Raw genomic sequence first — 72,089 nt, forward strand, 5'->3', positions numbered from 1 at the left:
CATTCAATTTTCGGTAGTCAATGCATACCCGCCACCCGGTTACCGGTCGGGTGGCAATTTGTTCACCATTTTCGTCCTTGACTACTTCAATGCCGGCCTTCTTAGGCACAACTTGGGTGGGACTCACCCAAGCACTATCCGAAATCGGATAGATAATTCCCGCATCCAACCATTTAATTACCTCTTTTTTAACTACCTCCCGTAGGTTCGAATTCAATCGCCTTTGAGCTTCTCGTGTCGGCTTTGCATCTTCGGTGGTAATGATCTTATGCATGACAATGGATGGACTAATTCCTTTGAGATCGGCAATCGTCCATCCGATAGCTCCCTTGTTCTCTTTCAAAATTTCCAACAAAGCTTGCTCTTGTGCCAACTCCAAATTAGAGGCAATAATGACCGGTAAAGTGTCATTATCCCCTAAAAACGCATACTTCAAGTGGCTCGACAAGTCTTTAAGTTCCAACTTTGGCGGTTCCTCTAACGATGGTTTAGTACCCGAATCTATCTCTGCCGGTAAACCTTCAAATTGATGAGTCCATGGTGGTCTACCTTCTTTCAAAGCCATTGCATCTTGCTCTTCCTCTTCAACCCGGAGTGCATAAGCATGTACCTGTTCAGAGAAATCACACAGGCAAACATCCAAACCATCTTCCTCATACTCATGCGGGTTGCATCCGTCAACTATATCTGCCATGAAACACTCATCAATACCATTAGCATTAGAATTGTTAGTAAAAACATTCAAACGCATTTTTCGATTCCCAAAAGTCATGTTGACCGTACCAAATCTACAATCGATCACGGCATGTGCGGTGCTAAAAAATGGCCGACCCAAAATTACGTTTTGTTGTTGTTTTGGATCCGCGGACGAGTAGTCCAAGACTAGAAAGTCAACCGGGTAATAAAACTCATCAATTTTTACAATTACATTTTGAACCATACCCCGAGGTAGCTTATGAGATAAATCGGCCAAAACAACCTATTAGTGCACGGAATGTCTGTTGACTTCGTCTACATCAAGTCTTAGGTCAATATAGGTCAACATAGGGTCTAGAATGTCAAAATTAGGTTTTATGTTGTTAGGTTCGCTTTTATGTACATGTTTATAGTAGGTCCGCTCATAGGGTCTTGAATAGGTTCGCTTATAGTGTCAACAGGTAAGGTCCGCTTATGTGGCATTGTAGTAGGTCCGCTCATATGGAAGTCCATATGAGCGAACCACTCTCTCCTATAAATACCTGTTCACTTGAAAACATTGGAGCGGACCTAGACCATTGCTTGTGGAACGGAACTCTGTCAAATTGTAATCAGAAAGCAATAAAAGAGAAGAAATTAGGAAGGAATAGCTGTTGTAACTTCATTTACGTTGATTCCGCCTTCGTATGTGAAGATGAACTGTCTCGACTGACTTTTCAGGGTCGGAACACGGTCCAACAAGTGGTATCAGAGCTCAGGACGAGGAGTTCATACTACTATAGCTTGATTCTATCAAATTCTCTGATTTCTACTCTCTTTCTTTCATACTTTTTCGATTTGAAGTGGTTCCTACGGTTGAAATTGTCTGATTTTTGAGTATTACGTGCGAAACATACAATTAACAAACCCTAGAAAGTTTTAGGTTAAAACTCAGCTTAAAAATGGTTAAAATTGGGTAAATTGTGAGATTCGCTTTTACGGACTTCGAGAGATTCGCTCGAAAGACACAACAGGTTCGCTTGTAATAATCAATCTGGTCCGCTTTTTCAGACAACTTTGCTGTTAGGTTCGCTCGAACGGACGTATTCTGGTCCGCTCGAACATACTTTTCAGATCCGCTTATATTGACATTTGTGAGGTTCGCTCGAACGTACATACTCCGGTTCGCTCGAACGAACAAAGTAGGTCCGCTCGAACAAACCTTGTAGATTCGCTCATCCGAACATAATTCAGTTCGCTTATTTGAACAAGTGTAGGTTCGCTCGAACTGATACTTACCAGGTCCGCCTATTTGGACATAACCTGGTCCACTTATTTGTCACAATTGCTGATAGTTTTGATTTCGCTCGAGTATTCATTGTGATTGTTATTTTGAGTGATCTTGTTTGATTGTACAAAACTTGGCAAAAATGTTTGATGAACAAGAAAACAAAAATCTTGAAAATTTGAATAACTGGACTAAGGAAGCTTGGTATGAGATGAAATATGGTAAGGATGTTTATGTAAAAAGATACGAAAATTTCTTGTGTATGAAGAATGAATCGATGGAGATGTTGAAAGAAAGGTTTTATGAGTTAATCATCAAATTAGAAAAACATAAGGTTTGGCATTCAAATGATGAAAGAATTTTAAAATTTGTTGATGCTTTACCTTTGGAGTGGGATAAATTCGTGAATGGACTGAAACGGGATTCTAGTTTATCACGCTATGATTTAAGAAGTTTCATCAATACAATAACAAATCATAGGTTTCATGAAAATTCAAATAAAAGGAAACTATTGGATGAAATAAAAGAAGAATCAGGAAAGATAGATTTGAATGTAATCATTGAAATGAGAAAACGAATCGATGTGTGTCTTGCAGCAAAAAATAATATGAGATACGATATTAAGAGGGGTTGTTATATTGATGAAAGTTCGAATCCTCTTGATTTTGTTAAAATTTTTTGTGCAGGTACATACAAAATGGAAACAAAGAAAGAAGCTGAAGGTGAAAAGATGAAAGGAAAATGCTCGGAATGCGAAAAATCTGAAGAAGCTAGTGTGAAACTCTTGAAGGATGTGGAGAGTTTGACATTGGAAAACGATACTCTGAAGATCAAGAAGAAGGCTGATAATGAACGGATTTTGGAGTTATGCTTGAACTATGAAAAGCTAAAATCTGAGAATGGTAAACTGTTGAATGATTTAAATAGTTTGACATCAGAAAACAAAACTTTGAAAGAAAATGAAAAAGTTTTTGAAAACAAAAGAAAATCTTCAGAAGATGAAGATTTTTGGATAAAACTGGAAAACAAAAATCTAAAAGAGAATGAAACAAGATTTCAAGAACAGTTAAAAGTCTTGGAAAATGAAAAATCTGTTCTTGAAAATCTTAAAATTGAAAATGAAAAATCAATCAAGTCTCATCTTGAAAGAATATCTCAGCTTGAAAATGAAGCTGAGAATTCAAGAATCAAGATTAAGGAACTTGAAAAGAAGTTGAAAGGTTTTGTGACTTCATCAGACAGGTTGAATTTTCCTTGTCCAAAACCAATCAACTCTGTTCCAATAAGTGACAAGGTCACAAATTTTGACAAAGTCAAAATTGAAGATTGTGATGAAATATCTGATGATGAAATAGAAAAAGAAAAGAAAAGAAAAATATTTTTAGATTTACAAGAAAAATTTCAAAATACTGTTTTGCAATCTACTGAAATAGGGGAATGCTCAAAGCAAAAACCTGTTAAGAAGAATGCAGAACAGAAACAAAAAGATAAAAATTTGAAAAGTTCTAAAAAGGAAAATAAAAGTTCATCAGATAAGTCATCCAATCATTTTAAAAAAACACAAAAATTTAAAAATGAAAAATCACAAAATGTTGGTAATAAGTGGTGCAGGTTTGACCACAGTGCTTCAAAGTCAAATCCAGTTTTTCGAAGGAGTGATGATTACCACAAAGCCAGACAATGCTATGATCTGAGCGTTTGGGGTGAAGGTGGTACATGGTATGATAACAGGGTGTGTTACAACTGTGGTTATCAAGGACACATCGCTGTTAACTGCCAAAGATGAAATTATGAGACGAGAAGGTGCTTTAACTGTCAAATCAGAGGCCACATTGCTAGAGATTGCCCAAGGAGATCGATGGGAAGATCGAGGGTTGAATCTCAAATAACGGTGAAGAAACCAGTCAACGTCAAGCCCAAAGAACAGAAGGTTCAAGAACCTAAAGTTCAGGAAACAAAAGTAAAACTTTCTCAGGGGCAAAAAGACAGACTGCGAAAGAAGAGAAAGAAGGCCAGAGAGTATCTAGAAAGGATTTTGTCCTCTGATTCATCTGTTTGTAAGAATAAGAGTTCTGATGAATCGACTTCCTCGATTGCAAAGTCAAGCAAGACGGTTTCATCAGATACAAATTTGAGGACAAAAGAGAAAAAAGCGAAAAAGAAAAAGGTCGGCGATGAATCTGATGTGTCAAAGTCAGACAAGCCACCTGCAGGCAATGATTCTGGTTCGTCAAAACCAGAAGAGCCTTTTGTTGAGGTAAAAACCGTCAAACCCAAGGCTGGTCAGGCTTGGGTGAATCTTTTCAAATGAAAAACCTGACTTGCCGGAGTTCCCAGGTTGGTAAGCGTGGAACATGAATCGGCATCTTTCTTGAGAAATTCACAGGTGGATAACTGTGATATTTCAAATTACAGACGACTAATCAAGGACATTAAATTGTACTTGATTTTTCCGTCAAGTAATTAAAGGAAAACAATGTGATGAAAGAACCCCGAATTTGTGAAATGACACACAAAACTAATTTTCCGGAAAAACCATTTTGATTAAAACAAACTTAAGTGTTTTGAAATCTAAATGGGAAAATAGTTTGTTGTCAGGGGGAGTTCTGATTGTTTATGCCAAATGAATGGCGAATTGAAGTGATTCGATATCAGTTTGTCATTTTATTTGTACAGTTTTCAAATTTTCCTTAAAAATCAAAATTGAAACATATTTTGATTTTAGGTGGAGAAAAATATAAAAAATTTTTAGAAAATACCAAAAACATTGTAAAATTAAAAATGAGTTTTGGTGCAAATAGGGGAAATGATAGTACATCAGCTAGACTGGCATAGTACGCTAAAGATTTGTAATGTATAAATGCAATTAAGCAGTCTCGCTAAAGATGTGTCGATAGGTTTTCACAGAATTAGTAGATCAGTTTGGGATATAAACATAAATTTCACTTGCGTCTACGTGGGGAACACCTCCAGGATATATAGGTAACCCCTGAAATCCTGTTTGAAGGGTCCCGTATTCTGAGATACTAGGTCTTTATGCTCAGTGATATCTGGGGTATTATCACGGGACTTCTGCTGTATGGAAGTACTGACCTAGTCCCCGGATAATACTTTTTGCAAAAAGCTTTGAAATACAAGCTCGCCCTCAGCAATTTGATTAAACAATAAAATTGATAATCTTTGCTGTTGTAACAAAAGATCCTCTAAAGGGGACACACCGAAAAGTTGAAGCCGTCATCTCTCTGCGTATACGGAAGTATCGACCTGAGCTCTCACGGCCCTCGCACATAACCCCTTAACAGATATCAGCTATGGTATACTCACCTGTAAGACTGAATACTGGGGTCTGGATACGGGAGTATATACTGAGGTGGGACACATGTAGATGTTTAAGTTCTAAAACACTAAATCTGTATCCCGAACAGGTTGAACATTTTGTGAGAATTTAAGTGGATCAATATATCGACAATCAACGCGAACTGTTTAAAAGCTTAAAATGAAATAACAGCTTAACGGTGCTAGTGTCTAGTCGATAGCTGATATGATCCTCTTACACAAACTCACAAAAATATTATCTGTATATATTTGTTTACTGCATTTCATTTAATTAAAAAAAAAACAAAAATCCAAAAAGATTTTCGGAGTGTTTTAGCATAAATTTTTGAAAAGTCAAAAAGATTTTCGACAACTGATATTGAAGAGCGGATATTCAAAATTCGAGTGCTAAACATGATGAACAGGATTGGGAAATTTTGTTGAAAATTCTTTGAATGTCATATATAAATAGTTTGAAAGATTGTGAGGTTAGTTAATCAAGGTCATTCATTTGAACTTGATGTAACTAATATGATTGTTGAAAATGATGTCTACCAGTAAGTTTATTAAATTCAATTGTTATAAATTTGTGAAACTTATGTTGAGGTAGAGAATGTACAGGTTAAACAGGTTTGGACTTCATTATTCCCAACGGAGGCTAACTGTCAAAGTTTGAACCAGATATCTCAGATCCCAGCATACTGAGAGGGGGAGTCTGTGAAAGGGAGAGTCTGGATCAACAGCTAAAGGGAAGTCTGAAGTTAGAGCTAGGTGTTAATCCTGGAACCTGTGAAGAAAGATTGAATGATGTGAAGACAGAGAGTTGGATAAAAGACCAAGACCGAAGACTCAGGAGCTAAAGACTGCTGAAGACTACGTCAACATCCAAGGGGGAGTCTGTTAGTGCACGGAATGTCTGTTGACTTCGTCTACATCAAGTCTTAGGTCAATATAGGTCAACATAGGGTCTAGAATGTCAAAATTAGGTTTTATGTTGTTAGGTTCGCATTTATGTACATGTTTATAGTAGGTCCGCTCATAGGGTCTTGAATAGGTTCGCTTATAGTGTCAACAGGTAAGGTTCGCTTATGTGGCATTGTAGTAGGTCTGCTCATATGGAAGTCCATATGAGCGAACCACTCTCTCCTATAAATACCTGTTCACTTGAAAACGTTGGAGCGGACCTAGACCATTGCTTGTGGAACGGAACTCTGTCAAATTGTAATCAGAAAACAATAAAAGAGAAGAAATTAGGAAGGAATAGCTGTTGTAACTTCATTTACGTTGATTCCGCCTTCGTATGTGAAGATGAACTGTCTCGACTGACTTTTCAGGGTCGGAACACGGTCCAACACAACCGTTGTCTCCACCCTTGCTAACGGACCAAAGTCATATTGGTCATATAAGCCCCCCGGTAAAATGCTAACCCCGGCTCCAAGATCTAGCAACGCCTTAGCCATTTGAAAATTACCAACTTGTATGTTAATCAATGGCGTGCCCGGATCTTGGAGCTTAGGAGGAAGTCCCCATTTAAAACTGCACTTACTTGCCCGGTTAAATCAACCCGCTTAGGCACTTTCTTCTTGTTTTGCCTTTTTTGTGTACATAACTCTTTTAAAAATTTGGCATAGGCGGGTACTTGTTTTATTGCATCAAGAAGTGGGAGGTTAATTTTAACTTGTTTAAACATGTCCCACATTTCTTCTTTTTGGGGACCTCTCGATGCAATAAAGTTTTTCTTTCCCAGGTCAAGCAAAGCCGATGGAAAAGGGACTTGACTCGGTTCACCCTCAACTTTTTCACTCTTTTCATTTTCACCCAAACCCGGTTTGTTAACATTTAATTCTTTTGGATTAACCGGTGAAACTTCATCATCACTATCATTACCCGTGATGTCCTCAACTACCCCCTCAACCAATTCGGGTGACAAATTAGCTTTAAACTCTTTTCCACTTCTTAAAACACTAACATGATGAACATTAACATTACCTCGTGACGTACCATGCGAAGGATTTACCTTAGTGTCGCTAGGAAGTTGACCCTTGCTTTTCTTCAATTCAGCCACGTCGGTTGCTAATTGACCCATTTGGGTTGTTAGTGATTGGATGGTCTTGTCACGAACCTCATCCTTTTGCATTCAAACTTCATCGAGTTGGTTCCGTTTTTGCATCTCCGTTTGCATGCTTTTAAGCATCTCCATCATCTCGTTTCCACCCGAAGACCCCCCTTGTTCTTGACCCGTTCGATATTGCCTTTGGTATCCTTGGTTATTCCCCCTTGATATCCACTTTGGTTATTGTAAGGTTGGCGTGAACCAAAGTTACCTTGGCTACCTTGAAAGTTCAGGTTAGCTTGATTTGAAGGGTTCCCATACCGAAAATTTGGGTGGTTCCTCAACCCGGGGTGATAAGTATTAGAGTTCATGTTGTTGTAGTTTCTACCACCCCCTCCTTGACCTTGAACCGCATGGACTTCTTCATATTGCCCTTCCACCATCCCTTGGCAATTTTCAGCCGCATGACCTATTTCATTACACAAAGCACAAACATCATAAATTTGGTTAGTAGTTTGAACATTACCATCATCTATTGCGTGCACTTGAGGTCGGCCAATGGCCAGTCGTGCTCTCCTCGATGCTTGAGCTTTTCTCTTTGATTTAGTTGCCATGCTCTCCAAAAACTCTCAATCATCGTTCTCGTAGTTTGTACCAAAAGTCCCACCGGTGATGGACATTAAATCACGAGCATCTTCGGCACTCAACCCCTCGTGAAAGGCATTCATTAATTCCCACAATTCAATCCCATGGTGAGGGCAATTCTTTATCATCATATTGAAACGTTCAAATGCCTCATGGAACATTTCACCATGTTGTTGTTGGAAGCTTCTCAACCCCTTTCTTGCATCGTTGGTCTATTGGGCGGTGTAAAACTCATCCAAGAAAGTTTGTTGCATTTCCCCCATGTATATATGGATGCTGAAGGTAATGTGTAGAACCATTTTTTCGCCTTATCTTCCAAAGAAAATTGGAATAATACCAATTTAATATCGTCGGCTGAGAACCCTTGACTCCCGAGAGTGTTACAAATCGAGTCATAAGCCTCCAAATGAAAGTAAGGCTCCTCCGTTGCTAACCCCTTATATTTTGGCAAACTTTGCAAAGAGTTGGTCCTCACTTCAAATGTCCTTCCTTGATCATTGTGAGGAATGACTACCGGTGAAGGGTTATGAGTGATTACCGGCCTAAAATGCGCTTCGATGCCCCTCACATTTTCTCTAAGGTGCCTCCTTGGTACACCGAACCTACCTCTTGGAGGAACAGGACCCATTGGCCTTGGTACTTGCCCTTGTGGTGCAATTGGTTGTTGAAACTGTTGTTGTGGCATCGGTGGGCGTTGAGGTGGTCTTTGGAATTGTGGTTGCACATGTTGCGGCCGGACTTGTTGCAATGGTATAGGGCGTTGCATTTGTGGCCCTTGTGGTCTTGGCCGAATGTGTTGTGGTATGAGTTGTTGTTGTTGTGGCATTCCACCGACACTTGCCATCCCTTGAGATTGACTTTGCACATAACCGAATTCCCCTTGATCACCATAACCCCCGTAAGCATACCCATCTTCATCAAAACCCTCAAACTCCTTAAATCCTTCATCATACCCATCTCCTTGAATTCCCGACGATTGCCCAAATGGAAGAGTCGAGTATTGGAAACCCGACTGGTTTGACGGTCGAAACGGTGTAGCATGGACAATGGTCGAAATTGGTGCTATGGTATGGCTTGAATATGACGGACCTGCACCCGGGAAGAAATGGGATAATGGTGGTATAGTAGTGGAAGGATTAAAGGTAATGGTTGGTTCTTCTTGGGTAGTAATGGGTTGTGTGGTGGTAGTTGGTGTAGTGTCATGAGGTGGGGTAGGAATTGTAGTGGAATTTGGTATGGTTGTGTTTGGTGATGGTTGTGTGGAAGTAGGTATAAATGATGAGGTCGTTTGACCCGTTGTGGGTGGTACTCATGTTTCGTCCATGATATTTCTTGGTGTAATGGGTGAAGTGGGTGAACCGATGATTCTGTTTTCTCGTAATAAAACTCTGTTTTGCCTTAGCGTTCTTTCGATTTCCGGATCAAATGACAATGTTGATGCTTTGTGAGAGCCTCTAGTATGCATGCACCTGTAGAACCTGCACACTAAACACACCAGTGTAAACCCGAAAATAACAAAGCAAAACTAACAAACTGACACACGTTGCGCACTACTCCCCGGCAACGGCGCCAAAATTTGACGTGCTTGTCGTGGTACACACAAATTTAATCCTAATAACAACTATAGATAGTGGTAAAAGGGTATCGAACTCAGGGAGTATGTGGAAGTGTGTTGATTTTATAGCTTTGCGATTAATCTATAATTAACCTAATTTGCAGAAAATAAAGATCAATGATTTGGATTGTTGGTTTAGAAAACTAAATTAATAACTAATTGCAAATAAAAATTGGTTGTTTAACAGATTAGGAGAACAATGACCATCTTAGGATTCAGTTTCTTTTAACAATTGCGTGAAATTCCAACTAGAAAGAGTTACATAGACATAACTCGTGCATGAATAATCGAAGTGATAAAAGGGAACAAAGTACTCGGATTTATAAACACGAGGTTGTTTCCCGATGATCAATTAAATCAATAACCAACCCTAACCCTTCTCGTGATATCTCGATTGACAACGGCACCAAGAACGTACGATTGAGACTAGAAATTGCACTACCGATTAACAAGCTACAAACAATTATGCATACACCATGATATTCAGGCAACGCAAGTTATCATTCTAGAAATTCAGAAATAAACACACAAAAGTTCAAGAGAAACCTTCACCTAAGATGATCACCGAAAGTTTTAGCCGGACATTGCTTGGTGAATCATCATAACAATAAGTTCAATGTTCATACGAATCGAAATCACAAACCGAATGTTAGAAATTGTTCCAAGCCAAGCAAGAATCACCAAAATCGCCCCTAATGAGTTCTCTAACTGACCAATGATGAGAATATCCCAAAAGACCCCATAAAACCGACTTAATGATGGCAGTTACAAGTTTTCCGCAGCTTCCACCGTAACTTACGGTGCCACCGTAAGTTACGGTGGACATAATGTTGTTACGGTGAATATCTTCTGAGTTACGGTAGGAAAATGGCCAAAATCAGGTCCACCGTAAATTACGGTGGGACCGTAATTTACGGTGACAACCTGATTGTTTTGCCTTGTTTCAACTTTTGTTCCGCACACGACCCGTTCATCTTCAAACCTTCCAAAGCTGCATTTTTCTCCACTTTAAGCCGCCATACCGCACCTGAGACATGAGCAACAGTAGTTATCTAATTCAAGATAATTACTCGATTAAGTGAAGGATTAGTTCATCTTTTAACATGATTAAGGGTTGTCCAATGGACCACCCGTCAGTCACCCGAACGGCTGACACTTTGGGACCCTCACTTAATCAACTTTATTTTAAGTTTGAATATTGAACGACTTGCCATCCGATCGGAATACCATCCGAACGGATTACTCTTTGGATCATGAGATACTTGACTTTAACACTTAATCGATTTTCAACATGTACAATGCACTAGTAATGCCACCCGACCGGACTTCTGTCCGATCGAGTGACAACCTGCTACGAGCTTGTTCTCACTAAAGTGTCAACCCGTCGGATTGTCGACCGATCGGACAGCCGATCGACCGACCTGAAGGGTAGAGATACTTCAGTGTTTTAAAAATACTACAACAAAAACTTCAAAAGTCAAACCATCATACACAAACACATCCTTCTCATAGAAAGAAACAATCCACACGAATAGTCATCCGACCGGACTATCGTCCGACCGGATAACCATCCGAACGGATTATCATCCGCACGACTGGCCGTCCGATTGGATTATCATCCGACCGAACTGCCATTCGACCCATCAATACTTGCTTTCGTTTACGAGTCACTTATCGTTACGCTATCGTTCTAATTAGGCTAACCTTACTCTCAAGCGCTCCCTTCAATCCATCAACCGCTGTGAGTATACTCGATCCCTTTTTGCTTTATGCACCTTTGGGTGTTACATACGTTACTTATACAAAATCACAATCGAACACACTACGCAATACTTTAAACGCTAACTGTTACAGCATGTATTACGTGACTTAATGAATGCTTGTTTGTTATGTTTACACATGGAATGCTGTCTACCTGCCTTAACGACGATAGTACTGTAGTTTGGACTCAGCACCCGTTCACATGGGGGTTGTTAAGGACAATTATTTGCATGGATTACGGTGGTGATCATGTATTACGAACTGCCTTGGGCAGTCAACCCACAGTCATTGGTATCGATAGGTCCATGTCGATAATTAACATGCTTCGTTTTCCTCTATGTACGTGCTGGTTATGCGTAAACTATTTCGAACTCTATATACTAATATCAAACTTGTATGCTCACCTTTTCACTATGTGTATTGACTTTTATTTTAACGTATGTGACAGGTGTTTAGGATGCTTATCTGCTAGGAAAGAGAGGCTAGAATAAGTTTCTAGAGGCCAACAAATAGTTGTCTGTACTAATGAAATCAAGAGTCTCTAGAAGCAGATAAACAATTGGGCAATTTGTAGAATCTGAGTTATCGGAATAGAACTATTTGCCTAGATTTTGTCTGTAATAATTTTTTTTACCTTTTGAGACATGGTATGTGACATGTTACTTTAAATTGATTGGTAATGATAATTGTTATGGAAACTTCTGGACAATCTGTTTTGCTCAGTGCCATGCCCTGATGATTCCGCCATCGGTTGGGGTGTGACAGATTGGTATCAGAGCCATAACTATAGGGAATTAGGCAAGACTTGACCTAGTCCGGGCCGATGTCTTAGAGACCTAGTCTATATTTAGGACCCAACAGACCGACTCGTGCGTGTCCAGTAGGGACTATGTATGGGCTTACTGCTATTCTTCGCCATTCTCGCCTACGCTACACTATCACTGCACTCGAATTTTCAAATAAAGACAAGCGATTAAGTCGAGATTAGGTGTGAAAACCGCAAACTCTCGACTAAAATCTGCTTGATCAACCCGCATTTTTACTTATCAACGGGGAGAATTATGCCAAATCGGGAGTGAAATCCATATTTTGACGAATAATCCCCTCTATTCTATTAAAAATAGGAATGAAGTTGTTAAGGCAGGGGTGAAACCCTAACCTTGACAACTTGTTCCGACCTTTATTTGGTTTTTACAAAACTCTCACCAAAGTCTCGACGGACTCCAATGACCTAAAGTCACGATATGATCAACAGGATGCGTGCCAAATGCCCAAGAATCGAGGCAGGAGTACGATCCTGAAGGTCAAAATGTGTACAACAAGTCTTTGAGAATAGTCGAACCACTTTGGATAGTCAATGTCTAATAGTCGCAGACGATCTACTTCTCGATTTTTACGTGTTTTGATTCTGAGCCCGCAACTGCTGACTCTGATGATTCGTTGATTTTGCGTGTTTTATGTGTATTTACCTGCTTACGTGTTTAAAATTTTGGAAACTTATTCGATTTTTGCTCTCCCTACGATCGACACACACAAGCCGCATTGCTCAAAACATTAACAAATCGCTACTTACGGATAATCGCATGTTACGTAACTCGCATATAGTCTACTATACGCCATAATGATCGCGGTACGCAATCCCCCGCAACAAAATTCCACGAGCGTAGACTTTAAATGATAGGTTTATGTATTCTGACTACCTCTGTGATTATATGCATATGTGTTTATGTGCTTCTGTGCCCTACGTGCTTACGTGCTTATGTGCTTATGTGCTTGTGTGCTTATGTGAATTTGTGATTATGTGCTTGCGCAATTATGTGATACATAGTACACTATGTTCCTAAGCTTTAGTAAGTATTAGACGTGTGAGGTGAGATCCAATTATGATGTGTCTGAGACCTATGACGATGTCTGTTGCAGACAATGTCAACTGGACCGTCATCAGGATCCCGTCACCCACTTTCTCGCCAAGAAAAGAGAGACAGACGTCTTGCTGCTATCATCGCTAAACAAGTAGCAAAAGCTGTGAGTGACGTCTACGAGAACGTCAACAAATCATCTGAGGAGTCGAGAAGCAAAGCTCCTAAGGCTACCCCCAAAGCTGCCTTCAGTTTCAAGCAGTTCAAGGCTTGTGGGCCAAAGGAATTCATTGGCGAGGAAGGCCCTACAGCGTTGTTCCAATGGTTTGATTCCATTGAGGTCACTCTACGACAGAGCGGTTGCCCTGACGATCTCCGCACTCTAAATGCTACTGGCGTCTTCCAGTCCCGCGCACTAGATTGGTGGACGGCCGAGAGGAACAAACGAGGAAATGATGCAGCCTACGGTCTATCGTGGGACGAACTCAAGGAGGTCATGCTGGAGGAATTCTGTCCTCCTCATAAACGATAAAAGTTAGAAGATGAATTTTGGCACATAAAGCAGAAGGATGGCGAGAACGCTGCTCTAACTGCTCGATTTAAGCAGCTCAGCATCATCTGCCCTGATCAGGTGAAGACTTCTGACATAGCAATCAAGAAGTATATCCGAGCCCTGCCTGACTGTGTTGCAAATTTCGTGCAAGCGGCTAAGACTAAGACGATCGAAGAGACCTACTTACTGGCCACTGAAATCAAAGACAAGCGGGTCAAGGCTGGTGTCTGGGATAAAACTTCGAAGCACCGGCATCAAGCTACCACCGCCGCTCCAACTGCCGAAACCGTCGCCGCTCAACCGTCAAAGTCCTCACGCCAAAGAAAGAAGAACAACAATAGCAGCTCCAGCAACAAGAACTGTGCTGTCACTACCACTGCCGCTCATCTCCAGGCCGTACCGGCCCAGCAGCAGCACCATCACCGTCCAACACCAACTACCTATGCGCCACCGGCAAAACGTGCATACACAGGCCCCACCCGGTTTGCCCTACATGCTCTTATCACCATCCGGTGGGTCTTGCCTGTCGTTTTTGCACTCACTGCAACATGTACGGCCACTTTACTGCCAACTGTTGTACTGGTGCCCGCAACACCACAACTCCTGCCACTGCTCATCAAGCTCTGATCCCAGCCCGCAAGGTCATCAAGCGGCTCAGGCACCCGCGGTCAACGCCCTAGTTTGCTTCGCATGTGGTGATCCTAACCACTTTGCGAACATGTGCCCGAACAGGGTGGTGAAACAAGAGCCCCAGCATCAGCCGCATCAACAGCAACAACCTCCGCAGCAGCAGCAAGCCGCACACGCCAGAACTTTCAACATCAACGTGCGCCAAGCCCAGACTGACAACAACATGGTCAATGGTACGTTCCTTGTGAATGGTATTTATGCATCGTGTTTGTTTGATACTGGAGCTGATAATTGCTTTGTGTCGTTCGAATTTGAGAAGCTCCTTAGTCGTAAGCGCTCCTATCTCTCCTCGACAATCGATGTTGAAGTCGCTACCGGAAGAAATGTCGTCGTAAACTCTGTTCTTTGTGATTGTACTCTTGAGCTCAACAATCACATCTTCCCAATCGACCTTATCCCAATGCAACTCGGAAGTTTCGACGTCATAGTAGGCATGGACTTTCTTCGCGAAAACCATGCTGAAGTTGTATGCTTCGATAAGATGATTCGATTCCCGCTCGCAAATGGTGATTTATTATGTGTTTATGGCGAAACTGCTTCGAAAGGCCTCAAGCTCATGTCATGTGTCCAAGCTAGCAAGTATCTCCGCAAGGAATACAGAGCTTTCTTGGCTAACATTGTAGTAGCGGAGGAGGAAAAGAAAAGGGAGGTTGAATTAAAAGACATCCCTGTGGTCCGTGAATTTCCTCAAGTGTTCCCTGATGATCTTCCTGGTTTACCTCCAAGTCGTGATATCGACTTTCGTATTGACCTCATTCCTGGAGCCAACCCTGTTGCCAAAGCCCCTTACCGACTCGCACCGTCCGAAATGCGTGAACTCTCGAACCAACTCCAGGAATTACTTGAGAAAGGCTTTATTCGCCCGAGCACCTCTCCTTGGGGCGCGCCAGTCCTCTTCAGCAAAAAGAAGGATGGGTCGTTCAGGATGTGCATTGACTATCGGGAATTGAATAAGCTAACCATCAAGAACCGCTATCCCCTGTCACGCATTGATGATTTGTTTGATCAGCTACAAGGTGCTACGTGTTTCTCGAAGATCGATCTACGCTCAGGATATCACCAGCTACGCATTCAGGAGGAAGATATACCCAAAACCGCTTTTCGCACTCGCTATGGCCACTATGAGTTCATTGTTATGCCTTTTGGTTTAACCAACGCACCCGCGGTTTTCATGGATCTGATGAATCGCGTGTGTAAGCCATTTCTAGACCGTTTCGTCATCGTATTCATCGACGATGTCTTGATCTATTCCAAGTCGAAAGCCGAACACGCGCAACATCTATGTTTGGTTCTCGAGTTACTCCAGGGGAATCAACTCTACGCCAAGTTCTCCAAGTGCGAATTCTGGCTGGAGGAAGTTCAATTTCTGGGTCACATCTTAAATAGTCAAGGTATTCATGTCGATCCTACGAAGATTGAAGCAGTTAAGAGTTGGATTACACCTAAGAACCCATCCAAAGTCCGTTCTTTTCTCGGACTAGCGGGCTATTATCGACGATTTATCGAAGGATTCTCAAAGATCGCTGTGCCGTTTACCGCTCTCATGCATAAAGACAAGCCTTTTGTTTGGGGAACCGAACAAGAGTCTGCTTTCCAAACCCTCAAGCACATGCTCTGCAATGCTCATGTTCTCACATTTCCCGACGGAAATGATGATTTCATTGTCTATTGTGATGCTTCCAACTTTGGTCTTGGTTGTGTCCTCATGCAACGGGACAAGGTTATAGCTTACGCGTCTCGACAGCTCAAAATCCACGAGAAGAACTATACAACCCATGATCTCGAGCTAGGCGCAGTTGTTTTTGCGTTAAAGATTTGGCGACACTACCTATATGGTACCAAGTGTACGATCTTCACCGATGATCGGAGCCTACAACATATCTTTGATCAGAAAGAACTTAATATGCGTCAACGCCGATGGGTGGAACTTCTGAACGATTATAACTGTGAGACTCGTTATCACCCAGGAAAAGCAAATGTCATTGCCGACGCACTCAGCAGACGGAGTTATTTGCTCAGTATTTGCGATACCCAAGCCCAATACGATCTCGAAACCCTCATTCGCAAAGACCAGCATGGCTGTTTTAATGAGCGCACTCTGAAGAAGGAACGAATCTATCACGATGGAGCTCAGCTAGTGAATAAATCGAATGGGATATTCCGCTTCCTAGACTGAATTTGGATCCCTAAGCGGACCAATTTGCGATAGATTTTTATGGACGAAGCCCACAAATCCCGGTATTCTATTCATCCCGGTGCCGACAAAATGTACCAGGATCTTCGTTACAAGTACTGGTGGCCGGGTATGAAAAGGGATATTGATCTCTACGTTGGGAAGTGCCTGACTTGTGCTAGGGTCAAGGCTGAACATCAAAGGCCCTCTGGCTCACTCGAACAACCCCCAATCCCTATGTGGAAGTGGGAGAGTATAGCTATGGACTTTATAACAAAGCTTCCACACACGTCATCAGGTCACGATAGCATTTGGGTTGTTGTTGACCGTTTGACCAAATCAGCCCACTTTTTGCCAATACGAGAAGACTACAAGGTAGAACTATTAGCCCGAATCAACACTGACGAGATCATTTGTAATCATGGTACGCCTCGCGACCTCGTCTCTGACCATGATGCTCGGTTTACCTCGCGACTGTGGGAAACGTTTCAAGCTGCTCTTGGTACTACGCTTAATCTAAGTACCGCATTCCATCCTCAAACCAACGGCCAGACTGAGAGAACAATCCGTACTCTTGAAGACATGCTCCATTCGTGTGTTTATAGACTTCGGTGGTAATTGGGATAAATACCTGCCGTTAGTCGAATTCTCGTATAACAACAGTTATCATACCAGCATCCAAATGGCACCATTCGAGGCTTTATACGGAAGAAGACGTCGATCGCCTATTGTATGGCACGAGATAGGTCACTCGCAACTAACCGGTCCTGAGCTATTGCAAGAAACAACCGATAAAGTCCTCCAAATTCGAGACAACTTGTTGAAAGCTCGAAGTAGACAGAAAAGTTACGCCGATAGACGACGCAAGCCCCTTGAATTTGACGTTGGCGACTACGTACTCCTAAAGGTATCACCTTGGAAGGGTGTGGTCAGATTCGGCAAGAAAGGGAAACTAGCGCCTCGATATGTTGGACCTTTTAAGATTCTGGAAAGGATCGGAAAAGTCGCCTACAGACTCGAACTACCGGAGGAACTTAGTAATGTCCACCTGACTTTCCATGTGTCAAACCTCCGAAAATGCCTGGCTGAGCATGATTTAATTGTACCTCTCGATGACCTCCAAATAAACGAAACACTATACTTCGTGGAGAAGCCTGTCGAAATCATGGATCGCCAAACCAAGCAGCTCAGACGCTCACGCATTCCTATTGTAAAAGTCCAATGGGAAGGCAAACGAGGCGCAAAGTTCACTTGGGAACTCGAAAGCGACATGAAGGCGAAGTACCCGCAGCTGTTTACAGCTCCAACCTAATTTCGGGACGAAATTCCCTAAACAAGGGGAGGCTGTAACACCCCAGTGTTTCGGGAGTCAAAATCAAAGTCAAGATTTAAGTCAAAGGAAGAAAAGATTGCTAATTGCAAACTGTTTCTCCTTGCTCGATTCCTGTTTTGACTTCTTTGACTCATAGTTAGTCTATTTTGTGTTTTACGTTAGTTGTATTATGTGGAGTAATCAATTAAAGTCGCAGTAATCGATGTATATTTATCGCTACGAACCACTTTACGACTGTGAATAGTAGGAAGTAACAATGCGATAAAGTTAACTAAACGCTAAACGCACTAATCTAATCAACATCGCGCTCGCAACTCGAATTACGCATTTTGGTGACTATTATACGTGTGTATGTGTGCCTTATGTGTTACTTGTGCATGTTTATTTACGTTATGTGTGGTAATCAATCAAAACGCAATCGAACTCATCATAATCGAACTCAACGCAATCGCAAACCGAATACGAAATAAGGATGATTGTATGTTGATATAGTATGATAATTAGTGGAGAAGAGATAGTGCGAGATATGAGTGATTGGGATTAAAAGTAATTTGACAAGGAAACTCTATCGCATCGCAACGCTCGCAATCGCAATCGAAATATCAAAAATCGTCGCACCAAGCACTCGAACAAGATGCTAGCCGACCGGGTTGCCATCCGGTCGATGTGCCATCCGACCGAGATGTCATCCGGGTGAGATGTCATCCGATCGACCCACCCTTTCCACTTTTAGAATCCTATAAATACCCATGTCACTTTCATTCTTTCCACTTTTGGCAAGTGACGTCCGACCAGCTCGTGTTCTTCACATTTTCTTCGATTTCTCTCAAATCTGGTAAGATCTCGTCCTAAATCTTGTACTTCCTTAATCTACACGCACTCCTACACCTTTCTATCTTTTAAATCTTCACTTTTAACCATGAAATCACCAAGAGTCAAGGGTTCTAGGATGATGTCATCATGTGTTCTTGAAGAACCTCATGTTTTGGCTTCAATCCACCAAGAACGACTTGAATCTAACCGATTTCAACGAAAATAAACAAAGATCTTGCGTAGATATGAACATATTCACGGTGAAAAGGATTGAGAGAATGTTCTCTAACTTTCTTTCAACTCTTTTACACTCAATGCACTCGAAATCGATAGAATCGGATCTCGTTCTAACCTCTACTCGTTCTTAGTAGTGTGTTGGATCAAGATCTGGATTCTATCCCCGAGACCACCGATTTCGGGTTAATCAAGAACAATCGTCGCGAACCGGTTAACTGGTCGAACTTGGGTGATTCCTGTTCGGTCAGGTTACTAGAGTCGAGATGGGGTTCTGTTGGTTAACACGTTATCAAAAGCGCCTCGATAAAACTACAAACAATCAGAACGGCCAAGTGAAAGACGAACGTAACAACCAGCACGGAGTGCTATCCGACCGGACTACTGTCCGACCGGACAGTCATCCGTGCGACTGGTCACCCGAACGGCTGACACTTTGGGACCCTCACTTAATCAACTTTATTTTAAGTTTGAGTATTGAACAACTTGCCATCCCTTCGGAATACCATCCGATCGGATTACTCTTCGGATCATGAGATACTTGACTTTCACACTTAATCGATTTTCAACATGTTCAATGCACTAGTAATGCCACCCGACCGGACTTCTGTCCGATCGAGTGACAACCTGCTACGAGCTTGTTCTCACTGAAATGTCAACCCGTCGGATTGTCGACCGATCGGACAACCGATCGACCGACCTGAAGGGTAGAGATACTTTAGTGTTTTCAAAATACTACAACAAAAACTTCAAAAGTCAAACCATCATACATAAACACATCCTTCTCATAGGAAGAAACAATCCACTCGAATAGTCATCCGACCGGACTATCGTCCGACCGGATAACCATCTGAACGGATTATCGTCCGCACGACTGGCCATCCAATCGGATTATCATCCGACCAAACTGCCATTCGACCCATCAACACTTGCTTTCGTTTACGAGTCACTTATCGTTACGCTATCGTTCTAATCAGGCTAACCTTACTCTCAAGCGCTCCCTTCAATCCATCCACCGCTGTGAGTATACTCGATCCCTTTTTGCTTTATGCACCTTTGGGTGTTACATATGTTACTTATACAAATTCACAATCGAACACACTATGCAATACTTTAAACGCTAACCGTTACCGCATGTATTACATGACTTAATGAATGCTTGTTTGTTATGTTTACACATGGAATGCTGTCTACCTGCCTTAACGACGATAGTACTATAGTTTGGACTCAGCACCCGTTCACACGGGGGTTGTTAAGGACAATTATTTGCATGGATTACGGTGGTGATAATGTATTACGAACTACCTTGGGCAGTCAACCCGCAGTTATTGGTATCGATAGGTCCATGTCGATAATTAACATGCTTCGTTTTCCTCTGTGTACGTGCTGGTTATGCGTAAACTATTTCGAACTCTATATGCTAATATCAAACTTGTATGCTCACCTTTACACTATGTGTATTGACTTTTATTTTAACGTATGTGACAGGTGTTTAGGATGCTTATCTGCTAGGAAAGCGAGGCTAGAATAAGTTTCTAGAGGCCAACAAATAGTTGTCTGTACTAATGAAATCAAGAGTCTCTAGAAGCAGATAAACAATTGGGCAATTTGTAGAATCTGAGTTATCGGAACAGAACTATTTGCCTAGATTTTGTCTGTAATAATTTTTTTACCTTTTGAGACATGGTATGTGACATGTTACTTTAAATTGATTGGTAATGATAATTGTTATGGAAACTTCTGGACAATCTGTTTCGCTCAGTGCCATGCCCTGATGATTCCACCATCGTTTGGGGTGTGACAGATTGGTATCAGAGCCATAACTATAGGGAATTAGGCAAGACTCGACCTAGTCGGGGCCGATGTCTTAGAGACCTAGTCTATAGTTAGGACCCAACAGACCGACTCGTGCATGTCCAGTAGGGACTATGTATGGGCTTACTGCTATTCTTCGCCATTCTCGCCTACGCTACACTATCACTGCACTCGAATTTTCAAATAAAGACAAGCGATTAAGTCGATATTAGGTGTGAAAACCGCAAACTCTCGACTAAAATCTGCTTGATCAACCCGCATTTTTACTTATCAACGGGGAGAATTATGCCAAATCAGGAGTGAAATCCATATTTTGATGAATAATCTCCTCTATTCTATTAAAAATATGAATGAAGTTGTTAAGCCAGGGGTGAAACCCTAACCTTGACAACTTGTTCCGACCTTTATTTGGTTTTTACAAAACTCTCACCAAAGTCTCGACGGACTCCAATGACCTAAAGTCACGATATGATCAACAGGATGCGTGCCAAATGCCCAAGAATCGAGGCAGGAGCACGATCTTGAAGGTCAAAATGTGTACAACAAGTCTTTGAGAATAGTTGAACCACTTTGGATAGTCAATGTCTAATAGCCGCAGACGATCTACTTCTCGATTTTTTACGTGTTTTGATTCTGAGCCCGCAACTGCTGACTCTGATGATTCGTTGATTTTGCGTGTTTTATGTGTATTTACCTGCTTACGTGTTTAAAATTTGGAAACTTATTCGATTTTTGCTCTCCCTACGATCGACACACACAAGCCGCATTGCTCAAAACATTAACAAATCGCTACTTACGGATAATCGCATGTTACATAACTCGCATATACTCTACTATACGCCATAATGATCGCGGTACTCAATCCCCCGCAACAAAAGTCCACGAGCGTAGACTTTAAATGATAGGTTTCTGTATTCTGACTACCTCTGTGATTACATGCGTATGTGTTTATGTGCTTCTGTGCCCTACGTGCTTTCGTGCTTATGTGCTTACGTGCTTATTTGCTTGTGTGCTTATGTGAATTTGTGATTATGTGCTTACGCAATTTGTGATTATGAATGCTTGTTTGTTATGGTTACACATGGAATGCTGTCTACCTGCCTTAACGACGATAGTACTCTAGTTTGGACTCAACACCCATTCACACGGGGGTTGTTAAGGACAATTATTTGCATGGATTACGGTGGTGATCATGTATTACGAACTGCCTTGGGCAGTCAACCTACAGTCATTGGTATCGATAGTTCCATGTCGATAATTAACATGCTTCGTTTTCCTCTGTGTGCGTGATGGTTATGCGTAAACTATTTCGAACTCTATATGCTAATATCAAACTTGTATGCTCACCTTTACACTATGTGTATTGACTTTTATTTTAACGTATGTGACAGGTGTTTAGGATGCTTATCTGCTAGGAAAGCGAGGCTAGAATAAGTTTCTAGAGGCCAACAAATAGTTGTCTGTACTAATGAAATCAAGAGTCTCTAAAAGCAGATAAACAATTGGGCAATTTGTAGAATCTGAGTTGTCGGAATAGAACTATTTGCCTACATTTTGTCTGTAATAATTTGTTTACCTTTTGAGACATGGTATGGGACATGTTACTTTAAATTGATTGGTAATGATAATTGTTATGGAAACTTCTGGACAACCTGTTTCGCTCAGTGCCACGCCCTGATGATTCCGCCATCGGTTGGGGTGTGACAGTCTTGAATTGATTGGAAACCTAGTGTTCAATAATCAAAAGAAGGCTGTTTTTGTTGAGTTGTGTTTGCAGTGTTCTACTAGTTTCTGTGTTTGTCTGATCAAGTGGATTCCGTATTATTGATTAGATTATCAGTCTTGTCAAGATCCACAAGGAAACGGACCTATGGTATCATAGTAATACGCTCTTGATTGTTTGGTTCGAGCTTGAAATAATAACACAAGTATTTTTCTTGTTATTGCTTGTGCAAGTTTTTGAAAATTTTGTTGAAGAACACCAAGAACAGTGGTAATCTTTAAAAAAATTGGTGATTTGATCTTGTGTTTTCGAAATTAGTATGGTGTTTGCAAAATTTGTGGGAATTTAGCTTTAACTAAATCTTGCAGACTTTTGGAGATTAGGTTTCCATAAATTGTTCCAAGAATAATGGATATTGATTTATTATGAAATGGTTTTGATCTCCTTGTATTTTCAAGAATCATATATAGAAAACAAAATATATCGATATAAAAAGTTTAATGATTAGGTGTTTACGGTTTTAAAGATAAAGTGTCTTCATGAGATTCAAGGTACATGGGAATGCAAGGCATTCTCGAGGAAGTTCTATTTTCGAGAACAAGTAATCACGGTTGTTTACGAAAAATAGTGTTCTTGGAAAATAAGAGTTCACAGGTTTGAGGAGTTCACTAGTTTTGGTGTTCACTAGTTTTTGAGTTCACTAGATTTCGGAGTTCACTAGTTTGGAGATTGCTGGATTGGAGTTCGCCAGTTTTGGCATTTACTAGATTGTGGAATTTTTGGTTCTCGTTAACTAGTGTTCTCGACTTTAGGAGTTCTCGTGAATAAGGTGTTTTCGAAAAAAGAGGCATTTTTTGTTTACAATAACGAGACGTGTGTATACAAACATTTGGGTGACAGTGTTTTTCAAAAATTTTGTTTGGTTTAACGAACCGGGACCTTAATATAAAACTTTGAAAGGGCCGGTAGAAAAGTTGGGCTTGGATTTTGAGTCGGGTTTACCGAAATCCATTTGAAACTTTTTAGTTGCATGTCTAAAATGGATAATGAAAATGAGACTGCTAATAAACTACCAAAACTGATGAAAGTTTCACAATATGGTGAGCGGAAGGGAAAGTTTGAGTTATTTATTCAGCATCAAGATACTAGTATGTGGAGTTGTATCATGGATGGTTACATTACTCCTACACGTGAAGTTGATGGGAGAGTTCGAGTGAATGCTTACGTGGAGATGCAAGAATCTGACAAACGGATGTATTAGGCAGAGAATAAAGCTTTAGCAACAATTAACAAGTCCTTTCCACTTGAAATTAAACTCATTTTTATAGGTATGGGACTTCAAGAGAGTTGTGGGAAGCAATGGAAAACCGTTATCAGAGTTCTTCGAGACAGAGTTCAGGCAATCATGCTTCTATTGGGTCAAGTGAGCAAAAACTTATGTGTTGGTGCATGTTATATGACAACAGCTTTGGTTTGGTCTTTGGATATTTTAATCAAGACTTGGATAATATGAAGACTTCAAGAGATTCCAAGTTTATGATATAGTGAAGTGAATTCCGAGTTTATGAAGAATTGAAGCTCCGAATTTATGAATATATCAAGTCTGAGATTATAAACAACATGTGAATTCTGAGTTTGTCAAGTTAGTCTGAGTTTATATGTTTATTAGTTAATTCTGAATTTGTGTTTATTATGTAAGTGAGCCTAGCCCAGTCTGCATGGCTATGTTATATAAACAGTTCATGTATTAGGGTTTTAGGTTAGACACTAGAGAGCAGTTAGAGAGTTTGTGAGAGAAAACACAGAGTATTGGCTGTGACTTCTTGTGATCTTGAGTGATTGTAAAACTTGTGTTTGATAATTAAAGAAGATCAGTTTGAAGTATTCTGTGTGTTCTTCATCTTAACTTGTTTCTGTGTTCGTGTGATTAATTAAGGGGATTCCGAACCCTTGGTTAATTAGTCAATTTGGTATCGATCCACGTGTGATAGGGACCTACATTATGGATGAGTTTACTATTATGGACGATGAAAAAGTAGATGATGTGGTAGAAGACAAGAAGGAAACTATCACACCCCGACCCATGGTGGATTATTGGTCGGAGCGAGATGATTGTCCAAAGCTTATGGCAACTATTAAAAGTTTCATAATTGAACATGTTATAAATTTAAATTGTCACACATTACAAGTAGTTCAATTAATCCAACATTAATCAAAGGAATTAATGTTAGGCCCTAGAGTGTGAGACTGACGCATCAAATTAACACAACAGGCTATGGTTATGAACTAGGCCTTGCCGGGTTAGTTTATATTAGGTTTTGGACCTTTATAGGTCATTTGGGCCAAGATTTAGGCGATGTGGGCCAAGCAGGCCCAAGGGGAGCCCATGTAGGGAAGTGGGCTTGACTAGGTATATAAACAAGTTTTTAACTTGTTTTAGATTTTAGACCTCATAAGTTACAGTATAGAGAAATCGCAGGAGGCTCTAGGGTTTATATACCTGACTTGGAAATCAATACAAGTGTGCATTTAAACTCTTAGATCGTGTGTTTGTGTGTTCTTGAATCATCACTTTCATTTGATTCCGCTATTTGATTGTGATTAATTGATATCATATTGTTAAAGATCCGTCACGGACTTACAATTGGTACCAGAGCCATTGAACCTACTTCTAGGCTCTGTTTCGATATCAAGGATTCAAGAACTAGGTTGTTGAATTTCTTTTTCTTGATCTGATTTAAAAAAAACTTGGATTGTTTTTGAGTTTGTTAAAGGGTTTTCAAAGTTCAACGGATTCTTTTGAAAGTTACAAAATTGGTTTAGGTGACCTTGGAGATTAGAATTGTATTTTTAAATCTTGTCTTGCAGATTCTTTGGTCAAAATTGCTGGAAACTTGAAGAAAATTTTGAAAAACATCAAGAACATTCTTGGTGTTCTTCATGATTGGTTTTAAATCTACTATATGTTGCTGTTTGTTTGAAGCTCAATACTGTTTTTTTTTAAGGGATAAAAGTAAATCTCTACAAAATTTAAAAGATTTACTGATCTTTAAAAGTTTTTTCAAAAGGTAAAGCAAATCCTATTTTTAGCAAATCCGTGACCACGCTCCAGCGTGAGAATAAGTAACCGTGCCGGAGAACGAAGAGCTTATTCCGACGAGTAAATGAAGCGTGTGTATTCAATGAGATGGTGTGAAATCTAGGCTCGGAGCCTTAAATGTGATCCAAAGGAACGTTTGGAGTAAATGAAGCGTGTGTATTCAATGAGAGACAGTATTCAATGAGAGTGGGTATTAATGCATACCTCAAGCAATGTTGAACCTTCCTTATATAAGGAAGTCAACTTATTTCCTCGAAAAGCACCTCCAGCCCCATCTAACGGTTTTCTGGGACCTTTGGGAGACTCAGACACGTGTCTGATCCCAAACGGTCTGATGTTCCGGTCATTAATGAAGCCAGTTGCCCCACTGTACTATTTTCGGCGATAAGTTCTCATGGCCTTTCAGGAAATTAATGTTTATCAGAGAGACAAGATGTCTTCTTTCCCGCTCATTCTAATAGGTTATTTCCGGAAGAGACAAAACTCCTTTTATTGGGTATGTTCGGGAGCCCAGTAGAGAAAGGAGCCCTAGACGAGACCACAAAACATTAAGTGGGCCTCGTCGTGAAGTCATCTCTAGCCCTAGGTCACAGGACCCGGGACATGTGGGCTTGGGCTGAAGCACAATAGTTTCTCAACTGTAGAGGTGGGGCCCTTTGATGATGACGATTCCCGTCGTTCCCCAGTACCGATAAAGTTGCCTTGATCCGACGGTTGGGGTTTTCGATTGTGGCACACGTGCCCCAAATTAGAAATTGGTTTTTTAAAACCTTGATTAGACGGTTACCGCCTTGTTCAGAGAGTCTACTTAAAACCCTGAGTGACTTTCCCTTTCACCGTAATTGTCTCTCTTTCTTCCTTCATCATCTTCTCCGTTTACTCCCCTGGTATTCTAACGATGAGCAAGAAGGGTCAATCTCTAATCCGTTCCATTCTTACCAAGGAGGACCTTGAATCGTTCATTGCTACATACAAGATCCCTTGAGAGTTTTCTCCAAGTTTACCCGGTCCAGACGACCTGGCCGATTGTACGCCGGAGAGGATCGTTGTCTACACCCTATCTTTCTCTTTCTGTGGTGTTCGTTATCCTTTGTCACCGTTCAAGATGGCACTCTTGAAATATTAGAGTATCCATTTTTCACAACTGCACCCCTTGCTTTCATGAGGATCGTTCATTTTGAACTTTCTTGTGCTGCCTTTGCTAATGAGCCGTCTTTTTCTCTTTTCCATATGTTATACGGGCTTTAATCGGACAGAGATTGGTTCACCTTTGCGAAGAGAAAGGATAGTGTTTCTTTGCCTTGTTACTCCTTCATGCCGACGTCTACTTATCCGAAGGAGTGGAAAAATAGGTTCATCTTCGTTTCAGCCTCAATGATTCCTGAATCCTCTCCCTCGAGGGATCCAAAGGCAGTTATTGATGATAGTGTCCCTGTCTTTTCAGCGGCTGAAACTGTTTTGTGGAAGAAAATGTACGAACATTCCACTAGAGCCTTCAACTTCCCAGAGGGAATTCTGGCCATGGGGGGGGGGGTCTGAGCCCTCTGTATCCTATTCGTCCTAAAGCTTATCATGAGAATAAAGGTAAGCCCTTTGCCCTTGCGATGACATTGATCATGCCTTGATTTATGGCCCTTGTTTTTGCTTTGTCCAGTCACCTCTAATGTTTGTTTATTTTTGCAGAGATGTCTTTATGGAGTTTGTTGCAGGCAGATTGTAAAGGAGTGTCGTTTGTGGTTGGTGGTATTGTAAACCCGGATATGGGGAATGTTCTTGAAAGGAAGACTCCCAACGTTGGGAATTCTGCTGTTACCGGGGAAGCGGAGGGGACCCCTTCCATCGAGGAGGGTTCCTCAGAAAGGACTGAGGGTTCCGAGAACTACCCCCTGTGAAGAACGTCAGTAGCGGGGACGAGGATCTGGCCACTTGCTTATCCTGGAAGCGTAAAACAGGTCCTGAAGCTAGTACCAAGGTTGCCATCCCTGAGCCCCAAAATATTCGCCTAAGGCTCAGAAGTGCAAGTGGTCAAAAGTCTCTACCGGCGTCCCGGGCTGCTTCCGAGATTCCCCTAGCTAATGCCAAAGGTTCATTGTCTAAACACCTGAAGACCTTGAGGCCATCCTCAGGTCTTGTCAGTGAACCTCTTCTTGTGAGTTCATTATGTTTTCTCTTTTAGTTCCTTCTTTGCATACTTTGGTTCTTTACCCTTGCTTACTTCTATATCCTGTTTTCCTCTTTCCTCTTTTTTTTTGTGTGAAGCAGGGGAGTTCCAGAGCCCCTATCATGATCCCTGTGGCTCCCGCTTCGTCCTGGGCTAAGTGTAAGGCTTCGGAAATCAGTGCTGCTCCTACCGATCCTGTTTTTGAAGCTTCTCCTGCTCAGGCCACTGGCACCAGCAAGTTTAAGTTGCCAAAATATTTTCACCCTCGTTCCCCCTTGGCGCCCCTGTTTTCCGAAGGGCTCCCTGTTGCATATGTTCCTAAATGGAGGATTACTCCATCCCAGTTGTGGATACCCCCGAGGTTGCCCGGGATTTTATGGCTCATGCCCTACCCCCTTCACATAGTTTTATGAACTTTGCGTTGGACCCATAAATTTTTGATGATCAATACAGTATGTCCATCTTTGAAGGTTTCTTTAGGAGTGCCAGCATGTTGCAAAGGGTTAATGCCTTGAGGGACGTAAACGAGGCCCTAATGAGCGAGCTGAAAACCTCCCAAACCGTTGCTGCCGAACTTAGGTGTTAGGTGGTTGATGCTGAAAGGAAGCTCTTGGAGAGGGAGGTAAGGTCTCTTTTCCGTCCTCTCCCCACCTTCCTTTTTTTATATGAATCCCCTTCCCCCTTTTCTTTTTCAGAATGCTGGGGCATTGCTGGAGCAAAATGAGAGGGCTTGGCGAGATGAGAAGGAACGTTTGCTTGCAGACGTGAAGTATTATAAGGAAGCTGCCTCTGTGTCCATCGCGGACATCAACATTTTGTATGCTGACTTGGGGATTGCTCAAGATGATAGCCAGAAGTTAGCTGTTGAACGTCATTGGCTGCAATCTCAAAGGTTTGGCCTTTTCCTCTCTGCCTTTTCTCAGTCTGAGGATTTCAAAGGCAGTCTTGAGAGGATTTACCGGGCATACAGGGACGTAGGTTATCAGTCGGGTCTGAAGGATGGGTACTCTTATTCCTCTTAGGGTTTAAAGAGGAAAGAGACCCCCACTACAATTCTAAGGCTAAGAAACATTTGGCCAAATTAGATGAAGAATCTGGTGGGAAGACCCCTGCTCTCCTTGCCAAAATAACTGATAACCCGTTGATGTCCTTGGACGAGCTCAAATCATTTCTTGCACCTGCTGGCGCTTCTTCCCCCAAGTCCTTGACAGGAGATGATTCTCCGTAGTTGTCTTAAAACAATTATCTTTGATATGGTTGTACTTAACACCAAACTTGCTGCACCCTGAACACTTAACTTTTGGACCAGAGGCCTTCGTGTTGGGGCCTCCTTGTGTTTATGTTTAGCTACGTTAATGTTTGTGATCCTTGATTTTTTGTTGTGTTTCTGGGGTGCTTGTGCATCCCTTTTGCTTATTGTTTGCTCTTTCTTTTTTTTGTAGGGGTTGTTCGCAACTGTGGCCCAGTTTTAATGCCTCGAGAGGAGTTGATCGTTGCAGTTTCCTTGGGCCTTTTGTCCTTAGGACCGCGTCTTGCCAAGAGTTGCCATGAAAGAGCAGTTGTTCAAATGTAGTTTATTTTACAAATCTTTGCTTAGGGTGCGTGTTTGCATACACCTTGTTTGTAGTTTGTTTACATAATCTCTAGTGTGCTTGTGCACACTTGATCTGTAGCTTATTTACATATCTGTATAGTTTGTAAGGAAGCAATTTGAACGAGTTTGTGACTGCCGTTTGTAGCAATAAACTGTTGTTTATCTCCCTTGGACGAGTCGACTTCGTCCTGCCCCACGGCCAGGCTTTTTAATTAGCATGTTTGTTATGCTTATGTACACGTGTGTATATTATTTATTTTTCTTATTTATCGGGGTTTGCAATCATTAGGCACGTCTGCCTTTGTGCATTACCCCATCATTGGATTGTGTTCTTTAATAGTCCGGAGGTGTTTGAATAATTTGTAAAAGAAACCATTCATTACCAAAAGTGTTGGGGTATCCCCCAGTACATATTCTTGTAAAAGAAAGAGAGAACTTAGTTATAAGTTGTTTTACAAAAGTGGCCCTAGGGCCTTCTCTCCTCTTTTTCTTTATGGGGGTCTGTCTTCACACGAAATACTTTCGGAGTTGCATTAGATTCCAAGTCCTTGGGATCTCTTTCCCTTAGAGTGTTTCTAGCTTGCATGCTCCTTTGCCATTGGCCCATACGACCCTGTATGGTCCCTCCCACTTGGGTCCCAACTTTCCAGTGTTTTTCTGCAGACTGGCTTCGTTGGCCCCCAGGACCAGGTCCCCGAGGACCAGGTTTAGCTTCTTCATTCGTGCATTGTAGTATTTTTCTATTTGCTTTTTGTACCAAGCATCCTTTACCATAGCAATTTCCATTCTTTCCTCTAAGAGGCTGAGGTTCATTCGTAGGTCCTGTTCGTTCTCGGCATCCCGTAGCTTCATTCTTGCTGTGGGTGAACCTATCTCAATAGGAATGACCGCCTCCGTCCCAAAAGTTAGGCTAAAAGGTGTTTCCCCATTGCTGATCTTGGGGGTTGTCCTATAAGCCCAGAGGACGAATGGTAACTCTTCCAACGAGCCTTTTTGTTTCCGCCCTAACCTTCCTTTCATTCCCCTGATCACACTCTGGTTGGCCCTTTCTACTAACTCGTTGCTTTGAGCATGGGTGACCGACGTGAAAACGTGTCGTATGTGCATCTGCTCACACCAAGGTTATAAAGGTTTACCTGCAAATTGAACACCATTGTTGCTAACCAGTTCCAACGGTATTTCAAACTGGTAGATGATGTTGTCTAAGACGAATCTTTTCATTTGTTATCCCGTTTTGCCAAGGGCTTGGCCTCAACCCATTTGGTGAAGTAATTGATAGCCACCCCGACGAACTTTACCCCACCCGGGCCTTCCGGGAACGGTCCGATGATGTCTGTGGCCCACTTTTGGAATAGCCAAGATGTTGAGACCGGGACCATGGGATGCTTGTGGCGATGAGTCATGGGAGCATGAATTTGACATTCCTCACACTTTCTGCTTTCTTCCATAACAGTCTCGTACATTCGATGCCAGTAGAACCCAACATTCATGGCCTTGGCTACGACCATCCTTGGCCCTGAGTGCATTCCGCAAATCCCCTCGTGTATTTCCTGTATCAATAAGTTTGCTTCTTCCTCATCTACACACTTTAGGGAGGGCCCCAGGTACGACCTTCGGTAGAGTTCTCCGTCAATAATCTCATAATGGAGAGATTTTACTCTTATCTTTCGAGCTGGCCATTCATCTTCTAGGAGGATCCCGTCCCTTAGAAATTTTTTGATGGGGTTATCCAGGATTCCCCAGTTTTGTCAATTGCTGCTACTTCCTCATATGCGATGGAATGAGAGGTTAGGACCTCCACTTTTACCTCCTTGGCCAGGTGATCAAACGCTACCGAGGCCAATTTGCTGAGAGCATCAGCCTTTTTGTTTTCCTCGGGGGACGTATTCCAGTCGGAAGCTGTTGAAGGTCCCGGTTAGTTCCTTTACTTTGGTCACATATTGAGCCATGGAGTTGTCTTTTGCATTGTATTCCCCATTGTATTGTTTCACCACCAATTAGGAGTCCGTGTTAGCTTCCACATGCTTTACTTTCATCTTCCTAGCCAATCTTAACCCTGCTAAGAGTGCCTCGTACTCGGTTGTGTTGTTAGTGTTGTCGAAGTCTAACCAGATGGCATAGGTTAATTCGATCTCTTCGGAACTCACAAAAGTGATCCCTGCTCCATTCCCTTCCTCACTTGAAGCTCCATCAGTGTACAACTTCCACACGGCCTCCTCATCTTTTCTTTTCTCCTCATCCATTTCTTTCCATTTGAGGAGTTCCTTTTCTTCCTCCTTCGGGACCTCTGCCAAGAAATCCGCCAAGACTTGACCCTTACCGAAGTTCTTGCTCTGTATTCTAAAGCATGTTCTCCCAGTTCTATGGCCCATTTGGCCAGGCGACCGGAGAGCTCAGGTCTCCTTAGCACTTTCTGAAGGGGTTGGTCTGTTAGTAAGACGGTCTTATGCACTTGGAAGTACCGCCTAAGTCTCCTAGAAGCAAACACTAGCGCTAAAGTCAGCTTCTCTAGGGGCAGGTACCGTTCCTCCGGACCTTTGAGCGTCTTGCATGAAAGGCAGGGTCATGTCTACAACTTTCGATAAAAAACGATTGAGTGCTATCAACCTGCCATTCAACTTGTTGATGCATATTCTGTGACAAAAGCTTAATAGTTTGATTATTTAGTCTTTTGATATTTTGTAATGGGCATATCATATTGGTTAGTGAGTTAATTGTTGTAATGGGCTTGGAAAATGGCCTAGCCCAGTTAGAAGCCCAGTTCACAGATATGTGTTATATAAACATGTTTTGTGATTAGGGTTTTAGAGTTCTTCGAAAAAATAGAGAGCGAATTCATAGAGAGAGAGTGGGAAACGAATTTGTGTGTGAGACAAGATCACAGAGAGAGGCTGTGAGGTTGTGTGAGTCTTGAATTGATTGTAAAACTGCAAGTTTGGATAATCAATAGAAGACTGTTTAATTTTGAATTTTGTTTCTACTATTTTCTATAACAATCTGATCTAGAGGATTCCGCACTCTAGGTTAGATAGATGATTTTGTAAAAGATCCATAGGATTAAGGGACCTATAATTGGTATCAGAGCATCAGGCTCTTGATTGGCTCAGTCCAAAATTGGTTGCTGCAGAAAAGGGTTGAATTTTGAAGGGATTTTCGAAAATTTTGAAGTTTTTGGAGTGTTTGATCTTTTGGCGTATTTAAATTCTGTGTTTTTAGTGTTTTTGGTTGCAGGAAATTAGAAGATTTTGAAGAAAAACTTGAAGATTTGAACATTTGTTTTTCGTGTTCTTCATTGTGTTCTTCAGATTTTTATCAAAATTTTGCTGATTTTGGTTGTTTGATTTTGCAGGAAAGTGTTAAAAAGATTTGGAGAATTTGGATAAAATCTTTTCAAATTTTGAAAAGATAGGATTTTTAGCATTTTCCAGCGTATTTGTTGACTGACTTGCTGAACAAGTTGTTCCGGCGTATTTGTTGACTGACTAGCGTATTTAACAATTATACCGACTAACCAGCATATTTAAATCCAAAGGCGACTTTGGTAACTGTGGTAATAGTCCTCAGCGACAATATCACGGTGATCGGCGAATTTGCTAGTCGTCGTAATAGTGAACTGATCAGCTAGTGTAATTAACCGGCTTATTTAATCCTCAGCGTATTTAATCCCCAGCTTAGTTGGATCTCAGCGATTTTAACCAGCCAACGTATTTAATCAGCAACTTTGCCTGCCAGCGTATTTGATTATGCCAGCGTATTTGATCCACCAGCGTATTTGACTTGCCAACGCATTTAGTGGAGTATTTAAAAAAAGGTGGAGTATTTAATTTTTGGGAGTATTTAGCTGCGAATAGAGTATTTAACGTTTTCGTGAATAGAAAATCGTCTGTAAACAATCTTAGCAAACCGTTTGCACGGTTAGACTCGGTTGATTTTTAGGACAAAAAAAGGCACGGAAATCCCGAAATAGGTTTTGGACATTATATATCATTGGATTCGTAATCTCGAGACGAGTCTAACGGTATAATTTGGCAAAAACAGTTTTCAGAAAAGTTTTAAACGTTTTTAACAGTACGGTTACGGTAAAAACTCGACAAGGACCAGTATAGAAGTTAGATTTAGATTTTGAAACAAGTTACCAAAATCCATTTAAACTTTTAAGCTGCGTGATGGCCAGAATGGACAATGTCAGTGAGACTGTTAAAAATTGGCCAAAGCTGATAAACGTTAAACAATATGCTGTCTAGAAGAAGGAGTTTAAAACGTCTATTTAAAGTGAAGATGCGAGAATGTGGAGTTGTATGATTGATGGATACATTGCTCCTACATATGAAGTTGATGGGAGATTTAAGGTGACTTCGTATGAGAAAATGCAAGAATCTGAGAAACGAATGTATGATGCTGAGAAGAAAGCTTTAACAGTGATAAAGATATCCCTGCCACTTGGAATAAATCATACATTTAATAGGTACGGGTCTTCTAGAGAGCTGTGGGAAGCTTTAGAAAAATGTTATCAGATTTCTTCAAAACAGAGTACATGCAATCAAGCTTGTGTAGCTGAGATTGAAGCTGTGAAGATTGGAGTAGTAGCTGCTGAGGTAGAAGAGAAGAAGGAAGCTGATGAAGAGACTGTAGAGAAGAAGGATGCAGAAGTTTCAAAGTGCTTGAATGGTGTGAATGAACTTACAACAGAGGTGAAGGTAAAATCAGAATCTTTAAGTCATACATGTCATAATTACACTGAACTACAAGGTAAAGTTAACAGACTATCGGAGCAAAACAAAACTATGTTAGCTTTTTTAGAAAAGTTAAAAGAGTCAATTGTTCTTTTGATTAAAAGAGAGTCAAATTGTTTAAATAAACTCAAATCAAATGAACAAAAAATCAGCAGTTTGACAATTAAAGTCAATGAACTATTGCAGGTCATTGATTTGGCTCGTGAAACTATGAAGGATAAAACTAATGAATTTTTTGAAAAGTGCAGGGAATTGGCCATTCCACAAGAGCAAATTGTTAAACTTAATGGAAAGTTAGCCAAATTTGGAAAATCTTCATTAGTTAGGACTCAAATTCAAAAAGGGCTGAAAAAGAGTAATGATAAAACAAGAGTGGAGTTTAGTAAAGCTTCACCTTCTAAGGATCAAGACTACTCTTTTTTACTTGATGAGAATGAGTTATCTGATTTTGTGCCTACTACACAAGCTGTAGTGGATCCGGTAACTGTGGACTTGCCAAATAGTCCAGTTTCTTTGAAACAATCTGTTGGGTCTAACAGCACACCTCATAAATTGGATGAGGACACTGAAGACGAAAAGACGAAAAGAAGAAAACATCAAAAAGAGATTTAACAAAAAGAGAGTTTATAAGAAAAAAATCTTGTTTTAAATGTCACAAAAAAGGACATGGGGAAAGTTGTTGTCCTTTGAAGAAAGGTAAGCAAAAAGTTGATGAAGTTAAGGATGGGAATTGGGTTGGTTTGAATAATAATGTGCAACAACATTGTCAAAGTATTCAACCAAGATTTCAATCAAAGACTTCAACATCGAGAAGATCTGATAGACCAAGAAGTATTTCTCCACAATTTAGTCATTATAATGGTAAATCAAATTGGTTTCAAAGTTAAAATAGAAATTTTGGATATCAAAATCGATACCAAACTTCTGGTAATCGAAATTTTCAACAAAGGAATGGATATAGGAGTTTTGGTAACTCAAATATTCAGCAAAATCCAAAAATTTTCCAAAGTTCAAGTTTTGGTAATGGGAGAAGAAAGTTTCAAGATAATGATTTTTAAAGGTCGGAAAATCCGAGAGTTTATTGGAACTCTTGCAATCAAAGACCTAGTCGAAATTATAAATCTTGTTCAACAACAGGGAAGACATTCAAGACACCAGTAGAGATTTTTATGGTCAACCCAAAACCGGTAAGGTTTGGGTTCTCAAGTCTAACTAAGTTGTTGAGTGTGTGCAGGATGACCAAGAAGGACTATTGGTTAAAATTGGTAATGAACTATTTACTTTAGTGTTTGTTATGATAATTCTAAACTTGAACTTTGAAAAACGTATTGTCAGGTTAAAGTGGGAGTCAGTTTGTGTTTAAATTTCTGTTTTTGAAACTTTATCCATAAAACAAAAATTTAGGGGGAGAAATTTCCCTAAGTCAAAAAGAGTTTAGATAGTGAGTGAGTTTAGGGGGAGTAAGTTGGTAAGTTTTAAAAAAAATACAAATACATTAAAAAATGAAAAACATAAAAAATGAAAAATTGAAAAAAGAGATTTCATGGTGTGAAAAGAAGAAATGATAGTACATCAGCAAATTAGACTGTCACACTGAAACTGAACTTAAATTGCTTATGTGTGATAGCAGCTTCATCATATGATGTACCAGTAGGCAAAAAGCATGAAATGATCAACTTACCAATGTGATATAAACCTAACGAACTGCGTATGATTGGGGAACACATCAGTGGCGTATGGATTTATAACCTTAAACTTTGCGTTGATAGATTGCCAAATTCTGAGGTTTTAGGTCTTTATACTGTTATTTTATCAAGGTATATCAGGGTTGTCCTTCTGCTGCATCTAGATACATGCTGACCTAGGCACAACTGGGATATCTTAAAAGAGCTAAAAATGGCAAAAACCCAGAAATTGAAGAAGCTCTCATGGAGAGTCATTCAAATGTGCAAAATGAATAAGTCGTACCAAACTTTGGTATCTGTCTTAGCCCTCGTTAGATATTAGTCTCTTTGCTATACGGAAGTACTGACCTGATCACCAATTATCTAACGTTGTAAAACAAAACGGATGAATTCGGTATACTCACCTACTACGATGAAAGTTTGTGCATACCTTGATCGCGGGGATATGTCCTGAAGTGGGACACACTAATACATCAGAATAATATTACCTTAACGTATCACTAGGTAAAGGTACTTGAAATGTTCATGTGTTTTGTTTAAGTGGACAAACAATACTGGTAATCGTCTTGAACTGCTTTTCACGAAAATTATATAAAGAATTATCTAATAGTGTGAAAATAGTTTGATTTTGTTGATATGATCTTCTTGCACATGATTCTCACAAAAAGATGTATTGTAAATATTTTTGAGTTTTGTTTAGTTGTTTTATTTTTTTAAACAAAAAATCAATACTTCTTTCTACAAACTTCTCGACCAACCCTTAACCAAACTTCAACAAGCTTGTCTGGTAGAGACAGCAAACGGAGATTCCATTAAGATAAGTGAAATCTTGCAGGGAGCAAGAATAGAAATTTTGAATCATAACTTTCACCTAACCTTTACACAATGAATATATCCAGATTCGATGTCGTATTAGGAATGGATTGGTTGGTAGCCAACTGTGCCAGTATTTTATGTGATCAAACGTCAGTACAAGTAAATACACCAACAGGTGAATAGATCACAATTAAAGGAGATAAGCCAACCAGATCGACAAAATTCATCTCTGTGATGAAAGCTACAAGTTATGAAAGGAAAGGAGGGATAGTATATATGATTTCTGTAATCATCAATACTAAGGGAAAAGAATTAAAAGATATCCCCGTGATATCTAAATTCTCGGATGTCTTTCCAGAAGAGTTACCTGGATTACCGCCTGATAGAGAGGTTGAATTTAGGATTCACCTAATACCATGAACGACACCGATTGCCAAAGCACCATATCGATTAGTACCAACGGAGATGCACGAACTGAAGAAACAATTGGATGAACTTCTTGACAAACGTTTTATACAACCAAGTTCATCACCGTGGGGAGCACCGGTGTTGTTTGTTAGAAAGAAAGACGGATAGATGCGTATGTGCATTGATTACCAAGAATTAAAAAAGGTTACGATTAAAAACCGGTACCCACTACCGAGAATCGATGATCTGTTCGATCAACTTCAAGGGGCTCGATTCTTTTCTAAGATCGATTTACGCTCAGGATATCATCAACTAAAAGTACAGGAAGAGGACATTGCTAAAATTGCTTTTAGAACAAGGTACGGTCATTATGAATTTATCGTCATGCCATTTGGTCTAACCAATGCCCCAACCACATTTATGGACATGATGAACAGGATATGTAAACCATTCCTGGATAAATTCATAATTGTCTTTATAGATGATATTCTCATTTAGTCTAAGAGTAAAGAGGAACATGCAGCACATCTGCATACACTTCTGACATTATTGAGAAAAGAGAAGCTTTATGCTAAATTCTCAAAATGTGAATTTTGGTTACAAGAAGTGCAATTCCTTGGACATCTGGTTAATCATGAAGGAATTCATGTGGATCCCACAAAGATCGAGGCGATTACCAAATGGAAAGTCCCTAAGTCACCAACAGAAGTAAGAAGTTTTCTTGGACTGGCAGGATATTATAGATGTTTTATTCAAGATTTTTCTAGAATAACCATTCCACTAACCAAACTGACCTGCAAATGAATTAAAGTTTGAATGGGGACCAAAACAGGAAGAAGCCTTTAAGATTCTTAAGCAAAGGTTAACCAACGCACCCATACTCGCATTACCAAAGGGAACTGAAGACTTTATAGTCTATTGTGATGCGTCTAAGTTAGGATATGGATGTATGTTGATGCAACGTCAAAAGGTTATAGCTTATGCCTCTAGACAACCTAAGAAACACGAAGAGAATTATACAACCCATAATCTAGAGTTAGGAGCCATAGTTTTTGCCCTTAAGATTTGGAGACACTATTTATATGGAAATAAATTTGTTGTCTTCAAAGATTATAAGAGTTTAAGGTATATTTTTGGGCAAAAAGAATTAAATATGAGACAGAGACGCTGGATGGAAGTTCTTAGTGACTATGATTGTGATATTCAGTACCATGTTGGGAAAGCTAATATAGTAGCTGATGCTTTAAGTCGAAAGTATCATGAAAAGCCGAAACGAGTACGCTCTCTGAGATTAAATCTACAAGTAGATTTAAATGATCAAATTAGAGAGATACAGGAAATAGCAATCAAGGACGATGCTGAAAGTTTAAAAGGATGATTAAAGAATTAGAACAAGGATCAGATGGAATTTGGAAGTTCCATAAGAAAAGGGTCTGGATACCTAAACAAGGAAACCTACGCCACAAAATTCTAGAAAAAGCTCATAAGTCTAAGTATACAATACATCCTGGAAGTGATAAGATGTATCAAGATCTAAGAAAGAATTTCTGGTGCATAGGAATGAAAAAGGATATAGCAAGCTACGTTGCTAAATGTCTAACATGTTCACAGGTTAAAGCTGAACATCAGAAACCTTCAAGATTATTGGAACAATTAGAGATGCCAATATGGAAATGAGAATTGATAACAATGGACTTTGTTACCAAATTACCCAAGAAAAGAAAAGGAAATGATACAATCTGGGTGATTGTAGACAGATTGACCAAATCTGCGCATTTCTTACCGATGAAGGAAACTTTCAGTGTGGAACAGTTAGCCAAGCTATATGTAAATGAAATAGTTTCATTACATGGAATTCCTTTATCAATTGTATGTGATAGAGATAGCCGTTTTACTTCTCATTTTTGGACAAGTTTCCAAAAAGCAATGGGAACCAGGTTAAATCTAAGCACAACTTATCATCCACAAATGGACGGATAAAGCGAAAGGACAATACAAATAATGGAAGATATGCTTAGAGCATGTGTGATTGATTTCGAAGGAAATTGGGATGACCATTTACCATTAATAGAATTTTCCTACAATAACAGCTATCATACTAGCATTAATGCTACACCTTTTGAATCACTTTATGGACGAAAGTGCAGAACTCCAGTCTGTTGGGCAGAAATTGGAGAAAAGCAACTATCTCGACCAGAGATAGTGCAAGAAACAACAGATAAGATAATGCAAGTCAATGAAAGACTAAAAGCAGCACGAGATCGTCAAAAGAGTTATACAGATAACAGACGGAAACCTTTAGAATTTCAAGTAGGAGATAAGGTATTGTTAAAAGTCTCTCCATGGAAAGGAGTATTCAGATTCGTTAAAAGAGGAAAGCTAAGCCCCAGGTATGTTGGACCTTTTGAGATTATTAAAAGAATAGGACCCGTAGCCTATCAGCTACAACTGCCAGAGGAAATGGTAGAAATACATGATGTGTTTCATGTTTGCAATCTCAAAAAGTGCTTAGCAGACGAATCATTGGTGATACCTCTTAAGGACATAGAGGTAAATGAGAAACTTAAGTTTATCGAGAAATCCATTCAGATTGAAAATAGAAAGATCAAGAATCTCAAACACAAGAGACTAGTTCTAGTCAAAGTAAAATGGGATTCCAAGAGAGGACCAGAATACACTTGGGAACTCGAAGCGGATATGAAGAAGAAATACCCACACCTGTTCCAGTAGAGCTCGAGGACGAGATCTAAACCAAGGTGGGGAGGATATAACAACCCTCCTAGAACCCTTAAACGTGACCCTAAACATTCCTAATATACCCCGTATGTGAGAAACGACCCGAAATACCTTTATATTTATAAAAACCAAGAAAAACAAAGTCTGGGAGCTGCTCGCGGGGCGCAACTCCCTTAGCCATTACTCTCGCGGGCCGCGACTGGCCTGGATTGCCGGACAAGGCATTGCACCACGTGTCCTAACATGTGTCGAGGCTAGTGTGATGAACAGACAAGGCTAGAGCCTAACCTACTTGTCTCGAGGGCCGCGTAAGGGACGGAGGGGTGCTTCGAGGGCCGCGAGCCGGCTTTCGTCAAGCCTATAAATAGAGGCTTCAGGCTTTATTCGCAATTCGTTCAAAATCTGAATTCTCTCTCAAACTTTCTGTAGGAAATTATTATACTCGGGTATTATACCCCGATAAAGCGAAGCTCTGCCTCGTTGTAAGTATTATAACCCTGCTGTTACCCTACACGATCGATCTAGGGCTCCGTAACGCATGTCAAGGCTCTTCCTGACTCAATCGTTGGAGTTCTGTCTCGTGTTACACCCGATTGATCTAGGACTCCGTAATGCATGTCAAGGCTCTGCCTGACTCAGTCATTGGAGTTCTGTCTCGAGTTATTCGATTAATGTGATTTATGTTATTTTACTAACACGTGTGCATTGTTTAATTTTAATAGATAATAACCGGGAGAATCACCAGGAAGCTATAGTAGTATCACCTAAGTCAACAATGTGAGTACATTCTCCTTTTGTAAATCTTTTTATGAGTCAAAATGTTTTACCAAAACCTCAAATGTTTTAAGATTATAATTAACAGTGATTGAGTCTATGTATTCTACAATACTGCCGGTTTGTTGGGGTTTTGTATGCAAAATGTGAAAGACGTTACCATTGGACAAAGAATTAGCCAATGAGTAATATGACCCACAAGTCAGGTGTTGACAGTACCGAATGAGTAACTGTGTAGATATAAACACTGTAATTTCTCTCAATACTGTGAAGTTGTAAAACTGTTTTGATTAAACTGGGATGCACTCGCCAGTATTTCTTGCTGATAAAACCTTTTTAAAACACGTTTCAGGTAACAAAATGTGAAAGCCAATAGAAGCCAGCTGGAGAGCACTGAAGGCTTGGAAAAGTGGCTATAAAAGTTACCTAAATAAAAAGGAGTTTTTTTTTTCAATAATTAGGGTTTATCCCTACAAATGTATTGTCAAATGAACTTGCGTTTTACCCCAATGATTTGTTATAAAAAGTTTGGTGTTTAACTCTGATAAAAATATTTCCTAACTACGGTCCTGATGTATTCCGCTGCCAAATTAATAAACACCAATACCACCAGCTCTAAGCGCTCTCGCGGCACCCGCCTCCTGGGGCAGGGGGTCGGGGGCTGCGACAAAGAGTGATGTGAGCTCTCTCGACGAGCTGATGAATGTGGAATTGATTGGGACTGGAACGAGTAGTACTTGATTCCCTATAGTTAGCCATGAAAGCATTCACAGCCTTGCCGACTTCAGCGGTAATCATAGCTTCGAGATTAACTCCATCATTGTTGCGGTTTACATTCGCATCATCATTATTGTTGCGACCGCTGTTGGCTTCATCAGAATTTGCCATATTCGTAAGCTTGGTACTAAATACCAAAAATAATTTATTGCTCAGTTGCAATATAATAGTTAGTCATGAATTTTGATGACTTAAAATGCATTAGCCATGGTACCATTAAACCATATAGGCTATAAGGTTTGGATATATAAATCCTTTGCCTTTTTTTGGACCATTGTGCACAACGTCACAACTTCCAAGTTTTAACATTTCAAATGAATGTTTAAATCAAAATAAATCAAGTATTTAGCCGTGGTCTTGAATGACCATCAAGGGCATTTGAAGTTAGGACATAGTCCATTACTTATTGGATAGAGGATCATAAAGTCACAACTGTCACTGTTACAATGACACTAATAGATAGCTCATAGGCTCGTCTCGAAGGACATTAAAATATGGCACATTGGCCTATCAAGAATGACACTAAAATATGCACACTGGCCTGCCACGAAGGACATTAAAATATAGCACATTGGCTTGTCACGAAGGACATTAAAATATATATATAAGCCGCGATCTCATTTGATCAAGGGGATTTAAGGATTGAACATAGTTCACCACCTTTGGACAGGGAGTGATAAGACCACAGGTGTCATTGTCATAATTGACAATATAATATGGCCCGTAGGCAAATCATCACTAAGGATGTTAAAATATGATCATCGCATTGATGAAATTAGCCATGATCTAACTCGATCATATAGGCTATAAGGTTTAGACGTAGTCCACCACCTTGACGGCTAGTGTGGTTCCTCAGGTCACACTGCCAGGAGTATTAACATTACTTGAATGTTAACATAGAATAATTGTCTTAATTGTTGAATAATAAAAGTCATGGTTGCATTTGATCACAAAGGCTTTGAGGCTTGAACATAGTTCACCACCTCCGGATAGAAGGGCTATTCTTCCTTAACTATCATGATAGAAGGGCTATTCATCCTTAACTATCATTTATAATTACCAAATAATATAGACACTGCCAACGGGCTGGTCAAAGCCATTAAGAAAATCTTTTGGAATTATTGAGCAGATCGATAAAGTTCGAATTAAAATCGAGATGATCGCTTGAAAAGGATATAACGAATACATACAATAAAATAATTCCAAAATTTTCATTAAATGATAGAAAATTACAGTACTTGTCTTAAACAGGACTTTGACATAAGTTAAACTAATTCTCCACGCATGGACTAAAAAGAAATACTTGTCCACGCAGGGACTAAAAGAAATACTTGTCCATGCAGGGACTAAAAGAAATACTTGTCCACGCAGGGACTAAAAGAGATACAATGATAAAATAAAGAAAGTCTTCACTTGTCTTTCTTTCCCTTGATTAGCTTGGTAAGTTTCTTGGAGAACTTACTTGTCTTCTTCTCATTCTTTTCAGCCTGTCGCTGGACCTGTTCCGCCCTTTCCAAGGCCTGAGTAATGGCCTCTAATTATGGCGGTGGCAATGGCTGTGGCCGAGGCACAGCAGAATACTAGTATCCATAATTTGGATATCTAGTAGATGGGTAAGCAGGCGGAAAGGAAGACGGGTAATAAGCATTTTGTGCCACCGCTTGCATATAAGGGTCGTACAGTGGCGCCTCACAACACTTTTCCTTCTCTTCACAGTAAATCACCTAAAACACGTTTTAAAAACATTTTATCAGCGAGAAATACTCGTGAGTTCATTTAAATTTATAAAAAGATACAATGTTATAGTTACAATATTAAGGGTTTTTACATTTGTTTATATCTTACAATTACTCAAATCAATATTTGTCACTCGGTGGCAGTTCTTGTGACTATTGTTATATTACTCACTGGCTAACCCGTTGTATACAAAACCCCACATACCAACAGTAATTTAAGAATACAAAAACTTAATCACTGTAAATACAACGTCGTAAACATTTAGGGTTTTGCGAATCACTTGAGTAAAACAGAATGACTTACATTGCAAAATTTGGGTTTTTAGTAAACGCCCCGTGGTCTAAGTCCTAGGTTCCAAATTAAACACATAATGCAACCACGTATTAGTGTATTAACCCAATTCAAACTTTAACGATAATCACAAGATCAAAACCTCAACGTAGATGACAAAGTATAGCCTTATTCAGGCAGCACTTTAGGGTTACTACAGATAGTACGCTGACTATGGAGCAGAGTTTCAAGGTTTAGGGGCTTCGGGTATTCGGACAGTAGAACGAGAGAGAAGGAGTATTGATTTTAAATCGAATTGGTGCAACTGAACTACGCCCACGGTTGCCTTTATATAGCCCACCTGGGTTTCCCCGCACGTCATAAGAGATCACAGGGTCTGCCCCGATGGCGCGTTAGCTACCCTCTAGGGCTAGGTCAGCCTAGTCACGAGTATAGGCTTGCCACTTGTCGCGAAACGGTGCCATGTGGCCTGGTACTCCCCCGCACATCGCGGGAGATGTAGGGGTATCCCCTGTGTGGCGCCTGGGATGCCAGGTTTTGGATTCTTCATTTTTCATGATGGGTCTCGTCGTGCGTGTCCGGGGTTTCGATTACGGTTCTTTCCAGGGTATTTTTGGAGTTTTTAAAATAATGCCCCCAACACTGCCCCTTGAGCATTTGTAGAAAAGTAATGATTGAAAGGGCATTAAGGGCCGCTAACTATTACACTTTTTTAAAGGGGTGTTGTTATGCTGATGTAGCGAAAAACCCCCCTAAGGGGCATTAACCATTACGGATGGTCTCATAGGGGTTTGATAACGCCCCCAACACCATCCCCCTGGGCATTATAGGGGCATCAAGGAGGATCATTTCTAATATAACGTCCAATGGAGAGAAAACACAACAGAAAGTAATGACTGATAGGTCATTAAGGGACGCCAACCATTACACGTTTTTTAAAGCGGCATTATGAAACAGGCGTTGCAGAAAATGCCCCTGCCATTAACCATTACGGATGGTCTTATAAATCAAGTTAGGTTTTACTTAACATCATTAATTATACGTTTAAATTCTTCATTTTAATGGAACAATTAATTATGTTGACTATAATGTTAAGTTAATATCAGTTATTGTTATTGACTTAGTATTTGTTCAAATGACATAAATTGTGAAGAATTACAGATGGCCTTATAAGGGCTTGATAACGCTCCAACACCACCCCCTAGCAATATAGGGGCATGAAGAAGGAGGGACATTTCTAGTATAACGCCCATTTGAGAGAAATCAAAACAGAAAGTAATTATTAAAAGGTCATTAAGGGCGCCAACCATTACGGATTTTTAAAGCGGCGTTATGATGCAGACGTGGCAGAAAATGCCCTTGCCATTAACGAGTACGGATGCTCTTATAAATCAAGTTAGGTTTTGCTTAACATCATTAATTATACATGTAAATTCTTCGTTTGAATGGAAGAATTAATTTGGGTTGACTATAATGTTATGCTAATATCAGATATTATTATTGAATTAGTATTTATTCAAATGCCATAAATTGCGAAAAAATTACGGATGGTCTTATAAGGACTTGATAACGCCCCAACACTGTCCCCTAGCATTATAGGACCATGAAGAAGGAGGAGCATTTAAAGTATAACGTCCATTTGAGAGAAATCAAAACGGAAAGTAATGATTAAAAGGTCATTAAGGGACGCCAACCATTACATATTTTTAAAGCGGCGTCATGTTATAGACGTGGCAAAAAATACCCCTGTCATTAACCATTACGGATGGTATTTATAAATGAAGTTAGATTTTGCTTAACATCATTAATTATACATGTAAATTCTTTGTTTTAATGGAACAATTAATTTTTGTTGACTATATTGTTAAGTTAGTATCAGTTATTGTTATTGAATTAGTATTCGTTCAAATGCCATAAATTGCGAAGAACTACGGATGGTCTTATAAGGGCTTAATAACTCCCAAACACCATCCCCTATCATTATAGGGGTATAAAAAATGAGGAGCATTTCTAGTATAACATCCAATGGAGAGAAATCAAAACGGTAAATAATAATTAAAAGATCATTAAGGGACGTCAACTATTACACATTTTTTTAAAGCGGCGTTATGATGCAGACGTGGCGAAAAGTGCCCCTGCCATTAATCATTATGGATAGTCTTAGGCTAGAGGGTATGCGGTTCGTCCCCACCCCCGTCGAGGACCGGCGATGCCGGCAAACCATCCCGCCCCCCCTCCCGTCCCGTCCTCACCGGCGAGTTGTTGACGTTGGTGACGTTCCAAATCTGGTGGGCCCCCTTTGTTATACGATGAATCCAAAGATCAGATCCAAGAAAGGGGATGCAAATAGATCGAAAAGGGGAAGATGAAATGTGAAATCTTGATAGCAATTGTTTGGTAACGGCATAACATCAACGTCACGAGAAGAAAACGAAGAGGAAACAAGAAGACTCGGTGTTCATGGCGTTGGAACTCCACTGTGAGTAGATTTTTTGAAGATTTAAGAATGGTAATTTTATCTCCGGCCGGCGAACTCTAGTACTCGGTAGAGATAGAAAATGAAATTGAGAGTATGTTGTGTAATAAAATAGAAAATGTGAATGTTAATATTAAAAAGGTTAATTGACTACTCTTTGCACACACTAACACACATCATCAATTCAAGTGTATGTTCCCAAAGTATATATTTTTTTTAAATCTAATTTATAATTTTAAACGATACTGAATATAACTTTACTATTTCTTTTAAAGAGGGTTATTTTTTTTAAAACATGTAATCTCTTATAAACTAAATTATTAAATCAATTTTGGTTTGTGTGTTATTTTTGTTTGTCTTTTATGGAATGTTCAAAAAATAAAAAATATAAAAGTGGTGGGGTAGGATCATCGAGAACATCCTCTCATATCCTCTAGTTTTGTGGGATGGACCATCCTTGGGAGGACTATGATGTGACGCCTACGTGACGGATTATCCTCCAAGGGAGGATGGGCACCATACCCTCTAGCCTTATAAAACAAGTTAGGTTTTGCTTACCATCATTAATTATACCCTTAAATTCTTCGTTTTAATGGAACAATTAATTTTTGTTGACTATAATTAATATAAGTTATTATTATTGAATTAGTATTTGTTCAAATGCCATAAATTGTGTAGCTTTTTTTTAACGACAAATTTCTTTACTCCTGTCGTCTGTGAAACTCGAACCCAATACTTCCCCTCCCAAAGTGTTTAAAGGCATTGTCTTTACCAATGAACCACCACCCCGTTGGTCATAAATTGCGTAGCTAATATCAAATTCAAGATTTATTTTCGGAAAATATGAGTTTATAATATTTTGAGTTAATTACTGTTTTCGTCCCTGAGGTTTGTCAAAAATAACAGTTTGTCAAAAATAACAGTTTCAGTCCATTAGTTTAAAAATTGCGATTTCAGTCAATTAGTTTCATTTTCGTAACCATTTCAGTCCACCAACTTAACTCCCATCCATTTATTTTGTTAACTTTGGGTGAAATTACCAAATTACCCCTATGGTTAAATTTAAAAAAAGGCTAGTCACAGGTTTCGAACCTGTGACCTTTGCTTTGAAAGGTAACTGTTAAACCAAAATGCCATGTATTAAGATTATGAATGAATTCAATTTGTTTTTCTTATAACATAGCTTACTCATCATCTTCTTCCCTAAACCTATTCATCATCTTCCACAAACCTTTCATTCACCACCATTAACAACCCACCACACAACAACCGACACACCACAATCGCTCCAATAATCCGCAACGGCTGTGTTCGCTCCAATAATCCACACCTCCACCACACAACACCACACCTCCGCCTCCGCCACGCCTCCACCACACCTCCGCCTCCGCCACAATCGCTCCAACAATCATGTGATGCATTTGGTTGCGTGTTGAGAGTGAAATTCAGGTTAGGATTTGTGTGATTTAGGTTAGGGTTTGTGTAATTTGTGTGAAGATTATTGTTACATTGTGATTTAGGTTAGGGTTTGTGTAAGTTGCAGAGGTTGAAGGTGGTGAAATGGCAATTAGCCTGCAATTACCAAAATGAAAACAATATGATGTAAATCACAAACTTAATACATGGCTCAATGGTTGAGTGGTTGTTTTCAAAATCAAAGGTCATGGGTTCAAATCCTGTGAACTGCATTTTTTAATACAATTTGTTAAGTTAGCAGGGGCAATTTGGTTATTTCACCCAAAGTTAACAAAATAAATGGATGGAGTTAAGTTAGTGGACTGAAATGGTTACGAAAATGAAACTAATGGACTGAAATCGCAATTTTTAAACTAATGGACTGAAACCGTTAATTTTTGACAAACCTCAGGGACAAAAACAGTAATTAACTCTAATATTTTTAAGGTAAACACACTTTTTACTAAGTGACACACAATACATATCTTATCTTATTTTATTTCTAAATTATAAATAAATGATTTCAAAGAATATGACTTGTAAACACCATATAATTCCTAAAAAAGAATTAACCAAAAAATATTTTTTTAGTATTTTTATATGAGATTAATATAATAGAATGACAACATCGTTTATTATTAAAATCATAACCTTACCGAACTTACTTCAAATATATATTTAAGTTGACCAATACTTTTTGCTAAATTAGATTTGCTAGATTAAGGATCCTGTAAAAAGGGATAATACTTTGAGAAGCGTAGGAAATAATATGATGTTTTCATGTGTCCTTCAATTTAATTATTTGAATCATCAGTTCGTATAAAACAATATATGAATTCCAGAAAACACCACAACAACTTGAACCGTAATACAGCCATGGTGTTCTAACATCTGCAATGATTTTCGTTATTTTTGAAGGTATAAAACACCATACAAATTCCAAGAACACAGAAGCACCATCATGATACCATCGCTTATCCTCCATGTAACTTCACCATTACCACGGTGTTTGCCACCAAGGACCATATAACAACCCCGTATTAGACCCCGTATACACGTAAACGAACCCGGATAACCTTTAATTTAATAAAAATCAAATAAAACAAGTTTCTAAAGCCTGTGGCGGCCCGCGACGGACTCCTCTTATAGGTGTCACAGGGTGCGACGACCTTTGGTTGCCGGACACTCCATTGCGCCACATGTCCCCCTCCGTGTCAAGTCTACTCGATGACTTACCAAACCTAGACCTAGCTACGAATGGCTGGCGGCCCGCGACGGGCATGGCCCAAGGGCGTCGCGGGGCGCAACGGACTTCGAAAACACCTATAAGTAGGGCAGGGATGGCACAGTTCACCTCTGCTCAATTTTCTTTCTTTCTCAACACATAGAGTGCGAAAATTTCGAGTATAATACCCCCTAAAAAGCGAAGCTTTGCCTCGTTGTTAGTATTATAACCCCCGGTTACGTATTAGTTACTATACCCGATTGATATAGGGCTCCGTAACGCATGTCAAGGCTCTGCCTGACTCAGTCGTTGGAGTTCTGTCTCGTGGGTATGGCTAATGTAAATTGGGTTATCTTACTAACACGTGTGCATTGTTTAATTTTAATAGATTATAACCAGGAAGTCACCAGAAAGCAGTAGTATTATCTAAAACAGCAATGTGAGTACATTCACTTTTTCTCACTATTTGTGAGTATATCTTATTTTTGTAAACTGTTTTTACAAAACCTCAATTGTTTTAAAGTATAATTAACAGTGATTGAGTCTATGTATTCTAAAATTACTGTCGGTATGTTGGGGTTTTGTATACATTACTTGTTACTACACTGTGAGTAGTAGCAGGACCACAAGTCAGGATTGACAGTACCGTGGGTGGTAATTAGGTAGATAAAAACATTGTAATCGCTCTCAATACTGTAATATTATAAAGGGACAATTCCATATTTCCCCTTAAAAAACTGATTAATTGCGTATTTACCCAACTTAAAATTAAAATTGCATATATCCCCTTCCTTAACTAATAAAATTGCAAATTTACCCATTTTAATTTATTTCATTAAAAACAAGTTATATAATCACTTTTTTACCCTTATTTTTACTAAAACTTAAAAAAATACATATTTATTTATAAATGAAGATAAAGAAATTCTTCACACGAACACTAATTTGAAAATTCAGCATCGTCCTCTATGATAGTGATGCCAATTCATCATCCATATTCAACATGAAATGTTCAGTAAATAAAGTCAAAATGTAAAATTAGTGGTAAACTTTGTTGTTGTATTTAATGTCATAAAGATCATTTAAATAGAACTGGATTTATTAAATATTAAATAGAATAAATATTGTTATAACTTAGTAGAACCATCAACTGATGTGTTGTGATGGTTCGTCCCCTGTGTAAAGACGTCATTAATTCAATACAAGTTTTCCTAACATTATGTATATTCGTTACTGTGTTAATCTTTAGATTATCTGATTGAATTAGTGAATACAATCTTTTAATTTGAAAGTGTCCAACATGACTCAAAGAAATATCTAGGACCTACAAAATATAAAACCTACAAATGTAAGTCCATATAATGATCATTATCAAAGGAAATGAACCCCTAACCTACAAATGTAAGTCCATTTTGTAGATTTTTACTAGTTTAGTGGTTTATTTCAGTGCTTAAGTTTTAGTAAAAATAAATAAATATGTATTTTTTTAAAGAATTGTGAAAAATCCATAAAGACTAGTAAAAATAAATAATTTAAATTTTTTTAAGTTTTAGTAAAAAAAAGGTAAAAAAAAGTCATTATGTAACTTGTTTTTAATGAAATAAATCAAAATGGGTAAATTTGCAATTATATTAGTTAAGGAAGGGGATATATGCAATTTTAATAGCTAAGGAAGGGGATATATGCAATTTTAATTTTATGTTGGGTAAATACGCAATTAAGCGGCTTTTTAAGGGGAAATATGCAATTGTTTCTATTATAAAAGCTTGTTTTGATTAAACTGGGATGCACTTGCTAGTATTTGTTGTTGATAAAACTTTTTAAAAAACGTGTTTCAGGTAACTTAATGTGAAGCTAATAGAAGCAAGCTGGAGAGCACTGAAGGCTTGGAAAGGTGGCTATAAAAGTTACCTAATTAAGCAAGAAGTTTTATTTCAATAAATTAGGGTTTATCCCTAAAAACATATTTGTAATGGAAACGTGGGTTTTTCCCATGTATTTATTATTTATAAAAGTGTGGTGTTTTAACTCTGATAAAATATTTCCTAACTACGGTCCTGATGTTAATTTCCGCTGCCAAATTAATAAACACCGATACCACTGATACGGTCCTCGCGGTGCCCGCTCCCGGGGTAGGGGTCGGGGGCTGCGACAGAGAGTGGTATCAGAGCTACAACCACTGGTTTAAGCCACTGAAGTGTTCTGCTGACACCAAGATTTTATCGGTTATGTTAGGAATTAATCTATGTGAATATGTGTATACATGTATATTATTGTTTTGTGTTATTTGACAATCTGTTAGTTTACAGTATGAGTGAGCAAGGTATGTCTGACGTCTATCGTCATCTAGTTAGTTCTCCCAAGAGTGAAGGAACTTCATCACAGCCTACTCCTTCGGGGTATTCTACTGATACAGAAGAAGGAATCTTCATCTTTAAGGCGCAATCTGAGGAACCATTCCCTTCGAAAAAGAGAGGATGGTTTAGTCGGGGAGCACATAAGAGGAGAAAGCGATTGAGAAACTTGCAACAACAAAGAGCGTTAGTAGCAGCCAACAAGGAAGTAAACGCCCAAACCCAAGAGGCAGTTAATAGGCAGTTGGCAAACTTTCATATGCTAGCCACCACTACAGCAGACCCAAACCTTGACCAGATAATTGCGGTAATTGCACCACAACCATTGCCTTTATTTCCAACCCAACCAATGGAGATAGAACTTACCCAAGGAAACCAAATTCCCATACCAGCATTTGACCCAAACGAGATACCTAGAATCCCAGCACCTAATCCTCTAGCATATGATCCATGGGAAAATGACCATAGGGAATATCAGTAACTCTATCCACAAGGAGAACCGATACCAGATCCCATAGCACAGTATACCAACCTTAATCCTTTAGATCCGTTTTGGAATAACGGCCCGTATTTTCAGAGTGTGTTAGGCGATTCGTACCCATATGGAGAGCCTATACCTCAATACCCTAACCCAGTACCCGCACCACTGCCATCCATGAGTGAAGAGAATGTGCAGGAACTCCGCACATATGGTGAGGAATTAGTGGAAGAAGGAGAGAGGATAAAACAGATAGGAGAAAGGCTCGTGTGGAAATACGACGAGCGAGGAATGCGATTCTGGATGAACAACCCCTAGTAATAATAATAATAATAATAATAATAATAATAATAATAATAATAATAATAATAATAATAATAATAATAATAATAATAATAATAATAATAATAATAATAATATCTATATATATAAATGTGTGTAGTTTGAAAAAAAATATATATCAAAAATTAACTAAAATAGATAACCTGATACCTATCGATGCATAACTATTAATATGTTTAAATTTCAGTTGTAGATTGTAATAGATGTGTGTGTATATATATATATGTATGTATGTATATGAAAAGAGTAAAAGTCACAATGCTCGACGTTTTTGATGAATTTGTTGCATGATTGTTTGGATTAAATCTTATTCTATGATATTAATACCTGATAAATGTTTATAATCCAGATGGACAACAAAGTAAATCAGGAAAACCAGAATAATGATAATAATGGAAACCAAATAGATAACAGTGCCATCCAACATATAGTAGCACAAGGAATTATATACGTTATGCCATATATTATCAAGACTGTTAAAGAAGCAGAAAATCATAAAACTAATAGTGGAAGTAAACGACCACCTACTGAACCCAGTTACAGCGTGAATAATGGACCGCTACTCCAATTACCTATTCCAAAACGGAGAAGAACCATGTCCTATGGTTGTTCTTACAAAGAATTCTGGTCTTGCAAACCAATAGAATTCTCGGGCAATGAAGGAGCCATTGTAGCTCTGCGTTGGATAGAAAAGACAGAAGCAGTCTTAAAAATAAGCAAATGTGCAGAGGAAGATAAAATTTTGTTTGCTTCTAATCTTTTTAAGAATGTAGCCTTAGAATGGTGGAATATTGTTCTCCAGTCTAGAGGAAGTGATAAAATCTATAATATGAAATGGACTAACTTTAAAAACATAGTTAAAAGGAAATTTTGTCCTCTTCATGAAAAAGAACAAATAGCTAATAAGTTCTTAAATCTTAAAATGACTAGGATAGACTGCAAGGGTTACACTACCATATTCTTCGAATATGCTAGAATAGTGCCAACCCTAGCTTCACTAGAACCAGTATTAATCTCCCGTTACATCTGGGGATTAATTAGTGAAATCAGACACGTAGTCAAGGCTGCTAGACCCCAAACCATAGAAGAAGCCGTAGAACTAGCCAATACCTTGACTGATGAATTAGTACGTACGCAAGAAGAAAACCAGAGAAAGAACCTAGCCCAAAAGCTTACCCAGGAATTCCGCTACGGTAATTCCAACCGTGGGAAAAATACAGGTTTTACTTCTGCACCTTACTATAAGTACTGCAAGAAGAAGCATTCACGAATATGTTCAATGTACTGCAACTTCTGCAAATTGTCTGGACACAAGGCGGAAGACTGTAGAAAGAAACCCAACAATAAGCTATGATTCAACTGTGGAGAGACTGGGCACTTCAAACCGAACTGTCCGAAACTAGCTCTAGCAACAAACAGCAAAACTACCAAGAATGCCAGAGCTTTTGTTCTGACAGCCGAAGAAGCCAAGATGATTCCGGATGTGATTGCCGATACGTTTTTAGTTAATGATATTTTTGCTAAAGTATTATTTCACTCTGGTGCAAACCAAAGTTTTATTAATACTTCGTTCTGCAAACTTCTCAATCAACCATTAACTAAACTTCAACAAGCATATCTGGTAGAAACAGCGAATGGAGAATCCATTAAGATTACTGAAATCTTGCAGGGAGCAAGAATAGAAATTTTAAACAATAATTTTATTGATGACCTTTACCCAATGAATCTGGCTGGATTTGATATCGTATTAGGAATGGATTGGTTAGTAGCCAACCATGCCAGCATTCTATGTGATCAAAAGTCAATACAAGTAAAGTCACCAATGGGTGAAAAGATCACAATTAAAGGAGATAAGCCAACCAGGCCCACAAAATTCATCTCTGTGATGAAAACAGCGAGCTATGCAAGGAAAGGATCACTAGTGTATATGATTTCTATAATCATTAACACTAAAGAAAAAAGAATTGAAAGATATTCCCGTAGTATCTCAATTCTCAGATGTTTTTCCAAAAGAATTACCTGGATTACCGCCAGATAGAGAGGTTGAATTTAGAATTCACCTAATACCGGGGACAACACTGATTGCCAAGGCACCCTACCGTTTAGCACCAGCAGAGATGCAGGAACCAAAGAAACAGTTGGACGAACTTCTAGAGAAAGGTTTCATATAGCCTAGTTCATCGCCATGGGGAGTACCAATCTTGTTTGTCAAGAAGAAGGATGGATCAATGCATATATGCATTGAATACCGAGAATTGAACAAGGTCACGATTAAAAATCGGTACCCACTATCGAGGATTGATGATCTGTTTGATCAACTTCAAGGAGCTCGATTCTTTTCTAAGATCGATTTACGCTCAGTATATCATCAATTGAAAGTACAGGAAGAGGACATTCCTAAAACTGCTTTTAGAACAAGGTACGATCATTATGAATTTACAGTCATACCATTTGTTTTAACCAATGCCCCAGCCGCATTTATGGACATGATGAACACAATATTACCATATCTGGATAAATTCATAATTGTCTTTATAGATGATATTCTTATTTACTCTAAGAGTAAAGAAGATCATGTAGAGCATCCGCATAGACTTCTGACATTGTTGAGAAAAGAAAAGCTTTATGCTAAATTCTCAAAATGTGAATTTTGGTTACAATAAGTGCAATTCCTTGGACATCTAGTTAATCATAAAGGAATTCATGTGGATCCCACAAAAATCGAGGCGATTACTAAGTGGAAAGTCCCTGAATCACCGACGGAGGTGAGAAGTTTTCTTGGACTAGCAGGTTATTATAGACGTTTTATTCAAGATTTTTCTAGAATAGCCATTCCCTTAACGAAACTGACTTGCAAATCAGTTAAATTTGAATGGGGACCAAAACAGGAAGAAGCTTTTAGAACTCTTAAGCAAAAGTTAACCAACGCACCTATACTCACGTTACCAAAAGGAACTAAAGACTTTATAGTCTATTGTGACGCTTCTAAGTTAGGTTATGGATGTGTGTTGATGCAACGTCAAAAGGTTATAGCCTATGCCTCTAGACAACTTAAGAATCATGAAGAGAATTATACGACCCATGATCTAGAGTTAGGACCATAATTTTTTCCCTTAAAATTTGGAGACACTACCTGTATGGTAGCAAGTTTACTGTTTTCACCGATCATAAGAGTCTAAGATATGTTTTGGGGCAAAAGCAATTAAATATGAGACAGAGACACTAGACGGAAATTCTCAGTGATTGTGATATCCAGTATCATGCAGGAAAGGCTAATTAGTAGTTGATGCTTTAAGTCGAAAGTATCATGAAAAACCAAGAAGAGTAAGTTCTCTCAAATTAAATCTGTAGATAGATTTAAATCAGCAAATTAGAGAAATACAGGAAACAGTAATCAAGGACGCTACTGAAAAATTAAAAGGAATGATTAAGGAATTAGAACAAGGAACAGATGGAATTTGGAGATTCCATAAGAAAAGAATCTGGATACCTAAACAGGGAAACCTACGACCACCGAATTTTAGAAGAAGCCCATAAGTCTAAGTATACGATACATCCCGGTAGTGATAAAATGTATCAAGATCTAAGAAAGAATTTCTGGTGGATATGAATGAAAAAGGATATAGCAACCTATGTTGCCAAGTGTTTAACTTGTTCACAGGTTAAAGCTGAACATCAGAAACCCTCCGGTTTATTGTAGCAACTAGAAATGCCTATATGGAAATGGGAATTGATAACAATAGACTTTGTTACTAAATTACCCAAGACACGAAAAGGTAACGATACAATCTGGGTGATTGTAGACAGATTAACCAAATCTGCTCATTTCTTACCTATAAAAAAAACTTTCAGTATGGAACAATTAACCAAGTTATATGTAAACGAAATAGTTTCATTACATGGAATTCCTTTATCTATTGTTTCTGATAGAGATAGCCGTTTTACTTCTCATTTTTGGACTAGTTTCCCAAAAGTAATGGGAACCAAGTTAAATCTAAGCACTGCTTATCATCCTCAAACGGACGGACAAAGCGAAAGGACAATTCAGACAATGGAGGATATGCTTAGAGCTTGTGTAATTGATTTCGGAGGAAATTGGGACGATCGTTTACCATTAATAGAGTTTTCCTACAATAATAGCTATCATACCAGTATCAATGTTGCACCATTTGAAGCACTTTATGGACGAAAGTGCCGAACTCCAGTCTGTTGGGCAGAAATTGGAGAAAAGCAACTGTCTGGACCAGAGATAGTACAAGAAACAACGGACAAGATTATTCAAGTCAAGGAAAGACTAAAAGCAGCACGCGATAGTCAAAAGAGTTATGCTGATAACAGATGAAACCATTGTAATTTCAAGTAGGAGATGAGGTATTATTAAAAGTTTCTCCATGGAAAGGAGTGGTCAGATTCATAAAAAGGGGAAAGCTAAGCCCCAGGTATGTTGGACCTTTTGAGACTATTAGAAGAATAGGACCAGTAGCTTACCAGCTACAATTGCCAGGGGAAATGGCAGGAATACATGATGTATTTCATGTATGTAATCTCAACAAATGCTTAGCATATGAATCATTAATGGTACTTCTTAAGGATATAGAGGTAAATGAGAAACTTAAGTTTGTAGAGAGACCCCTGCAGATTGAAGATAGGAAGATCAAGAATCTCAAACACAAGAGATTAGTTCTGATCAAAATGAAATGGGATTCCAAGAGAAGACCAGAATACACTTAGGAGCTTGAATCAGAAATGCAAAGGAAATATCCACACATGTTCTAGTAGACCTCGAGGACAAGATCTAAAACAAGGTGGGGAGGATATAACAACCCTCCTAAAACATCCTAAACGCCCTAATTAGACCCCGTATACACGTAAACCAACCTGAATAACCTTTAATTTAATAAAAATCAAATGAAACAAGTTTCTAAAGCCTGTGGCGGCCCACGGCGGACTCCCCTTATAGGTGTCGCAGGGCGCGACGGCCTTTGTTTCCCGGACACTCCATTGCGCCACGTATCCCCCTCCGTGTCAAGTCTACTCGATGACTTGCCAACCCTAGACCTAGCTACGAATGGCTGGCGGCCCGCAACAGGCATGGCCCTGGGGCGTCGCGGGGCGCGACGGACTTCGAAAACACCTATAAATAGGGCAGGGTGGCACAGTTCACCTTCGCTCAATTTTCTTTCTCTCTCAACACATATAGTGTGAAAATTTTGAGTATAATCCCCCCTGAAAAGCAAAGCTCTGCCTCGTTGCAAGTATTATAACCCCCGGTTACGTATTAGTTACTATACCCGATTGATCTAGGGCTCCGTAACGCATGTCAAGGCTCTGCCTGACTCAGTCATTGGAGTTCTGTCTCGGGGGTATGGCTAATGTAAATTGGGTTATCTTACTAACACGTGTGCATTGTTTAATTTTAATAGATTATAACCAGGAAGTCACCAGAAAGCAACAGTATTATCTAAAACAGCAATGTGAGTACATTCACTTTTTCTCACTATTTGTGAGTACATCTTATTTTTGTAAACTGTTTTTACAAAACCTCAATTGTTTTAAAGTATAATTAACAGTGATTGAGTCTATGTATTCTACAATTACTGTTGGTATGTTGGGGTTTTGTATACATTACTTGTTACTATACTGTGAGTAGTAGCATGACCACAAATCAGGATTAATAGTACCGTGGGTGGTAATTGGGTAGATAAAAACATTGTAATCGCTCTCAATACTGTAATATTATAAAAGCTTATTTTGATTAAACTGGGATGCACTCGCCAGTATTTCTTGCTGATAAAACTTTTTAAAAAACGCGTTTCAGGTAACTTAATGTGAAGCTAATGGAAGCCAGCTGGAGAGCACTGAAGGCTTGGAAAAGTGACTATAAAAGTTACCTAATTAAGCAAGAAGTTTTATTTCAATAAATTAGGGTTTATCCCTATAAACATATTTGTAATGGAAACTTGGGTTTTTCCCATGTATTTATTATTTATAAAAGTGTGGTATTTTAATTCTGATAAACTATTTCCTAACTACGGTCCTGATGTTAATTTCCGCTGCCAAATTAATAAACACTGATACCACTGATACTGTCCTCGCGGCGCTCGCTCCCGGGGTAGGGGTCGGGGGCTGCGACAGACCATCACTACCGAAGACCACCGTACCGCCACTCGTATCCACAGGATACATAATAGTAACATTATCAATTTTCAGAATTCAACTATCCTCACCTCCGATAGTCGTTTACCCCTACCTCTTAAAACTTCATCTCTACAGTTCTTCGCAAAGAAGGCAACGGAGAAGAAGACGATTAACAAAATCAAGAAACTAAAGATCTAGATACATATATGAAACCGTAAATCTGGATTATACAGATATATGAAACATGAATCATAAAATATAAACTTACCTTGTTGAGAATATAGATGGAAGGAAAGGGTTTTGTAATTTACGAAACTCTGATTTCATGAAAGAATAGGAACGTGTGATTGATTCCAGACGAGAGAAAGAGTGTAGAACAAATTGCCGCTCAAAATCGATCATTAAGGAGTATCACATTGCCACGTGGCAATACCTGGCTTAAGTGTATGACAAGTGGCACTAAAATGTTTTGTTTTAATATACTTCATAGATGGCCACACCTTTTCAATTTGGAGACAAATAAGTCTTGTAGAGTGGCAGATAGGATTTTTCAGGATCAAGGGAGTTGTGGGTACAACTGAGACTGGGTCAGAGCGTCGGAGTCAGTAATTGAGTTACATGAATGGAATGAGTGCCAAGTTACGGTTGCGCTGGTGGTTTTGTCTAGCGAAAGTGACTCATGGAAGTGGTTGGGAGAGGAATCGGGTATAAAAAAACTCAAGTGTGAAGATAGGGAGGTGATTCAATTGCCAAAGTTTATATGGTGCAAATGGGTCCCCCCCCACAAATATAATATTATGGCATGGAAAGCGAACCTGAATAGATAAACAACTATGAAGAATTTCAGAAGAAGAAATGTGAATATTTCTTCATATGTGTGCCCGTTCTGTGAGGATTATGAGGAATCGGTGGATCACATTTTTACGGCTTGTATGACGGCAAACAGGGTTTGGATGGGTTTTCGTGAGTGGTGTAACATTTCGTCGCTCTTCGCTTTCGGGGTCAGAAGCTCACAAATTTTTACACTTGGGAAAGATAGTTGAGAAGATCATCCATGGCTTATTATAATCACATGCTAGAGCATATAGAAAGGAAGGAACGAGACGGTTTTTCACAACAGTAAGTGCAGGTTCCAGGAGATTTTAGGGGAAGTCAAATCTAGAGGTATTGTATGGTTAAAGAATAGGTCTTCCTTAAGAAATCTTCAATGGGAGGACTGGTGTGCATATCCGTTGTGCATGTTGTAGTTTGTTTGTCTTTTGCCCGTTTGGGTTGCAAGCGTTTTTTGTTTGTATGTATACCTTCTTGCCCGTTTGGGTCGGAAGTGTGTTTTATTGAAGTTTACTTTTCCAAAAAAAAAACCGTTAAACCATAATCCATTACGTCTAAATTCATATACCGTATCGTAGCTCGTTTGTCTCGCTTATTAAACCGTTAATCGGAAAGTAAGGTCAGAAATTCAGGATGTTACACTTGGTTACTCTCACACCTAAAAAAGGGTATCAGTTCTATAGCTCTTTTTTCAGTTATATTTTACTATTGCCGTTTCAACTTTTCATGAGCCATGCCCCTATTTTCCAGCTTCTCCCACTATTGTTCCTTGCGATTTAACATTCCAACTCACCTTCTATTTTACTCACCTAAAAAAGGTGAAGATCTTATATGATCATCCTTTGATTTTAATTAGAAGCTTGGTATGTAGTTATGAATTGATTGGCCGTGTAAAAGTACTTGTGAATTGTTCAAAGCTTTTTTTTTTTTTTTTTTTTTGTCAAAATTGATCTATTTATATATTTTGCAAGTCCTTAAATGGATATAAGGTGGGAATATGTATTTCAATATCCATTGTGCTTATAAGTTGATGAATATGGAACTGAATATAGAAAATGTACAATCTGTATCATTTCATCCATATGATAATAATGTGATAATCCTGTTTATAGATTTAATCTGAACAACGTAATTTACAGCTGATGAGGTTGTTTTTTAGTGATTTTTTGCTGGTTTTATTCGATAGGTGTATGTTATACAATTAAGTTTTACATAATCATAATGCCTTACATAAGCTTCAAGTTTAAGTAAGTGGTGATAAAGATCAAGTGCTCAGGAATCAGGATAAAACACCAATAACACATACTGAAGTTGGATTCATATTTTGCAAAGGTGGCAAGGGTTGTATTCGCTAGTAATGGTTTTAAAATAAAGAAACTAGATCATAATGCTCTGTAAGCGTATAATGATGGCACTTTTAGGTTGAAGTTAAGTTATAACGTTGGTAACATCCGGCCTCCCTCCATTGTTGTCTGCTTTGCCCACTAGGAGCTAACAGATTTGTTTTTTATTGTCTTAGTGAAGATTTCTCAGGAGGTCACCCATCATGATATTAATCCTACATGAATAAGCTTAATTGTGGAGTTTTCGTCTGCTCCACAGCCAATGCGTGTTTCGCTTGGCAAGTTATTTGTTCGACGGAAACAAAACCGTGAGTTCATGGATGGGCAACGCATTGGGGCTAAAGAAGACACTATCATTGCACAGTTTACTTAGGTTTAATGCTAGTGGATGAAGGATAAGTCTATAGTTAAACATGCTCGTATGAAAGTAGTATCAGGATACTGACATTCCTAGAAATCTCCACTTCGGTAATCAAAAGCAAATAGGTGAGCTATTCATAGGCATAGCGTACAATATTAGACCATGCGGAGCAATAATGCTCCCACCCTTGGGCGTTTTGCGCCACGTGGTAGTCCAGTCAGCAATGGGGCATTATTGGGCGTTATTGCAAAAGTGGCGTAGTAGGAATAATGCCCAATAACGCCCCTTCCAATCATTAAACAATTATTTTTTTAATTAAAAACTTAAAATACTTCATTAAATTAAAAAAAAATACAATACTAGAAATAAAAAAAAAAAGTCCGGCTAAATTAAAAAAAAAAATACATTAGTTTTCGTCTTCGCTTTCTTCACCCTCGCCAACTTCGTCTTCCTCGTCCTCCGTTTCTTCTTCACCCTCAGAAGGTACATACCGAACTGACCATGCGTGTTGTACCAAATTAACCGTTAACGCGTAATGGTACGGTTCGTAATGCAACTCTCGCGCATTATTCACTCTTTCGTCCATTGACGCCTGTGGATGCTCCTCATGAACGGCTTCTTCTGGCATATCGCCTTTCCTTCGTCTTCCAAAATCATGTTGTGCATGATTATACAAGCGTACATAGCATCTCTCATTTTTTGCTTTTTTTGCTTGGTCCATGCACGACAAGGATTTCTCAAATATTGCCAGTGTTGTTTAAGAACCCCAAAGCATCTCTCATTGTTTTTTCGTGAAGACTCTTGAACCTTTTTAAAGTATGCTCTTTTTTCATCAATAGGATCACTAAACGTCTTCACAAAAATCGAATACCTAGGATAAATTCTATCGCACAAATAATATCCATGACGGTAGTAGTTTCCATTTGCGTAAAACGACGCTTTTGGAGCTTTGCCAGAAATCCACTCCTCTAACAACGGAGATTGTTCAAAAACATTTATATCATTGCATGACCCGACCACGCCAAAGTAAGCCGACCAAACCCAAAGGTCAGGTGAGGCAACCGCCTGAAGAATAACAGTGGCTCCTTTTTTATCACCCCGTGTGTGTTGGACTGTTGGCCTCGCCATGCGGTCGGGCAGTTATCCCAATGCCAATGCATGCAATCCAAGCTCCCGATCATACCAGGCAAACCATGCTCCGCCGAATGTACCTCGTAGATCTTTTGAAGGTCGTCCCATGTGGGCATTCTAAGATAACGCGCACCATACAAATCAATAATACCTTTATAAAAAAAACATACACAAACATAAGCTTCAAAAAAAATTGTAAACATTATAGTAAAGTACAGGAATTGTACCGCGACAAAAATTCTCCAAGGTGTCTCGCGTTGTTTTCTCGCCCATTTTTAAATACTCGTCGTTGATGTCGGTTGTGTTTCTATAAGCAAGAATTCGTAGCGCCGACGAACACTTTTGGATACCGGTAAATCCAAGTGCCCCTCTCGCATCCGCTTTTTGTTTAAAATAATCGTAGTGGGCTTCCAAGTCGTCGACTATGCGTAGAAACAACCGCTTACTCATTCGGAAACGACGCCTAAAAATCTGCTTCGAAAATGTCAGCGCCTCATCAAAATAATCTTTCATCAAACGATCGTGTGCCGCGCGTCGGTCTCGTTCAATATAACCTCTTTTTTTATTTCTGGTTCGGGGCGGCGACAATGCTTCACATATCTCACCGCTAGTTGACAAGCACTCGTAACCGCCTCTTGCTCGACCTCCTCATCTGTGGAATCATTGCCATCCGCAAAAAGCTCTTTATAGTAAAAATTTACCATGGATGAAGAACTAGGGGAATCCATCAATTTTTATAAAATGGTAGTGTTTTTGAGAGAGTTTTGATTAAATTTGAAGGAGTTTTCGTTAAGTTTTTTTTAACTGAGGACCGGTGAAGGAAAAATAGGTGAAAGGTGGGACTGACATGGGGAATATTCAAAAGTAGGACTAACAATGGACAATAACGTCTAGTTGAGATTATTACAGGCCAATTCCCTTAATTATTATCTTTTTGTTGGGTGTCTATATTTTAGTAATATGGCCAATTTATATGAGCTGTTGATGGATTTATTATTTTGACAGCTGAATGAAGCCCAAAAGAATGATGCATGATAAACTAAATGGAGATGGGCCACAAAATAAATGAAGGAATTATAAAAAGCTTGGATGTTGATAGAATTTGAGGAGGCTACGAAATCGAGTCGAACAAGAATTTTAGTCAAACAAAAACACATTTAATATATATATATATATATATACTATATATGTATATATATATATATATGTGTGTGTGTGTACAGGAGAATGATCTGTTAGGAACCACCCTTTATTGCGAGAACCGCGACAATCAGTGTGAACACAAAGAGTAATACCTAAAAAAATCTAAAAAACACTTAAAATTTTTTTTTCTTCTACTATTTTTTTTGGAAAAATCGCTATATTTTGTTTATAATAAAAGAAATTTTCAAAAAAAAAAAATTCGAGTAACAGTTATCCATGCACATGTGCATTTTTATCATTTCTTTGACAAATTCCGTAGTTCATTACAAATATTATACAATTTCACTTTCATTTACATTACAACGTGTAATACACTACTTTTACGTTAACAATATTAGAAATGCACATGTACATCTATATGTATCAACATGAAATAAGGTGTGTTAGTACACTAATTTCTCTTTCATCTATCATTCCATCCATAATACACAAATATGCACATGTGCATTTTTGTCATTTCTTTGACAAATTCCTTAATTCATTACAAATATTAGACAATTGCACTTTCATTTACACTACCATACGTAATACACTACTTTTTACATTACCAATATTAGAAATGCACATGTGCATCTATATGTATCAACATGAAATAAGGTGTTTTGGTACACTACTTTGAATACATTTTCCATTTCATCTATCAAACCATCTATAATACACTAACATTACCTTCTACCATCCATAATACAATACCATTACCTCCTACCATCCATAATACAACACCGTTACCAATATTTTCACTTTATTACATGTATATCAACACCATTTATACCATCCAATCAACAAATTACATCATAAATTGACAACTATAACCAAACCATCAACCACTAGATATAACTAACCAAAAAACATGTATATGGGCCTACTTCTCCATTCAAAATCACAAACTTTTTGTACCAAAACATGTTATATCATGGTTATACCTAATGATGCACATGTGCATTTTGAATATTGGTAATGTAAAAAGTAGTGTATTACGGATGGTATTGTAAATTAAAGTGCAATTGTCTATTATTGATAACGTATTACGGAATTTGTTGAAGTAATGATACATATGCACATGTGCATGGATAACTGTTGCTCGAAAAAAAAAGGTTTTTTTTTTTTTTTGCTAACTAAATATAGCGATTTTTAAAAAAAATATTAAAAAAAATTTTTGAGTGCTTTTTGATTTTTTTTAGATTTTATTTTGTGTTCACAATTGTTCTCGCGGTTCTCGCAATAAGGGTGGTTCTCGCATGAACCTTACCCTATATATATATATATGGGGCTCGGTTCAAACGAGAACTATCACAAGTTGTGAGAACCGTGAGAACTTTTCCTTCCGGTGCGAGTCGGGCCAATTTTTTTTGCAAAAACGTAGCTGAAAATATTACAAACGCATCTGTAAAAAAAATTATCGTGTCGGTAGTTTTGACTTATACAAGTTTTTTTTACGCGATGGGGTAAATTTTGTACGAAGAAAAATATTTTTTTTCGCCTCGTGTAAATGTGGGTATGCGGCATTTTTTTTTTTTTTTGCTGAAACAACTGATTTTTTTATGACTTTTGAGAAAAAAAATCGAAAAAACCTTTTGGATAGACTAATTCTCACTGTTCTCACAACTCAAGGTGGTTCTCATTTTAACTCACCCCTATATATATATAGTATTAGGTTCAAATGTGAACTTCTCCAAAGTGAACTGTATGAACTGATCTGGGCCGTTGATTTTTTTGATCTTGAGATTTAAATGAGTGGCATGATGTTAATTATTTGGTTAATTTTTTCCATTTAATTAAATACAAAAAGGGTATATCCGTAATTACACAATCAAAATAATTCAAAAAAGAAACCTAAATTCTTTCAATTATATTACAAAATCTAATCACACAAATCTCCAAACACACAAACAAACACAATGTGCAAATCTAGAGAAAGGGTCGTAGGGAGAGAGAAAGAGAGGACCGTCGGCCATGGTGGTGGTCGACAACGGCCATGGCGGCGCGTGGCGGTCAACAGCGGCAACAACAACGACGCACCAGGGAACCGGCGACCGGAGGTCTCTCCGGCGACGACTGAGTTAGATCGGTGATGAAGTGCGACGGTGGTCGTGGCACCGGCTACGTGGAGATCGGTGATGATAACGCCGGAGATGACAACGAAGGTGGCGGTTCTGAACCACGACAGCCGTGGTTCGGAGTTCTTTCCCAGTAATCGTCTCTGTCCTTCCTTATTCTTCGTCTTTTAGATCTGTTTAGATTCACTTTTCTCCGAATCGTTGCGTGATGTTTCAGGAAGTGATGAAGTGTAGCGGTGGTCGTGGCACCGGCAAAGTGGAGATCAGTGATGATAAACGATGGTTGTCGGAGATCGGTGAAGAACATGGTAATGGTACGGTGACCGGAGGGTGTCGGAGGTACGAATATGATTGATGAAAGTGTTTGGAAGAGATGACTGGAGATGATGATCGGAGACGATGACCGGGGTGGATGGAGACGATGCTAAATATGTTAGGGTTTAGTTTCGTGTTTCAGGTCGGTGTACACATGTGTACTCTGTTTATGCAAATGGGTTTACACCTGTGTATAGTAGTAGTTATGTGTTTCAGGTAGGTGTACACATTTGTACTCTGCTTATGCAAATGGGTATACACTGTGTATAAACCTGTGTAAATTGGGTGTACACCTGCGTATATGTCTGTACATAGGTCTATTAAATTTAAATACACAGGTGTACTTCGGGATTCATGCATGTGTGTACGTAATCAAAATCTGGGTTTTTTTATCGATGAAGAAATAATACATGACGATGAAGAACTGCTCGTTTGAAAAAAAAAATATGGATTGTTTGAATGGTGATTATGATATAGATCTTGTTTAAATTTAAAAGATATTTTGGGTAATCACAAAAAATAGGAAAGTGTAACTTCCATATATTAATTAAAATAAATAATTAATAATAACTTAATGTACAATTACAATGCTACCTTTTTCAACAAAAAAGATAATAAAGGGCTATGATCAGTTCACACATTTCACTCTTGTGAGGTTGTTCACTCTGCAACCCTAACCTATATATATATATATATATATATATATATATATATATATATATATATATATATATATATATATATATATATATATATATATATATATATATATGGGATCGCTAAAATGAAAACCACCTCTAGTTGTAAGAACCATGAAACCACTTTCTAGCCTTTAGATCACTAAGATGGATGGATGAGATTAAAAGTAACAAAAAATAATATTAAATGATTTTTGTCTTATTATGTCTTTAATATTATAATCCAAAAGGGTAATTTGGTAAAATAACTCTATTTTGTCTTTTTGTCTTTGTTGTTTTTTATTGGTTTTTTTTATTATTATATTACTTTTTATTTTTTAAAAACAACTTTTTTATTAAAAACATTTTAAAATTCAGATTTTTTTAAAACTTTTTTTATACTTTTTACAATTTAAGTTTTACGTTAAACTTTTTACAATTTATGTTTTTTTGACGCGCCGTTTTTACGCCGGGTTTTTTCAAGCGTCGTTATTTTTTACGCGCCAATTTTTACGCGCCGTTTTTTAACGCCGTTTTTTCAACGCCACGTTTTTACACGCCAAATTTTTAACGCCGTTTGTTGCACGCCAATTTTTTAACGCCGTTTTTTATGCGCCAATTTTTTAATGCCGTTTTTTAACTCCGATTATTACGCGCCAAATTTTTAACGCCGTTTTTTACGCGCCATTTTTAACGCCGTTCTTTAACTCCGATTTTTACGCGCCAATTTTTTAACGCCGTTTTTTACGCGCCGTTTTTTACGTCACGTTTTTTACAAAAGCCATTTTTGCGCCCCATTTTTTACGTCCCGTTTTAACGCGCCGTTTTAGCATCCGGTGTACGTTAAACTTTTTACGTTTTACGTTAAAAATTTTACGTTTTACATTTTACGTAAAACCTTTTACGTTTTACGTTTTACGTTAAAACTTTTTACTTTTTACTTTTTACTTCTTACGTTTTACGTTTTACGTTAAAACTTTTTACGTTTTACGTTTTATGTTAAACGTTTTTCGTTTTACGTAAAACTTTTAACGATTTACGTTTTACGTAAAACTTTTTACGTTTCACGTTTTTACGTTTTACGTTAAAAAACTTTACGGTTTACATTAAAATGTTTACGGTTTAATTTTTTTTTTTACAAAAATTTTTTTACGCAAAAATGAACGCACCCAGAAATCGCAAACTCGGGAGGTGTCTCAGATATATTGTTATCATCATCGACGCCTCAAAAAAAAATAAAAACCCAACAAACAAAAATAAAAAAAACGAGTGGAATCTTAAAAAAAAACGAGGTTTTGGCTCAGATTTTCCGATAATCAGAGGCTGCAAAAGTAGGGTTGCAGGTTCAAAAACCTACCCTCCACCATCCTTGTCGCGCCCTCGACATCAAAATATACGGGGTTTTTTTTTGCATCATCATCGCCCAAAATCAAAAACGGATTAAAACCCACATATATTCAAACACTCAAAAAGCCTGATGAACATATTCAAAAAGCACCAGCATACCCAAAATCAAAAAGCACCAACATTTTCAAAAAACCTGATGAACATATTCAAAAAGCACCAGCATACCCAAAATCAAAAAGCACCAGCATACCCAAACTCAAAAAGCCTGATGAACATATTCAAAAAGCACCAACATTTTCAAAAAAAACCACATATTCAAACATTCAAGAAACCCAGCATACCCAAAATCAAAAGAAACCCATCATACCCACAATGTTCCAGATCAGTGTGCAGATGATTTAACAATTCCGAATCAATAAACAAACAGCCATCGGGACCACCGGTAAAAAAACCCACCCCCTCACCATCGTTCACCGCCAACCCCGTTCACACCGCCGCCGCTCACGAAGCAACCACCTCCACCACTGAAACCCCAAGTCGCACAATCGACCACCACTACAACCCCCCCCCCATTTTCTTTCTCCTGCCCTAAACCCTGCCGCCACACCCTACCGTACACCAATGCCGCCGCACCAGTTCAGATCTGAGCAAAACCCTCCTAAAGGTTGACGGTGAAACGATGAGAGAGAGAGTAGAGAGAGGGGCCGGAGGAGGTGGTGAACGGAGAGAGGGGTCGCAGAAGAGAGAGAGAGAGAGAGAGAGATTCGTAGTGGGGGTGTGGCGGAGGCTGGTACAACCACCGGCGGTGGCGGTCAGTCGGGGTGGGTATGGTCATCATCTGTAACACCCTAGTTACTAATTAACAATCTTATATGTATACGCCAACAATTAGATGTGTAGTTAAGCCTACACATACTATAAAAATACGAATTTATTAAAACTTTTACAATTCATAAGTTATTCTACATAACGTGGTTGAATTCGTTGTTAAACATTTGCAATGTGTTAGAGTGCGGAAGCATGTATCTATATCGTGTTCGGTCCTTCGTCGAGCTTGATCGTCTTCCGGCATCCAAAATGTACCTACATTTCATAAACACGAAATGCTTTAGTCTTACGGGTTTTAAAACGTGTCCAAACGAGTCCGGGAAACCATTGATTCCAAAAACAAAAAGTTGAAAATAACCTCCACCGTAACTTACGGTGGCACCGTAAGTTACGGTGGCCTCTGTAATAAAATTTTCCTACCGTACAACAGTAGGCAACCACCGTAAATAATTCAGCTCCACCGTAACTTACGGTGGCAACGTAAGTTACGGTGGCCCCGTAAGTTACGGTGGCCCCTGCATTCAGCCTCTCCATTTTGCCGTAATTGACACGAAATCTTTCGTATCTTTAAATTCGCTTGTCCGTTTGACCTACCATTTCTTCCTACATGTTTGTAATTTGATTCTCCATCATATGGAATTAAAGTCCGACATCCGACTTAATAATAATTTTTTTTAGACTTTTATGCATTCGGCTTATTACCTTTTTACAAGATTTTGACCCGTCTACGCTTAAATGCATATTTTGACCCGTTAGAGAAAATTTAATCATTTAAGTTTAAATCCCACTCTCTACTTTAACATGTCATTTTTCTACATTAAGGTATTCACATATCTTCACCAAATTTACGCGTACCTGGCGCGGGTCAAAGTATTGACCCGTTTTAATACCTTGCCTTAATAATTTGCTGATTCATAGCCACGTAAATTCCATAAGCCGTTTTACCCTGTGAGCATTAGACTTGACATGCACTTGTTAGTCGTTATTCGTCAAAAGGTGTTAACATTACCATTTGACCTGTTTAGTCTAAACGACCAACATTTTGCACTTATATTTGAATGGTATTTATTTACCATTTCATTATTTAACCCATTTCGCCCCTTTTTGTCATTAAACATGGTTTTTTATCCTTTTATTCTTCCTGGCCCGTATCATTTCGTGTCGGAACCCATATTTCGGATATAACCTTGGTCGTGTCTATAATCTATAAAGTAAATACGTATAAAAAAAAGTGTAAGCTTTACTTACCTCGCGCTCGCGCAAACATCCTTCGCATCCATCATTCGTTTGACCCGTTCCTTTCCAAGCTCCCACCTAGCTTGTTTAGAGTCAAACTATATCATAACATCCATAAGATGGTTAGATTGGTCATTCTATACAATGGCCATCACCCTATGGTCTCTTTTTTTTTTTACACACTTATCAATCAAAACATGTCATATATTCAACAACTAGTTTTATGCCAATATTCTTTTCATTCATTAACCGTTTGACCCGTTAGTGAAGTTACTTATACAAACTAGTTAGTAAGTGATTTTAAACACTTTAAGCACGTCACATAAAGTGTTATTTGTTCCCAACAGTCAATACTTCATGCCTAAAGCAAGTATGTACAATCCTATGCCTTTTTCTTGGTTAATAAGAACATTACTAAAGTGCAGTGATTTTGTATTTAGTTGCTGTAATTGACCATTTTGACCCATTTAAAAACTGAATTAGATCAACATGTTCAAAAATGGATCGTAGAACTCTAAAATAGCTTTCTAGGCATATATGGTACGTCTTCTAACGATGTTCCTATGATTTTATATGATTTTTACAAAATCAGCTCTGAAGTAAAAAAAATGCTTCCAATCAGCTTGCTGTCAAAACAGTTCAGCCGACTTCGGACACTGTTTTGACCCGTTTAACATCAGAATTTAACAAACATGTTCAAACATAAAACGTAGTATGTTTCAATAGCTTTCTGAGCATATAAGGCTCAACCTCACAGGTCGTTCCAATGATTTTATATGATTTTTTTTAAAACTGCAGCCCAATAATTTTTAATCCCAATCAGTTTTGTTATATTTTCTTGTTCAAGCATTTCATCAAGCACCTTGTGTGCAACACGAAACATCAAATTTCTCCAGCCTATTTAAGTGTTCTAAACCCTTAAATTCTAGCATAAGTAACAAGTACTAACATCAAACTTCAAATCCAACTTCAGGGAGTTCTACTAACACAATTTAACCATTATGATTCTAGGGTTCATCATGTTTCTACAAAACTCATTTAGCACATAATCGGGTGATCATGAATTCACAATTATGAACATCAATTCAACAAGTAAATGACTAGGGTTTACTCCTAGACATCAAATCATTCATAATTTCATCATATAACAAACATGCAACCATCAAATTTCAGATTTCTAAGTTTACCTAGAAATCCAACTAGAGATTTTTCATAAAATTTACATACCTTGTGACTCCTTTTTCAGTGGGGATCACTAATACGTGCTCGGATTTCGATTTGGACCAGATTAGAGCCTTCAATTGATTGATTTAGTGAGAGTTAGGGTTTTGGTGAAGCTCCTGCTCGTTCCCTGCGTTTTTAATCGACCAAACACACCTAAGTGTGTGTTTGGTGGTGTTTATTTTGTTTTAATCTTTCAAGTTTCCCATTTTAACGGTTTTGGTCCCTCGGGTTTTCTTTTGATCAAATAAAGCTATGCCTCACCATTAGTCACTTAATCACAAGCCACTAACTAGGTTAATTACTCCTAGTTATTTTAACGGGTTCGGGAAATTATAACCTGTTATGTTTTTAAGTCCCGTTAATTTGGCCTTTTTATATACTTTGTTTTCTCAAAGTATTTATCCCCCTTTTTAATTAATATTAGGTTTATTTATTTGAGTCCTAATATTTACCGGGTTAATTTTTACCACTAACGGCATTTTACCCGTCTTTACTATTAACGTGGTTTGATTACCAAACCCGTTTTTGGGATGTTACAAGTCTACCCCCCTTAAAGAGGTTTCGTCCTCGAAACCTTTTCTTACATAATTTATCGAGTTTAAGTTCATGCATTTGCTTTCGAATATCAATTGAGCATTGCTCATATTTTGACCGATTGTTAGTATTACCAGAAAAATTATTGTACTATCTTTTTGGTTACAAAACATCTATGTACCTCATACGACATAATGTAACTTGAAATAACGTAATTTCGTTATTCCTACTAGTTTAGTCAACTTAGCGATATCCATCGCTTTTATATATTATCGAACTCTTTGTGAATCCGTTACTTTGACCCGTTTAAAGGTCTTTAGTGAAATATTTCACTTTTAGCAACAAATTCTTTTGTTTTCAAATTTATTTATTCGGTTCAGCTATACCGAACCCACCGTTTTCGAGCAAACCAAATTTCTTGACTTGAATTGTTGACCTTAACTGGTCTCACTAACTAGACTTATTAGTCTAGTTACTTTTTACCGCTCGCTTGGTTATAATGTGATTCTACTTCACATTGCATCTCTTGACCGTGATCATGTCACATCATGTTTAATTTATATTAACCTTTCATTTTTGAAAATATCACATTTCGAATATATTGTCTTGCGCCTATCAGTGTCAGGACTTGTATCTTTCATGCTTATTATTTAAAGTCCTATCAGAATTTATGTTTGTAAAAATGTTATTTCTTAGTAAACCGAAGTTTTAGTTTTAGGATCTTCTCTTTAACTTTTGTCAATTACCCATACCAGGATATTGACAACCCATAATTTATTGTTTTCCGTTCTTAGTTTTATACGGGGAATCGTAACAAGTTCCCTTACCTCTCACTATCGACCCGTAGGTTCCTTCACTTAACCTCGTAGGCTATTTTCCTTAGGCTTTCACCTCTTTGAGGCGAGGCCCTTATGATCCTTTTGCTTCAATTTATGACCCGTGGGTTAATTTGGCCCCGTAGACCCCTGCTCTAATTAATATCCAGTAGGTTATGATGATCCCGTAGATCATCTTTTATTCTAGTCTTTATTCAATTGTCTATTTATATATATATATATATATATACATATATATAGCTTTAAAGCATCCTTTGTTATGTTTGGAATCATTAAATTTTACTTTTGAACTTTAGTTGACCTTGACCGTAGTCTAAGGTTTCATTTGTTTACTTTCGGAC

General features: G+C 38.7%; 1 long non-coding RNA gene and 1 other non-coding gene across 2 annotated transcripts; one reads left to right on the forward strand and one right to left on the reverse strand.

The window, feature by feature from the left end:
- Window positions 1–8,075: 8,075 nt before the first annotated feature.
- LOC118482875 lies at window positions 8,076–8,181 on the forward strand. The gene has a single exon (XR_004869095.1). It is a non-coding gene; the product is annotated as a small nucleolar RNA R71 (small nucleolar RNA).
- A 59,809-nt stretch (window positions 8,182–67,990) lies between these two features.
- LOC110941601 lies at window positions 67,991–70,530 on the reverse strand. Its single transcript, XR_002594196.2, has 3 exons — window positions 70,382–70,530; window positions 68,774–69,252; window positions 67,991–68,173 (listed from the first exon to the last, which is right to left on the reverse strand). It is a non-coding gene; the product is annotated as an uncharacterized LOC110941601 (long non-coding RNA).
- Between the last annotated feature and the right edge of the window lie 1,559 nt (window positions 70,531–72,089).

Source organism: Helianthus annuus, chromosome 1 (genome assembly GCF_002127325.2).
Source record: "Helianthus annuus cultivar XRQ/B chromosome 1, HanXRQr2.0-SUNRISE, whole genome shotgun sequence".
Classification (NCBI taxonomy): domain Eukaryota; kingdom Viridiplantae; phylum Streptophyta; class Magnoliopsida; order Asterales; family Asteraceae; genus Helianthus; species Helianthus annuus.